The sequence below is a fragment of the Notamacropus eugenii genome, chromosome 6 (genome assembly GCF_028372415.1).
Source record: "Notamacropus eugenii isolate mMacEug1 chromosome 6, mMacEug1.pri_v2, whole genome shotgun sequence".
NCBI classification, from domain to species: domain Eukaryota; kingdom Metazoa; phylum Chordata; class Mammalia; order Diprotodontia; family Macropodidae; genus Notamacropus; species Notamacropus eugenii.
In genome coordinates this window covers 86,201,609-86,273,697 of record NC_092877.1, presented here as the reverse complement: position 1 = coordinate 86,273,697, position 72,089 = coordinate 86,201,609, and the positions used below count along the sequence as shown (strand labels likewise).

The window sequence follows — 72,089 nt, the reverse complement described above, 5'->3', positions numbered from 1 at the left end:
AGTTTCAATGATAAGATTTTTTGGGGTGAGGCAAAAGTTTGCTTTGTGGTAGTTTTATTTGTATATGATTTGAATGATTCTCCATTAAAGGACAATTTTTATTTTTTTGTTAATGTTTGACAATGATAACACTACTATAGTTCTATGTTAAAATATCTGCTATTTATATTAATAACAATATATCTTTTACCTGAATGACCTCTAATTAACCAATGTAACTATTTAAATTACATTTGAGAATGAATAAGCCTGCATAAAATAATTGAGAGCAACTGAATCATGTCAAAAAAAAAAATCCAGGCATTAAAAAAAGTTTGCCTTATTTATTCATGATTCTTCAAACTCATTACTCATTCTCTACTTACTCTTATTTTAGCAGGAATTTTAACAAACTGAAACAGCTGCACCTTTGGTGGTAAGATTGCTTGGTCAAAGGACAGCAGGGGAAAAACAGCTATAGTTCAGGCCTTGACAGGGAGGACAAGGGAGTAGATGGAAAATTCATTCTGAGTGAACAGCAGGAATTTTTTTGGGAAAAAAAAAATCATGGTTATCTTTGACCATTTACTTTAATCATTCATTTTCCTCATCTTGCACCTGGCTGTTTTGAGAGTTCTTTAAATTTTCTCTTATGCCCCAGAAAGCTCATTATTATAAAGTCTTATCACCTTGCATGACCCCCATCAGTCTTAGTGCTCCACCTTATCATTACCTTCTGTACCTTTGGTTGGAGTGTTGAGCCATGAATTCCAAATCCAAATCCAAGGTGGGAGCTCAGCCCAGAACATATCCTTCTGTCCTATTTAAGAATTTGTCACTTCTTTGATTTTTCTGCCATGCCCCTGCCTTTAGTACCTTCCCTGGCCAGCCTCCTTCCCTCTCCTGAGCCTTTGAGCTTGCTTTTGTGTGTTTTCTTCTTCCATTAGATCGTAAACTCCTTGAGAGCAAGGACTCTTTTTGTCTTTATATCCTCACCATTTATCTTAGTTTCTGGCACATAGTAGGCATCTAGTAAATGTCTATTGAGAGACCGATTCATGCATTTCACAAACATTTTAAAATGCTTACTATTTGCAGCATACAAAGATATATAGGCATATTGGAGTGGGTTGGACAAGAAAGATACCCAAGGCTGGGGCATGGTGGAAAATTCAGAGCTCCCACCTTAAATAGAGAATTTAGAATTCATGCTTGTATTCTAAGGAACTGTTATTGTTTTTTGTATTTTTTTAATGGGATCTCAATGGAAATTTGGCTTTTCTTAGCATCACCTACTGCCATTTGAAGAATCTGTCATTTTCAGTTTTGCTTCTTACGTGCTTAAGTGTTCTAACAGCTTGGTAGAGAAATATTTAATTATTTTCAGGTAGTTGCATATTAGATTTCTCTACTCTAGTACTTCACATTTAGGATACAATACCATTAGAAATTTAACTTTAGAGCATACTACACTTACTCTCACTTTTCTTTTCAAGAGAAATTTGCTAAACATTTCATCTCTACCATGCAACAAGCATTTTTGTTACTATCCATTGTTTTTTTTTTTTTACTCCATTTGTCCAATAAACGATATTCTCTTTTGAAATGAAGGACTTAAAGCTGATAGACTTGGATGGAGGTAGAGCATTGTTGTGGTGATGCCACCACTGTTCTGTTTGGTAAGATATGTAAGAATTGTTAAATATTTTTTAATGACTGTAAAAGTGCCATGTTATATAATTACACAGAATACTAAATGCCATAGCTGCTTAATAAATCTTAAATTTAGAGATACTGTACACTCATTGGACACATTCTCAAAAGAACTTGACACACTTGATTTTATTTTCTATTTCCCATTCATCACCATTGTATCATAAAATCAGATGTAGTTTCAGAACAAATATTGAAGCATTTTTATAAATCATAACATAGACTAAAAATATAGTCAGTTACTACTAACAAATAATATTTGTTAGATTATTACTCATTATAGCAGTAGGTAGAATAATCTAAAAGTCTTCTTGAACTTCTATCAATTGTATTAAATCATGAATTATTTCTTCCTCAATACTGGGAAGATAAAAAAGACTGTAAGTTTAAATTTAAAAATATAAACCTCCAGCCTATAAAAAGACATATCATCTTACATCAGAATAAATGCATTTCACTTCCTTCATTATGTTAATATTTCAAAACAAATATAACTAGATGATCAAAGAATTTTAATATCCAACTTGTGCTTTTCATCTAAAATTAACCTTATGGGGGTTTGTTTTGTTTCTTTTTACATCTGATTTTTATCTTCTCCAAGATCCAGAAAGGTGATAATTAAAATACTAACAAACATTAATACTGGCTCCTGCTCAGCTAACACAGATGGGTAGCAATTGTAGAAACACTTTTGGAAAGAGATTCATTTAGAATTTAAAGTTAAACACATGGTACAGATGTAAAGAATGAATGTCCCTTACAATTTTTAAGATGAAATGCTGATTTGACAGGTGCCTGAGCATTCAATTAAAAATGGAACTTTAAATTATGTTCATTAATCAACAGACTTAAACCAGAGGAGATAATCCCAGATTGTGGATTTAAACCTAAAAAGCTTTAACAAAGACAGAGTAACATTCAGAAGGTCATTCTATAAACCCAAAACTGTGTCACTAAGAGAATAGACACGCATATGGAATCATTACTAGACTGAAGAGATCTGTTCATTACACTAAAAAAACCTTATTTAATCCAAAAGAGATAATTTGTAGAGTAGAACTGAAGTAAGCATCCTCACAAAAATATAATAGAACTTTAATCAGAACATAATCAAATGTATTACAGTGTTACTTGAGAAGAAATGAGATTATTCACTACCGCTAAGTGGGAAAGAAAAGTTTTAAGAAAATAGACTTGTTTATCTATTATCAGGAAAATGTGAAACCAAGCAAATAAATCTATATGCACTCCTTATAAAGTAAACCAATATAAAACAAGGACATGTTCTTGTAACAGCAATTAGATGTCAATATATTGTTTAATTGCATATTTTAATGAATTATAACTCAAACAATCTTAGTCCACTTATGATAAGATGATACTAAACTCTGAAGAATAGATTACATTAATTATGGTAGTCAATATTTCTTCCATCACATGATCAAAATTAATTGAACAATATTATATTTATTTGTAAAAGTCAGTTTTCTTTAATTTGGTTTATTAATGCAGGGTCATAAATGAAAGCAGAATCTATAATGAATTATTAAGTTAGAATTATATCTACATAATTATATGCAGATCAGTCCCTCATTGGCAAACTACGCCACTGTCAAAAGACATGAATCAAGACATTGAAATCTTGAGGGCTGCCCCTGGGGGAAAGCTTTAGTTAGTCTTTTTTGACTTGAAGGTTTTCAAGTTTAAGCTTAGTAATAACTGTCCTTTAAAGAACCAGGAAGTTAATGTATTTGAGGGACCATAACTGTGTATATTGGTTCCCCCTGGTACTGTGGCAGGTGTGTGTAAAGAGAGAAAGACTATGAGCCAGGCACCAAACATACTAAGAAAATGAGAATGTCTTGAAGGTAAGTAAAAGACCATTGCCAGAATTTGATTGGGCGGGAGAAAAAAAATAGTGAACCTAAAAAGAAGAGAAATTATTGAGTGATAGAGGTAGGTGGTGAGCTTGAAAGTAGCAAGAGAGAGTAAGGAATATTCAATTCTTCACCTTAACTGGTGAATTGTAGGGAATGACTGAAACTTCCACTAGTGCTGGAAGGGATGACTAGCAGGTTTTGTTATCAAGATGAAACAGTATTTAGTGAAAACCAGAAGATGGAAGAAATAGAAAAGGAAAACATTTACAATCAAAGCAAATTTATTGCTTATGGAGCAATCATTTCAGGCATCATGGTGGCTTGGGGTGGTATTTTTGTGGGGGATGGAGTTTTAAGAGGTCAGGGATAAGGAAACAAACAGAAGGTGATGAAGAATGGTATTTGAATAATGATAACCTGGGATTAATGGAATGGAGAAGGTATGACCATGTGGGGATTTCTTAAACATTGGCAAATAAATTCAGATTAGTTATCACCACCATCAGGGGTTCAGTTTCAGGTTAGTATCCTCTTGAAGCAGTAAGAAGCAAGTCTAGGATAATAACATATCAAGGAATGCTGTTTTTTCGCTTCCTCTACAAGTAGGAAGAGGACAACCAAGAAAACTGGCTACACATGTCCCTGCGAAGAGAAAGACACAACACAGGAGCCAGATCATTTGATCCTCAAGTACCTTGAATTCTTTCTCTTTCTAAAAGCAGTAGCAACTCAATAAATAAAATAAATTATAAAGGATTGCATTTGTCCCTTAGAGAATTGGAAGCATATTAGAAAAGGAAAAGGAAAGGAGATTCTTGACTATGTCTCATTTTTCTTGAATCCTTTACTGAGTAAAATACAGCTTATGTTATGATTAATGAGTTGTTAATCTGTGTATTTGCAGAGGACCTAAAAACACTCTCCCTTCATCATAATACCAGATTATTGACTTCCCTATATGCTACCTGTTTAGGGTCAGAAGAGAAATGTTAACCAGAATGACCAAATTATTTCCTCGGTACATGAATTAGACTACAGAAATTACAGGTTAAAGTCGTAATCTAGTATTAAAGATTTAAAGATCTAGGTTTATATTAATTACTCTTGGGAGAGTAGTTGTGAAGTATATAAATGTTCCATAATAATGATTCTAGTTAGAGACACACGTACGTTAAACACAAACAAGTAAAACAACAAAAGGAAGTAAAACGTTGGCTAATAATGGGTTACAGTTGGAATCATAGCCTTCCTCTGGGAAAGGTCATTATAACTTGTGTAATTCTGAGAGCTACTCAAAGCCCTCATTCTGGGAACAAAGGAACATAGGGAAATGCACATGTCTAGGTCAACCCTGAAAGTCTATGAGTATGATTAGTTCAGTAAAATACAGTATATAACAAATAATTGATCTTGTTCAGAAATAGGCACCATTAAACTCTAGCTACATAGAAACATATTGAACACACCGACTTAGATATTTTACATATATATATACTACAGTTCTATACCCTTTCCTTAATGCCCGGCCACAAGGAAAATATACTTATGTAGCCTACATTCTTATAACTGGTAGAAAATCATAATCCAGGTAAATATATATCCACACTGTCTTAAAACAACAACAATAAAAAACATATTCCATCTGTTCTACTTACCAGAAATAGGCTCACTTACTTCCTGAAACCATAATGCTAGAAATAAAACTTATTTCAGAAATCCTTAATGTTGTCATTTTGGCTACTATTTCATGCATTTTCCAAACTAACTCTCAAAGAACAGATATACATACATACATACATATATATATATATATATATATATATATATATATATATATATATATATATATATACTCTCTTTCAGAATCTACAGTTAAGACATTTCCAGTTTAGAAGGAAGAAAAGAAATAAGCATTTATAAAATACCTTTTGTGTACCAGGTATTGTTCTAAATCTTTGACAAATATGTAATTTGATCCTTACAAAACCATAAAGTAATGCAACATAAGTACCATTATTACCACCATATTACACTTGAAGAATCTGATGTCAAGTGACTCAAGAGAGTCTCACCACTAAGGTCTGCAGCAAGAATTGAACTAAGGACTCCTGACTCCAGGACAAACTGAGTCAATTCCATGCTGATTTGAAACTTTCATGGAAGAATCTAGTTAAATGATATTGAAGTGATTATTAATCATTTTGTTCATAAATCATATCTCATTCTTTGAGAATATTGATTTATGTGAAACAGTAATTGAATACCTGACCATTTTACATGTAACAGAATTATTTTGCCTTTAAAATTTCTTCTATATTTCATTCTGATATTTTTGTCAGAATCATTTCAATTTGTGAAATATAAAAGCTTAACTTTTTTTGTTTGATGCAGGTCCATATCATTATTCTGCTAAAAGGAAATTGAAATTTTATGGAGACATATAAGAAAAAGAAATTGTTTTTCCTTGTCAAATGATCTGCAATTTTGTTTGTTCATAGTTATGTTCCATAAGTATTGTCAAGCTTTTTTTTTTTGTACTGCATTTGTTATTTACAATATATGACATTTTTTCTTAACTAAAACTTCCCTTTCTAGACGAGATGTTTTGCTCAAGTGATATATCCTTTTTCTTCCCCTGATAACAGTTAATCACTTGAGAGCACATGGACACACACACCATACATCCATCTTGAAGCAAAGTCTATGTCCCCAAGGAAGTACAGAATATGTCCTTTCAAAAGTATAGGGTTTTATTTTTACCTTTAGAAGTGATTCATCATGCTGTAGAACTAGCTCGTATAAAAAGAGAGCAAAAAGAGGACATGAAATCAGAAACCATCATTTAGATGAACACATATACATAGTAAAAGATCATGTCAATCAAAGGTCGTTTCTTCCCAAGAGTTACTGTTCAGCTATCCTATTCATTTGGAAAGTTATTTGCATTTATTTTATTTTTAATAGTATTTTATTTTTCTCAATTACATGTCAAGACAATATTTAGCATTCATGCTTACGAGTTCCAAATTATTCTCTTTGCCTCTTTCCTATCCTTTCTTCTAAAAGCGTGAGTAATTTGATATAGGTTATAAATGTGCTGTCATTTAAAACATATTTCAATATTAGTCAAAATTGTAAAAGAAGAAATAGATTAAGGGGAACACATGCACAAAAGAATAAAGTAAAAAATGTATTCTTTGTTCTGCATTCAGACTCCATAAAAACATTGTATTTTTCTTCATGAATCCTTTTTACTTGTCTTAGATCAATGTATTGCTGAGAAGAACTAAGTCATTCATAGTTGATCATCACACAATGTTGCTGATGATAGGTGCAATATTTTCTTGATTCATTTCACTGTGCGTCAGTTCATACAAGTGTTTCCAAGTTGTTTTGAAATCTGCCTGGTTATCATTTCTTACTACACAATAGTATTCAATTGCATTCACTGCTTGTTCAGTCATTCCCCAATTGATGAGTAGCCCCTCAGTTTCCAATATTTTGCCACCACAGAAAGGACTGCTATAAAAATTTTTTTCACATATAGATCTTTTCCTCTTTTTATGATCCCTTGAGATACAGAACTTATAATATTATTACTGGATCAAAAGGTATGCACAGTTTCATTGCCCTTTGGGCATAGTTGCAAATTGTTCTCCAGAATGGTTGGATCAATTCACAACTCCATCAACAATGCATCAGTGTCCCAATTTTCACACATCTTCTCTAACATTTATCATTTTCTTTCTTTTTTGTCATATTAGTTGATCTGATAGATATGAGACAGCACCTCAGATTTGCTTTAATTGGCATTTCTCTAATCAAAAGTAATTTAGAAATCTTCTTCAGATGCCTATAGATACCTTTGATTTCTTCATCTGAAAACTACCTGTTCATATCATTTGAGTATTTATCAACTGGGGAAGGACTTGTATTCTTATAAATTTGATTCAGCTCTCTACGTATTTGAGAAATGAAGCCTTTATCAGAGACACTTACTGTAAAGATTTTTTCCCAGCTTTCTGCTTTTATTCTAATCTTCATTACATTGGTTTTCTTTGTTCAAAAACTTTTTAATGTAATAGGATCAAAATTATCTATTTCACATTTAATGATGCTCTCTATCTCTTATTTGATCATGTAGCTATAACTCAATTTTTTCTTTAAAAATTTGGAGGCTATACCACTTAGTGCATATATGTTTAGTATTGATATAATTTCCTTGCCAATGGTACCTTTTACCAAGATGTTTCTTTTCTTATAAGTTTTAATTAATATATTGTTGCATTTGTTCACCTGAAATCAGGATTGGGACCCCTGCTCCTTTTTTTTTTAACTTTAGGTGAAGCATGATGGATTCTGCTCCAGCCTCTTGTCTTTATTTTGTGTCTCTCTGCTTCAAGTCTGTTTCTTGTAAATAATGTCCTGTAGTATTCTGGTTTTTGAGCCATTCTGCTATCCTCTTCCATTTTATAGGAGAGTTCATCGCATTTAGATTCACAGTTATGCATACTAATTGCATATTTACCTCTATCTTAATTTCCCCTTGTTTGTCCTCTTTCTCCTTTCATCTTTTCCCTCCTGCTAAGTGTTTTATTTCTGTCTCCCAATCTGCTCTCCCTTATGTCAGTCTGCCTGCCCTTAATCTCCTCCCTTCCTACTTTCCTGTTGGGTATGAAAGATTTCTGTATTCAAATGATTGTGTATATTATTCCTTCTGTGAGCCAATACTGATAAGAGTGAGATTCAAGTAATCTCCATCACCCATGCTTCCATCTTTCTCTCCACTATAATAGGTTCTCTGTGCCTCTTTTACCTCCTTCCTTCTCCACCTAGTGTACTCCTCTTTTTCATTCTTTAATTATTTTTATGTTATTCCCTCAACTTCACCTTGTACTTGCACCCTCTCTCTATGTATATTCCTTCTACCTGTACTACTTGTGGTACATTTTTTTTTAATTACAAATATCATCTACCCATATAGAGTTATAAACAGTTCAGCTCCACTGAATCCTTTATGTTTTCTCTTCCCTTTTCCCCCTTTATTATTCTTCTCTTGGGTATTGATATTGGAAATTCATTTTTTTGTTCAATTCTGGTCTCTTTCCTAAATTTTGAAATCATTCCATTTCATTGAATGACCTTTTCATCCCTTTACATTATTGTGCTTATTTTCACCAGGGGGGTGATTCTTGGTTGTAGTCCTAACTGCTTTACCTTCTGGAATATTATGTTCCATGGCCTCTAAATCCTTAATGTTGTGACTATGTGACATGAAATCCTGATTATATGGCTCCCCAATATTTGAATTGTTTCTTTCTGATCACTTTCAGGATTTTTTCTTGAACTGATAGTTCTGAATTTGGCTATAATGTTCCTCAAACTTTTTATCTGAGGATCTCTTTCCTGAGGTGATTGGTGGATTCTTTCAATACCTATTTTGCCTTCTGGTTCTAGGATATCAGGGCAGTTTTCTCTGATAATTTCTTTAAAGATACTGGCCAGTACCTCCTTTTGATTCTGGCTTTCAGGTAGTCTTATGATTCTAACTTTGTCTCTCCTGAATCTATTTTTGAGGTAAGCTGTTTTACCCATATGGTACTTTATGTTTCCTTCTATTTCTTCATTCTTTTAAATTTCTTTTATTTTTGTTGTCTCATAGAGTCATTAGCATCCATTTTTCCAATTCTTACTTTTAAGGAGTTGTTTTCTGCTGGGGATGGAAGCTCAATTCCATGTGGACAGTCTCGGGAGGGTAAAGGTGGGAACTTCTCAATCTTAGAGTTCTCACGAGACCCCCCCAGGAAACGACTGGGAATCGAGGTGAACCGAGCTATCTCGTGGATTTCCGCCTCTTCCCGTGAGAAACGTGATGGGAGAGAGCCCTCCCTGCCCTCGAGATTGTCCCGGATCTGGGCACACTATTGTTATATAACAGCACGGTATTCAGATGCAAACTATGCGGCTGGAGAACTTAAGTAAGATCAGGAAAGCCTGAAAGCTCTCTTGGGCGGAGGGGCGCGGAGCGGACAGGACACAAGGCTCTGCTTTTCCTCTTTCTTCTCTCCCCTCCCCCTCTCTCCCCACTTATACTTCTACTTCCAATCTCTTATTGTAAGATCTTTGCCTCCTTGGGAGATTCTTCGCTCCCTCCTAAGGAAGAATTCCCCTGCACTTGTAACTAGACCCTGAAATAAAGCTCAACCCTTGTTTGACTCTGGAACATCTTTTCTCTCATATGAGCATCCGGTTTGGCCAACCGAAGACCTCCGATAGAGGTAAGGGAAGACTCGGGTAGCCCACAGGCCTCTAGGCCTGGCAGTTGGCGCCCCGAACAGAGGACTGGGAGTGCAGATATCCTGGGTGCTTTGGGAACACCCGGAAGGGGCTGTGAAAGATGCGAGTCCCAAATCCTAGATTCGGAAGGAGAGAAAGAGTGAGAGTAGCTTCCCTCACCCATGGGAAAAGGGCAGGGATGGGGAATCAATTGCCAGTAATAAAGCCAGAGGAACAGGAGGTCTGGGCTGAGATACTTTACAAGGAATGCAGGGAGGCGGGGGTCACTATAGAGTTAAACGACCTCCGAGAATTTTGTAAAAGGATTTGGAAAGTTTCTCCTTGGCTCAAGCAGACAGGAATATCAAGAGAAAGATGGGGAGCAGTCGGAGAACAAATGACCGCTTATGAGCAACTATGCCCCGGGGAGCTGGAGGATTTAGATTTCCTGATATTCGGTGTGATTAAATTAGAAGGGCCGGAGAGACCAGGGCGGGATTGGAACGAGAGTGGAAGTGGAGAGAGGGGAGGGGAGAACCCTGGCGAGCAGAAAGTTAAGGAGTGTAGAGAAAAAATAGGTTTGGAGCTCCATCTAGCGGATGGGAAAGGCGAGGCAGGGGAGAATGTACCGTGTCTTCCCTCTGCGCCTCCTTATAGCACGCTCCATACTGGAGCGGATAGGACCTGCCTTAGCGGTCGCTCAGTACACCAGCACTGGAAGCTTAAAGAAAGCCAGAGACCAGTGTGGGGAATAGGAGGGTGCCAAAATACCTTAGAGACAATGCACCCAGTAAAGTGGGAGGAAGAGGGTCGCGAAGGGACCGTATGGCCGTTGGTGATTCCAGGACTTAGTTTTAACATCTGGGGCAAAGATATCATGAGCCACCTGGGGATGAAGCTATCAAATTTTTAGTAAGGGCCATTGCTGTTGCACTGGAGTCCCCACCCTTGAATTGGAAGTCAGACACCCCGATTTGGGTGGAGCAATGGCCCCTGACTCCAGAAAAACTCCAGGCACTACAACTATTGGTTAAGGAGCAATTAGAAAAAGGAAATATAGAGCCATCACAGTCACCCTGGAATGCTCCTGTGTTTGTTATAAAGAAAAAATCAGGGAAATTCAGGTTCCTTACAAATGTTAATCAAGCATTTGTAAGCACCTGGCAGCAGCTATACCAAAATAAACAGCCACTATGCATTCTTATCAATTTCACCTTAAAGGCGATTCTCGCTAAACAAAAAAGGGGGAGATTAAGAGATTGCCTAATACAATCAGAGCTTGATACAGCTGTCTCAAAAAACTCACATACTACTCCAGCTATGAGACATTTTGTGACTATTCCAAGACAACCCCGCAAGGAAAGTAATACCCAGGCTGGAAATAAGGACACATGGGCCATGGTAAAGGATATGGCCTCAGGGAAATGGAAAGGTCCGTGTAAGATACTAATATGGGGTCCAGGTATGTTTGTGTCTCCACAGGAAAAGGGAATGCGTGGATTCCCATTAGAAGGATCCGTAGGTGTAAACCGATGTCGGAGACAGCGGAGACGCAGGAGGCGGAGACCCTGAAGAGCCTGGAGACCCCGGAGAAGGATCATGCACCACCTGAGTCTGTTGCTGACAGCCTTAACCCTGCTGCCCAGAGAGGAAGCAGCACTCATCCCAACATTGCTGACCACTCCATCTAGGCATCTCTTTCCAGCGGCTGAAGGAGGACTTTGATATCACAAACCCAGGACATTGGGGGGGGGAAGGGGTGACCAACTTTTCGGGAGATGACCAACTTTTCGCCTGAATACCACAGGCTTGGCCATTCAGGCTTGGCTGTTGAGATCCATTTGCATGACTGAGGGGGCGGTGATGTGTAAGGCGCCAGCACTAGCTGCTTCTCTTAGAATATGCTTTGGAATTAGTGATTGCCCTTTCTCTTGCTGTAACTCAGCCATTTAGCTTCATCTTTGTTTTGTCTGATGCCTCTCTTTGTCAGTTGTGCTAGCTGCAGATTTCTGTGTAAATGAAGTCTTGTTGTGGGGTACTCATATGCTAAAGGCCTTCCTAATCCACTCAGCCTCCAGCCACTATTTGCTCTAGAGCCATGTGCGCACCGCGCAAAACAATAAGGGGGAGATTCTGGGGATGGAAGCTCAATTCCATGTGGACAGTCTCGGGCGGGTAAAGGTGGGAACTTCTAAATCTTAAAGTTCTCACGAGACCCCCTAGGAAACGACTGGGAATCGAGGTGAACCGAGCTATCTCGTGGATTTCCGCCTCTTCCCGTGAGAAACATGATGGGAGAGAGCTCTCCCCGCCCTCGAGATTGTCCCGGATCTGGGCACACCTAACAGCACGGTATTCAGATGCAAACTATGCAGCTGGAGAACTTAAGTAGGATCAGGAAAGCCTGAAAGTTCTCTTGGGCGGAGGGGCGCGGAGCGGACAGGACACAAGGCTCTGCTTTTCCTCTTTCTTCTCTCCCCTCCCCCTCTCTCCCCACTTATACTTCTACTTCCAATCTCTTATTGTAAGATCTTTGCCTCCTTGGGAGATTCTTCGCTCCCTCCTAAGGAAGAATTCCCCTGCACTTGTAACTAGACCCTGAAATAAAGCTCAACCCTTGTTTGACTCTGGAACATCTTTTCTCTCATATGAGCATCCGGTTTGGCCAACCGAAGACCTCCGATAGAGGTAAGGGAAGACTCGGGTAGCCCACAGGCCTCTAGGCCTGGCAGTTTTCATTAGTTACCTTTTGCATTTCCTTTTCTATTTGGCCAATTTTACTTTTTTAAGGAATATGTTTTCTTCAGTGTATTTTTATATCTCCTTTTCCATTTGGCCAATTCTATTTTTTAAGCAATTGTTTTCTTTTTTCCAAATTGTTAACTCTTTTTTCACACTTCTCTTTTATTACTCTCATCTTTCCCACTTTTTATTCTGCCTCTGTTATACGTATTTATGCTACTTTTTGATCTCTTCCATGAGCTCTTTCTGGGCTTGAGATCAGCTCCCATTTTCCTTTGGGGATTTCACTATAGGTGTGTTGACATTGTTGTCCTTTTCTGAGTTTGCTTCTTGAACTTACCTGTCAGTATAATAACTTTCTAGGGTCAGATTATGTTATTGTTGTTATTATCGTTTGTTCATCCTTTTTGGTTTTTTCTTTTCTTTTAAGTTTAAGCTTTGTTCCCATGGTGGAACAATCACTCTCTCAGGTTTCTTGTTTCAGGGCCTGCAGGCAACTGATGTTGCCCTGAGGCACATAGGACACCCTACTGACTGGTTCTATGCTGAAGGTGGGGGCATAACTGGCACTGCTGGAAGCTGTAGGGGTCTTATGGTTTCCCTGGTTCTGAGCCACAGTCCTAGCGGTGGTGTCTGATGTGTGCTGTCATCAGTGGAGTGTTTCCGACTTTCCCTGAGACTATAACTTGTAGGGGTATGTCTTTTGGAGGTTACCTGTTTCCATTTGTCCAATTTTCCTTTTAAATTCTTCTGTAATTTATTTTTTTCATATTTGTTTCAAATTATGGGCCAACTTTTCTTCTACTTCTCTAATGTGGCTTTAAAAATCCCTCTTGAACTCTTCCAAGAATGCTCTTTGGGCTTGAGACTAGTTCATATTACCTTCTAAAATTTCAGATTGTAGTACACTCTCAATGTTGACCTCATTGGTATTTGTGTTTTGATCCTTGTCCCCATAGAAAGATTCTATGGATTTTTTTCTTTTCTGGTTTACTTCTTGGTCATGAATATCACCCTTTTTCTGGCTTTTAAAGTAGTTCTCTGCTTCTGGGACACAGGGGTCTCTGCCCCACTGTTCTGGTGCTTAGAACTTGAGGTTTTGTGTATTGTGACCTCTGGTTCTTTCAGCTTAAAGCCAGAATGTTGAAGCTTAACTGTTGCTGAGCTGGCTGATGTGCCATAGCTGAGGCTAGGTGAAGTCTTTCTAAGTTTCCCTGGAGTTACCCTGGAGATAGTTGCTTTAAACGTGGTGGAGGTATGGTCTGGCCACAGATCTTTTCTCCTGGGCACAGGTAGGCTCAGTGGTTGGTGAACCCTGTTTTCAGTAGTATCTTTCTTATTCCCCTGGCTGTGCTGAGGCACACCTGGTATCTGCGTGTGGACAATTACGGGGCTCAGGATCTCCTCCTGGTGTGCCAATGTGGGGCTGTCTGGGTCAGCTCCAGTCCTGCACTGGTCCTCTTCAGTCCACAGCAAGAGGGATTCCCCCATCCCCTTTGCAATTCTCTAAGTCTCACGGACTAATACACTGTTTACCTCTTTGGCTGATTATATCATTTCAGGATTTTTCCTAGATAAATATTCTCTGAGTTTTCAAGGTCAAGAAGGGGAGGAGTAGAGCATTTACCAGTCACTCAACCATCTTAGCTCCCGGAGGAATAGGCATTCCTCTTTCCTACTTCATTGGCTACCTTCTAGTTGTATTAAAATGGAATTGTATGAACAAGGCTAGGGTGCTTTGACCTGCATTTGCATCTTTTAGGTAAAATGTTAGACTTTTAATAATTTAGGAAAACGAACAAGAAAAGGAAATCAACTTGAAACAAACATTTTTGACTTATCTTAGTCTTGGAGAACTGACCATGATATGTTATCTCCCTCCTGTCAGTAAAGAGGCTGGAATTCAAAATATATCATTCTTTGTCATGGATATCAGTGATTTTTGAATAACTTTTTTTTAAATAATCATGTCACATAATCAAGGTTAAATTCCATAGATAGAATAGATTGATGTTTCTATGAACTTCAGGGAATTTTTTTTAATTTCATAATAATTGTCCACAAAGTATTTAAAGTTTATATAACATTTTGAAAACAATCTAATGAAGTAAGTAGGTGTAGGTATTACTGTATTATCCCTATTTCATAGATGAGAAATCTCAGTCACTGAAATTTATCAAGCCCAGGATCACATAGCTAGTTATGCATTGGTTTGGGCTTGAACCCTACTCTTTAAATAAGGGGATCAATCTTCCATCCACTCTAATATGATACTTCTCATTATCAAAAATCTTAACTATCTAAATCACTTAAGTTGGCTTTATTGCTATCAGTTTCTTGGTCTAGGCATCTTTATTTCCTCATTCAATACACTTTGAGAAAACTCCAACTTACAGTTAAACACCCCAAGGAACATTAGAAGTCCTTAGGAAGGTAGTTAGCTTTCACTTATGAAAATATACTATCCCCACAGTTAATCTTACAAACAGATTCATTGTCATTTTGTCCCTTCAGTGAAACTGAACCTCCAAATTTAAGAAATTGAATTCTGAACAAATAGGCAGGTTAATAAATTACGATCAAGGATTTCTAACTTAGATGACAAAACACAATAGATTAAAGTGTGTTTTTACATGTTTCTAAGCTTTAATCTTTATAAACATGCTTTTTAAGGCAATTTTCATGTATTACATTTTGAAGTCCAAATCTCACACAGGAAAAACATATGCTAAAATAGAAAAAGTTGTAAAATGGTTTTATTGTATTGTTTTCCCAATAAAACATTATTACTGCGTGTTTCAAAAGGAGTGAAAATTAGATAAAGAAACTTATTCTGGTTCTAAAGCTACATATGATTAAAAAATAAAAACAGAAAGCCTGAAACTAATGTTTGTAAATCCAGCTCTATAGCTTTATTCCTCACCAAGTTGAAACAGTTCCAGCCAAATCCTGTAACTTATCACAGTCTGGAATTATTCAACTCGGATTGCTGATCTTACCTTTAACATAAATAGGTTAAGGTATTGTAGGGATAGCTGGTGAATTTACATAACATCTATGCTTCAATGGTTAAGCATAAGACATAGGATATGAAGATCATCTGCTTTTATGCTAGTTTGGGCTGGTTTCAAATAGAATTTTAATGCCATTTTATCCTCTTTAATTCTATCCTGGGTATGTTTTTAAATGACTTTTTGGTAAGAATTGATTTCAAGAATTCATTTTGAATTGCTAATGAATTCCCCAGCTTTGTGTGGAAAGTGGAAGGAAATCTTCAATTAGGAACATAAATGTTAAAGACTCTAAAGACACACTACAGCTAGAAGTATGAATAAGTTATTCTTTTAATGGCAGATTATATGTGATATGTTTCATCACTTGTTAACCATGAACTGATGAGTTAAAAGCTTCATTCAAGTCAGATTTATGTCCAGCATTATGTTCTAACCAGGGCATGCCTTTATCCTACCATGAAAAAGAAAGTCTTTAAAAGACCATTCTTTAAGTAAAGGGAGGGGGAAAGCATTTAACTTTGCCACTCTTCAAAAGTGTAAAATCAGCATAATATGGCTGTTTTTAATTGCTAAAATATGGTGAAAAAAGGTTTTCTCCCATCTCACCTATATTGACCCCTCAAAAGCTTATACATATTATAAACTACATACTTCTGAAGCCATATACAATCATACTTGGTGGATTTTTGTTTGTTTGTTTTTGTAAAGTAACCCCAATCAATATAGGTATCAACCTCTGTTTAAAGAGACTGTGGTGCTAAATATATAAGGAAAATAATCAGATTATGGGACACTTGTACTGATAATTTAAAATATTTTAATGCTGAACTTAAATAAAAACACCATTAGCCTACTCAGTTGATAAAAAATAGGAAAATGTCCAAACAACTGGATAATTGTATTAGAAACCACTCTAGGACACAGGGTGAGCTGCTAGCACAGGTTTGTTGAGGTGCTTTTCTGAAGGAAAGACAACTTTAAATGGGTTAACAATCTTACTTTAATTAACAGAGAGATAAGTACGGATAAGTAGTCCAAGAAAGGATCCAATAGATAGGGATTCAACTGTCTTAATAATCTTAATATGTACTTTAACCTTTACATACATCACCAGACCATAAGAGCACCAACATCTGAGTAGTCAGAGGGCTTTTAACAAATGGCTATCCCAAGGCCAATCCAGGAAATCAAAAGATTTTCTCATAAGTGAGACCCCAAAACAAAATGCCAACCTCCCAGAATATAAAATAATATTTCAGCCCCTGATTGGGTCAGGGCAAGAAGGCACGAAAGACTCAGCTCGGCTGTGAATTTTGAGGGTTCAGAGGGGATTAATCCTTCAGATGTTTACAATTTAGCCTGAGCCTGGGAAAAAGAATTAAAAAAAAAAAAGAAAAAAACAGAAAAATAAAAATTCCACCTTGCTTGCTCTTACAGCAATTGGTATCTTTGCTGTTCTCATATTAATTCTGACTCAGCATGTGAGCAGTTGGGAAAGAAAAATAATGTTGGGAGAAAGGCATCAAGCAAAGACATGTGAAAAGTAAAAGAAGAAGAAGAAGAAGAAGAAGAAGAAGAAGAAGAAGAAGAAGAAGAAATGTAGAGAAAGCAAGGTAAACTATATTTTACAAACATGAGTCATGGCCTAAACCACGCATGCATTCACACCCCCAAAAAATGAGCATACTGCCAATGCAGCTGCAAAAAGTTTGAGTCAGCAGAGCTTCATGAGTTGCCAAAAATCTTCTGGTGTTGGTAGTGGCTGCAGAAAGATGTATAAAATGGGAAATAGTTGGAGGTGGCTACTAGGAGCTGAAACTGTGTGTGTGATACTAGTTGAAAGGGATCAAAGAAATGATGTGAAATGGGCCCTGCATAATCTCTGCCTCACTGAAATGAGTTCATTTTCTGGGTTATATGGTGATAAAATAGGGGAAAATGGTAGAAGGAAATAGGAAGTCTGTAGGAATGATAATGAATATTGCCTATTTCCTTAGAGAAGTGCTAAGCTGTTAGTCTTTTTCATACTAGGCATGCCTTGAAATAAATTTTCTTTGCTCATTATAAACCTGAGAAAGTATTCTGTGTTCAAAAGTCTTGAAAGCAATGAGTTATTTATGAAAGTAGAGTCTAAAAACTTTATTGAAAGCTAAAATGCTGCAGATTTTGAGGTGTGTGCATATTTTCTTGAGAAAGTTAAAATTCTTTTGAATATGCCACAATGTGCCAAAATGACAGTGAGTGACAGGTTACAGATGTGTACCATTAAGGTTTTCTGTTTATTTTCTCGGAGAAGAGAAAAATTAAGGGGTACTGATAATGCCTTTTAAGTGCAAGAAAGTCTATTATATGAAAGTAATAAAAGGAGGAAGGGTAGAAAGAAAGGAAGGAATGAAGGAAGGAAGGAATGAATGAATGAAGGAAGGAAGGAAGGAAGAAAGGAGGAAGGAAGGAAGGAAGGAAGGAAGGAAGGAAGGAAGGAAGGAAGGAAGGAAGGAAAGAAAGAAAGAAAGAAAGAAAGAAAGAAAGAAAGAAAGAAAGAAAGAAAGAAAGAAAGAAAGAAAGAAAGAAAGAAAGAAAGAAAGAAAGAAAGGAAGAAAGAAAGAAAGAAAGAAAGAAAGAAAGAAAGAAAGAGAGAAAAGAAGGGAGGGAGGGAGGAAAGGAGAGAGGGAGATAGAGAGAGAAAGAAAGACAAAGAGAAAGAAAGTGTGAAATAAAGAAAGGAGGGAAAAATAAAGGAAAGGGAAAGAAAGAATTTGTGTTTACTGTGCACCAGAGACTTGGCTAAGTGCATTACAATAATCATCTCATTTGATTCTCACAACAATCCTGTGAGGTAAAATATCACCATTCTAAGTTTGAGGAAATTGAGGCAGACAGAAATTAAGAGGCTTGTCTATGGTTTCTGGTAAAGGGTGGCATGAAGAACAAATGAGAGAGAGAAAGAGACAGAGAGAGACAGAGAAAGAGAGAGAGACAAAGATACATAGAGATACGGAGATGGAGATATTTAGCCTTCATATTTGGGAGGTATGTTTGGGGGTGGACTTCTTACCAGTTTCAATTTTCCAAAAATGTATCAAGCTGCTTTGGTAGAGAGTGATTCACCCACGGATGAAAGACTTCAAGTGATAGATATAAACTTATTTTGCAAGATATAGTCAAGATCATTTCTGTTTTCATATGCATTTCATAGACGAGTTAAGATGTTCCTTCCTGTCCCAAGATCCTATGATTCAAAGGGATAGAGCCAGAATGGTGAGTTTCAGGAAGAAGTATACCAACCTTCTCTCTAAAACTTTTCCAAACATTCTTAGAAAATGCAGTAGACCAAATATTACTTGGGAAATCCAAGAAATTTTAAATTATACTGAATCATTGATGATTTAGCCAGCAGCAATTGGAGTTGCTATCACCCACAGGCTGTGTCCAAGATCCTAGACTCATTCTAGGGTACTATGACCTGGTACAGGGTACAGGAAGAGATGCAAACTGGCAACTTTATTGCCCACCATTCAGTTCAGCTTTACAGATTCAGGGTAGACTGACAAAGAAAACTGTGAGGGGATTCTAAGGTAAGACGTGAACACCGACTTTATGCTATATACTGAGAAAAGTGAGCTCAAAAGTGAGCAACAGCCCTGTGGCTTACATCTGATTCCTGCTCATAGCCCAGTTTGAAGCCTGCTAAGAAATAATCAAGGCAGGAATATCAGACCAAAAAAAAAAAAAAAAAAAAGCCTGCAGTCCTGACACTCTGAACCAGCAGAGCTTTCAGGATGATTGAGAGTAACAGAGTTCCACACCAGTCTTCAATTGATCAAACCAAAATCTACGTCAGAAACCTGAAGAAATGAAACCAGGGCACAGTGATCGTACCACTATGGTACATCAGAAACTTGCAGGTCCCCAGGCTGAACTCCCCTGAGAGCCTGGGAGAATTCAACATTCAGTCTAAGAAAGAGGCAAGAGGAATAATCTAGATCTTTCCTGCAAATGTTCACAGCACCTAGCCATAACAGAAAATGAAAGTCAGAAAAGAGTCTAAAAGAATAAGCCAACAACAACAACAACAACAACAACAAAGAATCACAGGATAAAGTGATGTCATGATGATAGCAATGCCTGACACAAAAAGAAAGCATAAAACATTTGGAAGCAAAGCTTCAAAGGAGAAAACAGTTTGTGCAGGCATTCAACTAAAATTCCTGGAAGGGATGAAGCCAAATTTGTTGTTATTGTTGTTGCTTAAGAGTCAAAATGTTTATATTATTGAAATGAGTGATAAAGGAAACAAATGGAAAAGAAAGTAAAGTTATGGAAGAGAGTTTTAGAAAAAGAATTAATAGACTGGCAAAAGATATACAAAAGTTTATTTAAGCAAGAAACTGCCTGAAAATTAGAATAGACCAAGTAGAATCCAATGGCTCAATGTTACAAAAATCAACATGAAAAAGATAGAGAAATGAAAAAAATAAGGAAATTATGAAATATTTCTGGGTATAAATGACTGCCTTTGAAAATAACTAAAGGAGAAAAATGAAGGACCATTGAATTTACTGAACATCATAACCCAAAACAAGCCTAGATATGTCCATACATCACACAAAAGAAAATTTCTCACATTTCTTAGAATTATAGGACAAAGTGGAAAAAGAAAAGATTCACCAGTTACTTCCTAAAAGAGACAACAAAGTGCAAACTCTCAGGAACGTTATAAGTAAAATCCATAGCTTCAAGTCAAAGAAAAAAAGGTATTTGCAAGCAAGTGGTATTACTTAGAAAGAAAGAATTCAAGCATCAAAGAGCCAAATCTGGAATCACACAATTAGAAGCCACAACTTCAAAGTAGCAGAGAGACAAGAAAATACTATTCCAAAAGGCAACAGAAAGCATAGAGCCAAGAATTTCATATTAACAAAACTGAATATAACCATAATGTGGGGGATGGGATGGAGGTAAGGAGGAGTACCTACAATGCAATAGATGCCATACAAGCATTTCATATGAAAAGACCAGACCTGTATAGGAATGGTGGCATTCAAATACAGTAGTTGAGAAGCATAAATACGTTGAACCCAAATGAACAATGATAAAGGACTAGACAAAGATCAACTGCTTATGTTCTAATATAGCGAGATAGCACATCTTTCTCCTAGGTTTTAATCATCATATGGAATCATAAAGGGAATCTATTTATATAGGATGCCTGAACATCATTCTATTACATCTTGATAATCCTGAAAGAAGAAGAAAAAGGGATGAGAAGAGGAATTACCAAGGAAGAGGGAAAGAAAGGAATGTTAGATATTGTTATTTCAGAGTGTTCAAATAAAAGCTTACATAAAGAAGGGGAAAGCAACTTATATAAACCATATTCTCATCTGAATGAATTGAAGGAGGAAAGGACACACACACAATTTGGTACAAAAAGAAATTTCACTCAACAAGGAAATAGGAAGGAAAGGGGAGAAGGAGGAATTACAGAGAGGCTAAATTAAGGGAGTGACCAAGCACAATACATTATACAAATCTGATGAAACATCACTGTGCTGTAACATGATAAACAGTATGGTTTGAGAAAAACCTGGGGCAACTTCTATGAACTGAGGCAGAATCAAGTGAACACAAGTAGGATATAAATTTATGCAATGAAAATACTGGGAAGACAAAGTATTTTGATCAAGCACAATTCTAGAGTACTAGCAAAGTACAGAACAAGAGTATAGAATTAGGCATATATACATATATATGTGTGTGTATATATATATATGTATATATGTATATGTATGTGTGTATATATGCATATATATGTGTATATATATGCATATATGTGTGTATATATACGCATATATTTACATACATACATTTTTATAAAATCTCACTCCTTGTGTTTGTGTGTGTACACACATCTCTTTTCAGTTTTGCTTGTGTGAGCATTCGTTATGATTGATGATATATGTTTATAGAAGTGCTTTAGTCTTTATTTTATTTGCAATATTAAAAAGTGGAAATGGGAAAGAGGGCCAATTTTTGCTGATTAAGAAAGATAAATAAAATTTTTAAAAATACTCTATTCAAAGATTGTTAGAGATCAAGAGATATTATGGGTTTTTTTGAAACCTAGAAATTTTATGGAGTATGGCTCAGATATCTTATTCATCACCATCTCCATTTTTGGACAAAAACTTTTAATCTCTCTTCAAAATTATTTATTTTCTGCAGAAAACTTTGAATAATTATATTATGCTGGAAATTTATGATGCTACCATTTATTATAGAATGGAATACAGAATGAGGTGGTTTATCTGGCACTGTGGCCAAGAGGATTTACTTTCTGATGGCACAGAAGCTTCAGGTAGTCCCAAAGCATGAATGTTGAGCCTATCACTTTGGAAAGGAATCAGTATCCTTAGATATTCTACAAATGACATTTACAGTAAGACATATTACATTTTCAAAAGGAAAATATCAAATAAATACATCATTGAAAATGATCATATTAAATATAAATTCTTTATACATATTGTAGTATTTCATAATATAGTGGAGGCAGGAGAGAGGATCAAATAGGTAAAAAAAAAAATTAAAAAAAGCAAAAATCCCCAGAATGGTGAATTGTGAAAGCATAAATCAAATGATGAAGAAAGAAGAAAGCTATCTAAAGACACCAATATTGGAAGTACAATGAACTCCTTGACGAACTCATATTTTAAAGCCATGTTTAAAAGTCAGGAAAAAAAAAAGAATAGTTTATATGGAATAAATAATAAAATAAGGCATGGAAGTCTAAAGACCACTAGAACTTAGAATGAACTGAGACTAGAAAGGCATTGTAAGGGGAAAAAGTTTGGATTTTTTAGAGCTGTGTCAGGGAAAAAAGGAAATTGAAAGAGAAAAATGACTATTGTTTAGAGGTAAATGATAGATGGAGAGAAAAAGCATAACTGAACAAATTTCATTTGACTGCTGCTTTCTTTTACAAGAAAAAAAACCCAAAACTTTAGGATTTAAAGGACAATATATCAGTGGGTAATATGCAGATAAAACTCCAAACAAGAAAGAGGATAGTAAAAGAATGCTCAGATTTATTTTATGCATTGAAGTCACTTGGCAAAATTTATTATGAAGTCACTCTCAAGTAAAATTTTTTAAATGGTGAAAAATAAGAAAAGTACTGCAGAATTGCTGAATTTGTTTACATGTTAAATAATTAACTGGACTTTTTATTAACTTAATATTAACTTTATACCTTGAAGTTCAAAAAAATGGAAGAGTGAAATTTAAAATCCATAGACTAAAGTTATTTACCTGGGAGCTTGCTATTCTAGCATATTATTAAATAAGTAACTTGTGAATATCTTGAAAAGAAAGTTGTCATCTCTGAAAGCTGCATGGTCTATCAAGTTATGTCAGAATAACATTTTTTTTTTCTGACAGTTACAGGAGAATGTTATAGGTATCATTTACTTGTATTTCAGCAAATCTCTTGGGAAACTGTAAAATGGTTTAACTGTGAACAAGATGGAGAGATGTGTGCTAAATGATCTTATAATTTTGTAGATTGAGAACTACTCAGGTGGTTGAATCTAACAAGTAGTTATTAATGGGATAATGTCAACTTGACAGGAGGAAATATGAGTTTGTCCATGTGTTTGTGCAATATAATTTTTATCATTTATTGGAAGTTACAAACATCTTATAAATATTGAGATAGCTAGAAAGCATAGAAATATAAGAAGGGAGGAAAAGGGAATAAGGAGAAAGATGAAGTGGAAGATAAGAGGGAGTTTCTTTTCTATATAGGTAACAAAGCATACAGTCCTAAGTACATTATTAGACCAAATATCATAAAGACATGAATTCAAAACCTACATGTGCAACTCACTGGTTATCACGTGACTCAGAGCAAGATACAGCTTCTCTGAGATTATTTTTTATAAGCAAAATATCCAATTCCCAACCTTTTGTGTGCTGGGGAATTAGATTTTTAGTATTTAGCATGCTTTATAAAGATATGTTATATTAAATTTGAGGGTGAGGAGGCAGATAATACAAATTTTCTGGGTTATGCAAATTATTTTATTATTAAAAATTCAGTTATCTTTATATTCATTATTATTTAGGGTTAGGGTTAGGGTTTAGGGTTAGGGTTAGGGTTACCCTAAATAAAATTCATCAAATATTTTATCACATCTACCATGTCATAATGTGATATATGTAAAGAGACAAAAAACAAAAGCCATTTCTGTTACAAAGGATCCTATATTCCATTAGAGAATAAAAGACATACACAAGCCAGTAAAGATATATTATATAGAGATAATTCACATTAAAAAGACTTAAGGACCAAAGGAATTCTATACAATTTTAAGAAGAAAAATATCCTATGAAATGAATGGGGGAGGTATCAGGAAAAAACTTCCTACTAGAGGGAGTACTTCAACTTGACTTTGAATTAAGATGGGATTGTTATGCTAGAGATTTAAGGAAGAAATGAATTCTAGGAAATGGGTAGAGAGAGGACAGTGTGGAAAATTCATGGAGGTGAGAGATGAAATATCAGGTAAAGTGATTCACTAACAGGAATTATATAGAAACTTGTTTTATAATTAAAATTTGAGATTGAACAGAATGTAGTAGGTTAGTAAGTAAAATAAAGAATACACATATTCACAAACACACATACACATATACATGTAGGATACATATGTATTTTTTAAAGTAATTTTTTGTAGTGATTATAGTTTCTGAGAAAATTATATGGAAGGTGAATAATTCAATGAATCCCTAACAAAGAATTGTATTACAAAGTACTCCTGATTGAGAGAGTTGGATCTCCCATATGTGAGACAATAGACCGTAAGGTAGATGGACTGGGGGAAGAAAAGTAGTTCCTTTAACCCATTTAATATGGCTGGACCCTTTGAAAGAATGAAGAATGCATCACCATGTGAACAGGACTTCCATTTTTCCACTAAAGACAATGGCATAAAAATAAATTTATAATTGCAAATTCTCTCCAAGTCTGGGTTCATTTGCAACTCCAGGACAGTCTATAGAAGGTAGAGACACTGAATATAGTATTTTCAGCCCCTCTAAAGAATTTCTGGACTTCAAAATATTTTTAAAATATTGCATATTAATAACCACCTTCATTCATAAGTACTGACACAAGTAATATGCCATGAAATTAAAATCACGTATACTTGAAAAATATGCAACATCATATCTGTCATTCAATGAAAGGGTAAAACCGAAGAAATCCTTCCAACAATACCAAAATTATTAAAATTCCCAGGATGGTGTGTGTGTGTGTGTGTGTGTGTGTATGTGTGTGTGTGTGTGTGTGTGTGTGAGAGAGAGAGAGAGAGAGAGAGAGAGAGAGAGACAGACAGACAGACAGACAGAGAGACAGAAAGAGAGAGAGAAGGAAGAGAAGAAGAAGGAAAAGTTGAAGAAAACACTAGGAGAATATGGCTGCCAAATTTGCCAAACCAGATGAAATGGGTATGGAAGGGAAACTTTTTAAGACTTACGAATTAGAAACTTTTTTTAAAACAGTAATGCTTTGTTTCTTAAATATTACAATGTATACTATGATATTTCAAGCATAAAAGGGAAAAGAATGGATGGGTATTTTATATCTAAAATGGTTTAAATGCAGAACTGAATAGAATATATAGAGAAGGAAAAAGTTTTCTAGATTGTGTTATCTATTGCAATATTTCCTCTTGATAATTTTATGGCTAAAAAGTCTACAATATCTGCCTATTAAATTTGAATATATTCCCAGACATATGCAAAGAGGTTATTTTTAACAGCATATTTGTAAAAGCTAGAACTTTATAAACATATTTAAAAGGAGTTTAAAACATAACCCCTGAGCCTCTGAATATGTGTCACCTGGCACATAAAATGAGTACTTCACACATCGTTTTTTAATGTTCTGTAAGTAAGGGTACATTTACATTTTTAAGGCTCACACTTCCCTCTGTTGTTCTTTTTTGTGATATTTCTTTTTTAGGTGTTGATGGTTTTAAACCAACTGTTTCTCATAAGTGTGAAAAAAAATTACTGGATTTGGGGCTGAATTTAGGGTAGTGTCCATGGCAGGAAACAAGTTAGCTCATTTATTCTTTACAATAATACAGTCTTGTTCAGACTTTTTGTTAGGAGCAGAGTGACTCAGGAAGGGTGGGGAGAAAGTTAGAATAGGCGAGGAAAGCCATTGATTGTATAATCGTACAAAGAGGTTTTCATGACATGAAGAGGGCCAAGTTATCTTATGCCTTATAGCAACTACTGAAGAAGTATGGAAAATATGTATTTATTTCCCACCCCCAATATACTGAAATGGACAATTTTACGTGAATATGGTTAATAATATTAAAAATACATAAAACAGTAAAGGAGTGGAAAACATTAGGAAACTTTAAATGAGAAGTGGCTTAAATTCCTACAGGTCATGGTTCTAGCCAAAGTTGGAGAGTGCCAACCTTACTTTTGTTGTTCATTACATCTCTCCCTCTCTTTCATTTTTCTTTTCATTGCTCTATGGTCTGAAAAGATTTCTAAGAAAGGTCAGGAAAAAAAAATCAAAGGTTGGCCTTTTTCCCCCATTTAAGATAATAGTAAAATACCCAAATCCCTTCTCTGAGGTCCTCTGTCCCTCCAATTTCTCTATGCTACTCTCCACACTGACTCTTTCAAATCTTTCCTTCCTGGCTCAGATTCCCCATTGGTCCATCTCCCCCCATTCCCTCAGCTGAAAACATTACCTCATATTTTACCAAAAATAATTGAGGGCATTTTCTATGAATTCCATCTTCTTCTCTCTTCCTCATCTTCCATCTCTCAGATGTCTTCTAAAACTTTCTCCTCTTTTATTTCTGTCTCACATGATGAAACAACCTTACTTTTTACCAAAGTTAATCCCTCTACTTGTTCAAATGATCCCATTGCATTCTTTTTCCTCCAATATATAATTCATTGTGTCAGTCCTACTTTCGCTTATTTTCAATTTCTTTTTGTATGCTGGTTCATTTCATCCTACCTACAAATATGCCCATACCATCTTTATCCTGAAAAAACCTTGACTTAATCCTTCCATAGCCTATAACTATTACCCTATATCTCTTTTGTGCTATGTAGCTATGCTTCTTGAAAAGGTCTCTACAATAGATGCCTCCTCTGTCTGTTCACTTATTTTCAACCCCCTACTGCATACAAAAATGTCCATGTGTCCAACGTACTCAAAAAACTCTTACTTGATCCTTCTATCCCTACTATCATCCCATCTCTCATTTGCCCATTAGAGCTAAATTCCTTGAGAAGACTGTCTGCATTGGGTGCATCCATTTTCTCTCCTTTCACTAATTTCTTAGCTCTTTATAATCTGGATTCTCATCTTATCATTACACCAAAACTGTTCTCCCCGTAATAAATAATGATCTCCTAATTACCAACTCCTTTTCTCAGTCTTCAATCATGTTGACTTCTCTTCAGCCTTTGACTCTCTTGATTACTCTCCTCTCTCTAGGTTTTCAGAAGAGCTCAAAACTTTTAGGAAATTTTTTATTATAATGGATCTAAATCTGTCTGTTTCTTAACTTATTCCACTGAAATGACTAGTTTTAACCTGTGGTGTCAAAAGGAATGCTAATAACATTCTGCCCATGTAATACTCTTTAAGCAGTTAAATCTACTATCACATGCCTACTAAGTCTTCCTTTCTATAAGCTCAGTGTCTCAAATGAGCCATGTGCAAGAATAACCTCCACAAACATTCAGGCTTCCCTATTTTGGCTGTATTTCAAACATTTTAACATATAGTAACCCCACACTTTAGGTATATTCTGACCAGGGATGAAAACAAAAGACATTGTGGTTCTATTAAGGTGGTTTAAAATTGTATTAACTTTGTGACAGTCATAACACAAAAATTTTGCATTTAAACTTGCAGTCCATAAACATTGCTTAGATTTTTAAGAAGGTAATAGGGTAGAACAGGGAAGTCTTCTAGACTTTAAGAGCAGCACTCTATCCATTGAACTACCTAGCTGCCCTTGTTAATTGTATGCTTCTATGATTTGGAAAGCCTTTCACATTCATTGTCTGTTCTGGTCTTCACAAAATCTCTGTGCTATCTGCAGCTCCCATTTTTGAAATGAGGGAACTGAGACTCATAGAAGTGAAGGGACTTCTTAAAATCATTGAGTACCTGACATAAATTTTGAACCCAAGTTTTCTTGACAAGAGTAATTTGATGTTGTTTGTTTGTTGTTTTTTTCCTTCATTCTTGAAGAAAACCAATGACCTCAGGGGGGTGATACTTGACTTGTAAGTAAAGTGAATTTAAAGTCATCAGCTTCACTCTCTTCTCCAGAGTCATTGGAGTCTAGTGGTAAGACACAGGTCAAGACAGCTGGCTGTGGCTCTTGGTGCAATGGGAGATCTTGGACTCTTTAAGCTTAGGTATTTCCCAGGTCTCAGTCCATCTGAACCAATGTCTATTCAGTAATTAAAGGTAAGCAAGAACTGGGGCAAAAATGGCCTAGATTGCTTTCATAAAAAAATCAATCTGGAAGGGTAATTCAACCCTTGAAGTTTCTGGGAAGAAAAGAAATAATTTCTGTTTACACTTCTGAACTATCAGAACTCAAACAAATCACAAGAACAGCTAGATAACAGAATGCTGCATCTGAAAAAAAGAAGACTCATCTTCCTAAGTTCACATCTGGCCTCAGATACTTACTGGCTAGTATGACCCTGAAGTCATTTAGCCTGTTTACCTCAATTTCCTCATCTGTAAAATGAGGTAGAAAAGGAAATGCAAACCACTCCTGTGTTTTTGCCAAAAAAATTCCAGATGGGGTCATAACTAAAACAACTGAATAACAATGACAAATAATACTTTTATTACTTTATCATTTTATAACTGAATTTCTTTTTAACAATATGCTGTTTGCATCATTAGGGATATTCATCATAGCAACCTTTCAGCTGCATTATTGCCCAACACACATTTCACCACCTTATCAACAAAATTGTCATGAGGGAATTTGTGAGGTTTTAATTGCTTTTTTCCATTTATCCCAATTGTTTTATTAAAAAAACAACACAAAATAGAACCACAAATTTTGTGATTAAAAACCAAAACAAAACGCCTTTTATTTATACCAGGAATGAAGGGCCGGTACAACATAAAAGAAATGATTAACATTGATTGTGTAAATAACAAAATCAATAAAAATTATGATTATCTCAATAGATGGAGAAATTTTTTTGAAAATATGCAATACTGAATTCTATTAAAACAATTGAACACATAGATATGAATTGATTTTTCCTTGCAATGATAAGAAACATCTACCTGAAACCATAAGTAACCATTATCTGTAATGGGGATAAGTGAGATGCCTCCTCAATATGATCAGGAGTGAAGCAATGATGTCCATTATCACCTCTATTTTTCAATATTGTACTAGAAATGCTAGCAATAGCAATAAGAGAAGAAAAATAAATCAAAGAATTTAGAGTTGGTTAGGAGGATATAAAACTATGTCTTTTACAAATGATATGATGGTATAGTTGGAAAATCCTAGAGATTCAATTTAAAAAATTAGTAGAAACAATAATGTTAGCAAGGTTACAGGACATAAAGTACACCTTTGTAATCGTTACCATTTCTACGTATTGCCAACAAAGCTCTGCAAAAAAGAGATAGTAAATTAAATATCATTTACAATAATAGTAGACAGATGCAAAGCTATGAAGGCAGAGTAAAGGCAGGGACTCTCCTGAGCTCCTCCCCAAACCCTTCCAAATACCTTTAAAAATGACTCTAAACAAATTCTAGAGCCACGCAACTCACAAAAAGATGGAGTGAAACAAATTCCTGGTCCAAGACAAGTTAGAACGTCAATAAAAAAGGTCTGTCCCACCTAGGTAAGAGTGGAGCACAGTCCAGCACAAGCCATGCCAGAACAGCCTTGGCCCCAGCAAACAAGGAATACTTTTTTCTAATTACATATAAAGAGCATTTTCGATATTCACTTCTATAAGATTTAGAGTACAATTTTTTCTTCCTTCTCCCCCCTACCCAAGATGGCATGCAGTCTGATAAAGGCTATACATGTACAATCATATTAAACATATCTCCAAATTAACCATGTTGCAAAAGAAGAATAAGAACAAAGGAAAAAAAAAACATGAGAAAGAAAAAAAAGATAAAATAATATGCTCCTATCTGCATTCAGACTCCCTAGTTCTTTCTCTGGATGTGGATAGCATTTTCCATCATGGGTCTTTTCAAATTGCCTTAGATTATTTATTGCCCAGGCAATAGTCACAACACTGGTGGTGACTATGAATAGGCCAGCATAATTCTCAATCACGAAATATAAAACACTCTATATAGAAGGCAGAAGAAAAACATTTATTAGACACCAGTAAACTAAATCCCAGAATCAGAAAGCAAAATCTGTCATGGTGACCAAGAAGTTAAAAAACATGATCACTGCAGGGAGCCAAGCCATCCCAAGCCTCCCCACACCCCTGCCAGGGACTTCTCACAAGTAAACACTCAGGAGCCTGAACCTAGCCATGCCTGTCTGCCTGTGTCCTTTCTCTCCTGACCAGGCCAACCATGCTCACTCACTTCCTCCCAGTTCTTCTCTACCCTTCCTGTTCCACTTATTCAGCCAGCTCCTCACACCACATGTGTTTTCAGCTTCCAGGTGATTTAAGCAGGTCACATGGGCCTGTTAATGAATGAGAAAGATCTTTCCATTTAAATTGTTATTACAAGTGATTGTATGTCTGAGAAGAGCTAAGTCTATCAAAGTTGGTCATAGCATAATGCTGCTATTACTATATACAGTGTTCTGCTGGTTCTGCTGATTTCACTCAGCTTCAGACCATGTAAGTCTTTCCAGGTTTTTCTGAAATCCACCTGCTCATCATTTCTTATGGAACAATAGTATTCCACTACATTCATTTACCACAAGTTGCTCAGCCATTCCCCAAATGATGGACATCCCCTCAATTTCCAATACTTTGACACCACAGAAAAAACTATTATAAATATTTTTGTACGGGTGGATCTGTATGAAAGGTGCATTGTAGCATACGTAGGGTGGATTTTAGTGCGTCTAAAGTGAATATTTCTTATTATTTCTCAGATTTCAGGTCCCCAGGATCCAGAGCTATAACAATCTCCTGTTCCCAGATACAGATATGAGTTCCCAAAGTTATGATTCGAAACATCTCCAACATACTTGTGAAGCATTATATAATGATAAATGATACAAACATCCATTGTGACTGTGTAGTGAGATTCAGGGATGAAGTGATGTCAACTTGTGAGGCTATTGTTGCCAATATGTCTTCTTTGTTGGCCTATAAAACAGGTGACCACTACACAGTGAATGGGAAACCCTTAGGGTGGAATGCACAAATATTGTGTGTGCCTCAATTGGCCCACACTAGTCTTGGAGGGGACCCTTAGGGTTGAATGCACAAGCTGGAATGCTGTTCGTGCCTTGATCAGCCTCCATCAAGGCTTAGGGGGAATCTGTGTTTGCCTCAACTGGCCCCCATTGAGACGAGGGAATTTAGGGGAAGCACAAGTTGTGCCTGTCTTGATTGACCCCATAGAGATGTAGGGGTAATTGACCCCCTTTCTCAAAGGCCCCCTGCAAGAAGAGGGGTAAGGGGATGCTTTAGGACTTTGTGCTCCCATTATCAGGAATCCTCTTGTGAGAAAACTAGATTAGAATAAAGTAAAATTATTAACATTTTCTTAACGTCTTTCCTGTTTGACCAAATCAAGAGTGAATCTGTTCTAGAAGCCATTCTGGATACTGTGTTTATATGTCTTACAGTGTCCTCTCCCCGTTTTTTTATGCTATTTTTGGAATACATGCCTAATAGTGGTATTGCTGGATAAAAGGATAGGCACAATTTTATAGCCCTTTGGCCATAGCTCCAAATTGCTCTAGAGAATGGTTGGATCAGTTCACAACTCCACCAATAATGTGTCAGTGTTGCAATTTCCCCACATCTTCTCCAACATTTCTCATTTTCCCATTTTGTCATAGCCATTCTGACAGGTGTGATGTGGTATCCCAGAGTTCTTTTAATTTGCATTTCTCTAATCAATAGTGATTTAGAGCTTTTTTTTTTATATGACTATAGACAGCTTTAGTTTCTTCATCTGAAAACTGCCTATATCCTTTGACTACTCTCAATTGGACAATGACTTGCAATAGTACAAATTTGACTCAGTTCTCTATATATCTGAGAAATGAGTTCTTTATCAGAGACACTGGGTGTAAAAAAATGTTTCCAAGATTTTTGTTTACCTTCTAATCTTGGTTGCATTGGCTTTTTTGTGCCAACTTTTTTTTTAAGTTAATGCAATAAAAATTATTCATTTTGCATTTCACAATGTTCTCTATCTCTTGTTTGGTCATAAATTCACCCCTTCTCTATAGATCTTACAGGTAAACTATCCCTTGCTCTCCTCACTTACTTATGGTATCACCCCTTATGTCTAAACCATGTACTCATTTCAACCTTATCTTGCTATATGGTGTAAGATATTGATATAAGCCTAGTTTCTGCCATTCTATTTTCCAGTTTTCCCAAAAGTTTTTGTGAATAATGAGTTCTTTTCCCAAAAGCTGGAATCTTTGTACTTATCAAACAGTACATTATTATAGTCATTGACTACTATTTCTTGTGTACCTAACCTCCTCCACTGATCCACCACTTTTTCTTAGTGAGAAACCAAACAATTTGATGACTGATGCTTTGTAATACAGTTCTATATCTGCTGCAGGTAAGTCACTTTCTCTTGCATTTCTTTTCATTAAATCCTTTGATATTCTTGACCTTTGTTTTGCAGATGAATTTTTTTTCTAGCTCTATAAAATAATTTTTGGTGTTTGGTATGACACTGAATAAGTAAATTAATTTAGGTAGAATTGTCATTTTATTGTATTAGCCCAGCCTACTCATGAGCAACTGATATTTTTTCCAGTCATTTAGATCTGACTTTATTTATGTGAGAAATGTTTTTTAATTGTGTTCGTATAGTTTCTCATGATAAGTTGTAATTTCTCAGCTAATATTTCAGGTAAACTTACTGTATAATTATTCATTAGGCAAATTGGTGTATAATTTTCTTTCTCTGTTTGGCTCTTACTGGTTTAGCTATGAGCAACATATTGGTGTCTATCTCCACTCTCAAATTTTCTAATATGCATAAAAATGATTCCCTTTGTTTATACTAAATAGGCAGCAATGCCTGTATACAGTTGGCAATTTTAAGAGGGCTCAACTCAAATGGAAATGAGTAGAGTGTAATGCTAATGAGAGTTAAAGATCTTTCCTATCCATTAATGGACCTGCCCATTAAGGGAAGTTTGATTAGGAGAGATTTGTTTGTAGGAAGGCCCCCACCATTTGTTAATTTCTAATAAGACACTGGTTCTCAACTGCTGTGATGATCTCTGGCTCTGAAAAGTATATATATATACATATATATACACACATATACATATATATGTATATGTGTGTATGTATATATATATGTATGTATGTATATATGAATGTATGTATATATATACATACATACATACACACACACACACACACACACACACACACATATATATATATGCTCTGAGATGAGGTTTTGTTTTGTTTTGTTTTGTGCTTTACTCATTAGAAATGTTTGTTGGGCCTGATGAGTCTTTGGGTAGCCACCAAGGAACCCCCTGGCTTTGAAAACCCACATGTTCGTGCTTCTCTCTCTGATAACTATGTATGTAATGATCAGACTGTTGGATCTGTCTGTTGATCTGTGATGTAGGTATTGCTTATGGTCAGACATTGGAAGCCCTGTCTGTTGATCTTTATTTCTCTATTTGTATTTTCTCTGAAGTTCAGAGTGGTGATTTTTTCCACTGAACTAAGGGAATGATACATGTGCTTGATTAAAGTAGATTGCTGACCCCTGAAAAGTTGCTTTCCTTTTAGAAAAGCAGATCTAACTATTCATATATAGCCTATATTGAGTTTCCTTCTCAATGGAGACGAGTGGGGAGGGAGGAAGGGAGAGAAGCTGGAACTCAAAGTTCTAGGAATGAATGTTGAAAATAGTTTTTCCATACAACTTGGAGATAAGAAATACAGGTAATGGGGTATAGAAATGGATCTTGCCCTACAAGAAAAGAGAGAAGATGGGGATGAGGAAGCAAGGGGTGTGATAGAAGAGAGGGCATATCGGGGGAAGGGGTAATCAGAATGCAAGGCATTATGGGGTGGGGAAGGGGAGAGATGGGGAGAAAATTTGGAATTCAAAATTTTGTGGAAATGAATGTTGAAAACTTAAAATAAATAAACATAAACATAAACATAAACATAATAATAATGATAATAATAATAATAATAAAAAGATTGATGGACAAAAAAAGCAGATCTAAGAACCTGTACAGCAGGCCCTCCTCTGTATGCCAGCATTCTTGCTGTTACATAGGGTATGATTTAAGACTATAAAGTTTCTATTTCTGATTCACATATCACCTCTAAAATTATAAGAATAATTTAATTGGAATATAGGAATAAGTTAATGTAGGAAATAAGTTACCAAATAAACGTTTAAAATAAGATCTTGGATTAATAGCAATGGAGATGATTATAGGTTAACAAATTTACAATTGGAAATTGTTTAAAAGTTCATCTAGTCAAATGTCCATATACTGAAATGGGAAAACTGAGTCTTGAAAAGGCTAAGTGTCTTGCCCAAAGTCACTATCTGTCTCAGAGCCAGGATTTGAGCCCATGTTTTATCTTCATATCTAGCAGTCTTTCTCCTGTTCTAAACTGCTTCAAAATTCTAAAGATGAGAATTTCAATTCTGTGATCTCTAGTTTTTGAGTCCAAGCATGTTTCCACTTGCATCACTGAGAAGAATGATATGATTCAATGGCAGAAAAAGCCTAGAGTCTAATGATATGTTCCAGTAATTTGTTTATGGGCTGAATTGAATTTTTAACTTTTCCCCTTGGGACAAACTATGAAAATGGAGTCAAGTACATGAAAAGTGGGATTGTAATATCTATAATGATTTCTAATGAAAGCCACTAGCAAAGTCGTAAAATTAAATGAGGAAGTACTTACTGAAATAAGTTTAAAAGAAATGTGTAAAACATCCAGCAGCATCATATATTCCAAAAAACAATAAACCATATTTACAAATTCAAATAGAATATCTGGACAAAAACAAAACTTACTTGGAGTCTAATGGCATAAAAGCTAGGTAAATAATGTGTGCTCTTCTTACTTTGTGTTGAAAAGACATCTAATAAATATTTATTATTTGTATGATTTTTAAAAATACATTTTCCATGAGCCAAATGCAATAACATTTTCACACATTTCTAAAATGCTTGTGGATCTATTCAAGTAAAACAGATATTAAATTCCTCTAGAGTAGAAACACAACAACTTTCAACATTTCACACAATGTGATCTACGTTTTATTTGGCAACTTGAAATGGATTTTAGATGCTTGATCAATTAAGAGAATCTGAGAAGTAATATTTCTAGAATTTCATAGTGTACATTACTTAGCTCTCTGAATTGTAAGAATACAAATGAATATTGATACCACCAAGAATCATGCATTTGTTTCAGTAGATGGTTCTGGTGTACTTGTGGAAATCATCCTATTTTGTTTCATCCTAAAGGCACTCTTATTTTCCCTTTACATGGAGTGCTGGGTAAAAAAAATTAAAATAAATTTTAATTATATGCTTGTTATCATTTTCATAGCATTTAGATAGCTTAAATTACTATTACGTTTGGCAGTCACTCTAAAATCCATCACATGATGAAAAGTGGAGCTATGATTGGCTCATGTTATCCATCAGTTGAGGAGGTCTTAGTGTTTCTGTAGTTCAGTAACAGAATCACTATATGATGTACAACACTAGTTGTTTTATTTATCAGAGCTTTTAATTTGACGACAACAAAATTGTAGGACAATTTCTTCAGATACTAATTGTGAGGACTCTGAGGTACTATCATATTTGTTAAAATATTGTCATGACTGAATTTTAGGGAAAAAGTGATATTATAAAAATGCAAATATTTTTGAAGACAAGAGACATGTATATATGAGCCAAGGATCATATTCAGAAATACATCTTTGCCTATGAAGAATATTTTGCTGGAAGAATTGTACAGCAGTTGTATATAAACCAAGCACAATGTCTTATTGGTTTCTAGATTTACACTAGCTAGACATGAATACAGGAAGACTCTGAGTTCAAATCCTGTCTGAGATATTTAATAGATACACAACTCCGGACAATTCATTTACATCAGTGCCATTTTCCTCATCTGTAAAATTTGAATAATAATAGGGCCTACATCAGAGAGTGATTGTGATATGATACACATAAAACACTTTGCAAACTGTAAAATGGCATATAAATGCTAGCTGTTGTTGTTTCTTAATGATTTTAAATATGCATCGACGTTCATCATTTATGATTTCAGGAAGTATCAAATCACTATTTAAAAAATAATTTCCTTTATCCTGATAACAATCACTTCAGAATAAGATTTCTCTGGATAGAGGTGTCACAAAAGAACTCCACAAGATTTTAGATTTGAATTTGGGTTCTATAATAAGCAGGTAAAGATAAAAACATATAACGAATTAAAGGAAATATTTACTTCCTGATCATTCCATAGCACAGCCTTAAGTCAATAATATCCTGTATAAGGAGCCTGAAAGAATATATATCTATATCTATATCTATATATGGAAATATGTATATATATGTGTATATATATATATATTTATGTATATACACATTTGTGTATATCTGTCATCTATCTATCTATCTATCTATCTATCTATCTATCTATCTATCTGCCAGTTATCTACATGCCACATAAAGGTAGCCGAGGGTAAACAGTGGGATAAATGCAACAAGTAACTTTTAGCAAGAAGCTAAAATTTCTAGGTGGTGAGGATAAAAAAGAAAAAGAAAAAATTACTCAGATCATTCCTGGAAAAAATGCACAGTGTAAAAAGGAAATGGCAACACTCTATATAAATTAATAGGCATAGTATTCAGTAGAAAATTTCAGAGGGAAGTATAGATTTTGGTGAAGCACTCTAAGAAAACCTGAAGAAATACCACCATCAACTCTGCATCAGGTAAGCCCGATGAAAAAATTGATGTATAAGCTTGGTCTTGACCAGGCGGCACTATTAAATATTTAACTGCTGATAGGGGGAGAAATGTATGCATGACACATTTTAAAATTTAATCTGTTAAAAAAAATTTTCCTTCACTTTTTTTTCTCTTGACAGTTAAAAAAAATACATTTAGTCCTGATATTTTTAGCATTTGCCCCTGTCTAAGGTGTAAATGATCACACTGAATATTTAACAATCAGCTCTCTTGAGCAGGTCCGGACATTCTCCAGCACACATCTGCTTCTTGATGCAGATGAGTTTCAGAAGGCAGTGAACATTATGCTTCAGATATAAAGGGTAGATGGAGAATGGAACAAGATTAAGGATAACATTCACTCTAATTTGGCAAGCAGATAGAAATTAAAAAAGTAGTACTGTATTTAAAAATTGGCACTGGATTCGGGAGAATATTAAATGGCACATTACAAAGATTTAATTTAGTAATTGTGCAATAGAAAACCAGATTTGTTGTTGTTATTTTTTAACAGAGGCCAGCATAACAAGACCTGTCCATTGAAATTATAAATTGGCAACTCTTGGAAAGTTGTACTTTCAGAAAGGATAATTGGAGCTTTAATTAGGATGGCTATAAGAATGGAATAGATTATATAGAAAGATATGACGAGGAAAAATTACAGGAAATGACAACTAATTGAACACATGGGATTAATTAAAGGCATAAGAATTACACTACAATTTTGAGTCAGATTACTGAGGGAATGGTTATATCGTTAGAAGGATGGAAGTTCTGAAAAGGCAGGTTTAGGGGTAAAAATCAATTTTGGAAATGTCACATTTGATATCCCAGTGAAATTATTTATTTTTTACCAAAAATCAAAAGTCAGAAATATGGTACTAGATATCTGAGCATGAAAGAGAAATCAGACTGCAGATTGAGACACAAAGGTCATCTCGATAGAAGTGATGATAAAAGTCATGAGAATAAATGAGATTGTCCAAGAAAAGCAGGAAAATGAGATATGAGGCAAGGAATAAATCCTTGGGAATGTTAGGTTTTGTGGTGCTAGACAGTTCAATAATAGGAAACTAAGGAGTGCTTAGGAAAGTATTTGGAAATCAAGAATAGTTACAGGGAATAAAGGAGGAAATTATATAAAAAAGAGAAAATAGTCCTGTCACAAATTCAGAAAGATAAACAACAATGAAAAATTTTAAAAGGTGATTGGATTTAACAGATATTGATGACCTGAGTGAAAAAAAAAAAAACCTCCAGTATAATGATGAATACATAAGACAAATTTGAGGGTTGAAAATTGAGGTGTTATCATAGACAAGTCAGTTAACATCTCTGAGCTTCAATTTCCTCAATCTATAAAATCCAAGGAGTATATTGAGTGTCCTCAAAGTTCCCCTTCCATGTCTATATCTACAAACCTATGATACAAATGTAGAATACATTTTCTTCTTAAAGTATATGGCTTTTCATGTGAAAATTTTAACAATTCAGACTATGATGAGTCTACGAATTAGCAGATAACCCCTTGGGACTTGCCTAAAGGACATTGAGATCAAATGGCTTGCCTCAAGTTAAACTGGTAGTAAAAGTCAGAACCAGGGCTCTCTGTCTTTAGATTCCATAATTTATCCACTTTATCATTCTACCTGATTGGGAGAATATCATCGTTAACATGAGGGGCACTTGCTGCAGAGAAGTTAAAGATAAGTGGTCATGCGATACAATTTCCCAAATACAATTCCAAATACAATCACCTGTTATTTTCTTGTTATTTGATTCTGAGCCCAATTCATTTTCAATACCCATTCCAGACAAATGTCCTAATAAATGAAGCCCATGGAGTGCCTATCCACCCACAGACCATCATCTGAGTCCAAAGCCAGATTGCCCAGAAGACTTTTACAGATGATAACTTATGGACAAATAAAATCAGTTAGGTATTTATGGAAGAAATCTGTGCTGGTATGAACACTAAGAGATTGTTTTCTGAAGCATCCCAAGTATTCCATTAACCAAATAAAAGCAACAAAGTAGACACTCATGACCTATAGACTTTCCCATAACTATATCTTGACAATAAAGGTCAATACACAGGTATCCACAATGACAACATAAAATTTAGATAGGCTGGCAGAGATGACTTTCTACAGTGAGCCATATCTTGGAAAGCTGCATTTGTGGATGACAGATTTGGCAAAGCAAAATGGAAATGTGAAGGCTCTCCTAAGGGTGAAAATGCCTGTCATGTACATACCAACATTTTAAAGGATAGCTTGGAAATCTTGGAAATTTTGATTACAGAAATTACTGTATTCATTTACCTACTGTATACATTAAGCAAGCTCATTGGCAGATTAACATTATTTTCAAAAAATGTTCATCAATTTAAAGGTGAAAGAATTGCCTAAGATTTAAACAAATGAAGACATTCTTAGTGATGGTGCACGAGTTCCCAAATAATTCTTATATAATCTTGCTGGACTCAAGAGAGGTGAGAAAGGGACACATGGAGAAAGTTAGAGTGACTGTTAAGTTCATTAATTGAAGATTTTGATGCTGAATAAATTAAACTAACCCCCATTTTTATCCTTATCTGACCCACTTAGCTTTAGTGTGTTTTAAGATATGAGGTCTGCTTACCCAAGTTTGGTGCATTTGTAAAAGGTTCCCCTTGTCTACCAGACTGTAAATTGCACTAGCCACAACCAGTCCAGGAGGACTTGGATCCAACTTGAAGTTTTGTCCAGGGTCGATTGACATTCTTTCTAGCTATGTAGATCTTTAAAATATTTTAGAACTTCTTTATTAAAATCCATAACATAATTAAACATTTATCTGACCAACCACACTAGACATGATGAACTAAAGACTTATATAATACCAAATATAAGTTACAACCCATGAAGAACTTTATTTTAGAAAAAAAATATTACACAAGAGAAAAATGAACTGATTTTGGAATAGAGTATGAATACAGAATTGGGCTAAATTGCATTTGGGAAAATATGAGTTGTCTTTATTGAACTTAAACTGCTCACTGACGGAGGGAAATTAACTTCTTTATAACAAATAGTATTCTAATAATGATTTCTTACTGTAATTACTAGAATAACTAGGACTATAAATAGCAATAATTAAGTATTTTAAACACCTACTATATGCCAAACACTTTTGCTAAGCAGCAGGGATACAAAGGCAAAAGCAATAAAAAAATGCATATTATTTGTCAAACAGGTCTGCAAACATGTTAACAAAAACAACAGTGAGGGTCCAGGAAAGTGAACAAAGCACACTAATGAGGACTTTTATATCTACAAAAGGTGTTAAATTATCTTTTTGCTTTAAATTTCAATGTGAGAAAGCAGTGAATCAAGGGAACCGAGCAAATATTATAAATCAAAATTATAAAACAAAATCACAAAAATCTTAAAGTATCAAAATATGCATTAACATTTAAAAAAAGTTGTATTCATATAGATCTTACATATAATAAGTAAAAAATGTAAGAATAAACATGAGCAAAGGTATAGATATAGGAATAAATATCATGATTTTATAAATAGCACAGTTAGATCACCTTATCTTCAATGGAGAGAAGATTGTTATTGATGATTACTGGTGTTGCCAATGATGGGACCTAGATGGAGAGGGGGTGGAGGAATGGGACCTCTTCTAAATCACTATCACAATTGTGGGGCAATTAAGTCCCAGCCCTGCATACAGCTGGATAACACTTGCCCAAGGAAGCAGGTGCTTTTTCTTCAGCAATATGGTTGATAGCCATAATCAGGTTTCGTGATTGTTGGTGATTCATTTTAATTGCTCATCCTGAAAGGCAATCAAACCGAAATCAGGGAAGCAATGGTTGACAATACTCGTGTAATAGCTAGTCATCCTCAGAATTTCTTTTTTGTGCTAGTTTCTTCCATGTTACAGGTTTCCAACTTTTATGTTATCTCAAAGAAACTATTATGAGATTTACTACTGTGATGGTTATATGTCACTATAAAAGATTTTTAACATTGGAGTAATACTAACTACATAATTAGCTGGGTAATTGGCTTTAGTGGAAAGGAAGGGCAGAGTGTCAGAGTGTGTAGAGAATCAGCATTGAGACAAAGATCTGGATTCAATTATTGTTTCTGAGGTATACTGGCTGTGTGACCTAAACAAGTCATTTCAGTGCCCTAGACAATTCTCTAGGAATACAAAGTGCAAACTTGCTTTGATATGAAAAAATTTCCTCTTTGGAGTCCTCTTTGTAAATGCAATCATAGGTCCAGTGATTATATGTATAAAATTAAAAACTTCACAATTAAAATTTTCACATATCTTCAGAAAGGCCCTGAGTTATTCAAATCTACATAAATTCCATTGATACCTGCTAATTTGTTACAATGTGTCTGGGGGCATAGAAGGAACAAAAGGTCCTAAAATATCCCACTCAAACCCATAAGACCATTGAAGTGGCAGAATTTCCACTTTTTAAAGAGTCATCCATTAGGGTAAAGGAATTGTGATCATCAAGCCAACGATTCAAACTTAAATGCCTATGGAGTAAAGCACTGAAAATTTATCAGGTTTCTAAAAACATCTTAGCATGACCTTGCAGATAATTTTCCCATGATAGGTAATTATGAACGGGACCCTGAGGGAATAAAACATAGGATATATTTAGATAGAGAAAGGGAGAAAATATCAGAACTTGGAGCATTGTCAGGAATAGAGAGTTGTTTTGGAGGAAGGGATATTCAAACTGGGACTCCAGGGCAGCAATAGTTGGCATGACCTTACTAAGTTTTGGGAGTTTAGACCAAAAGAGGGTTCAGAGAGTTAAGCTGAGAGGATATAAAATATGAACTTCATATTTTATTTTCCCAGTGCTAGGCCTAGCATTAATAATCCTTTGGGATTTATGTCTCATGTATCAAACAAATACTTATAACAATGAATATACACATGCATACACACATACATGCACACACAAATATATATATATATATATATATATCACTGATTGGGGAGGGTCTAAAATGCTTTTAATGAAAATAATCTAATGAATGATATAAACTGTATTTCTGTTTTTCCACCTTAAAACTGACATGGATATTTCTAATAGATGTCTTAATTATCCAATATGTATGCTACTGCTTTTCCATAGCTGTTAACTATCAGTATATTTTGGATCAATGCCATCAGTTCTGTCAAGTCTTTGGAATGGATCCTTGATCCTTACTTCTACCTTTGGATTTACTAGATCAGGTACAGACCTCTGCCTTCTAAGATGACACAATTCCAAGAATATAGATTTTACTGTTTCTCAAAGAAAAAGTCTGAAGCATATTGTTGTTCAGATTGGTAACTTTCTGTGTGCATAATTTCATATTCTGACTGATCACTTACCTGGATAGAATTTGAATTTTTAAATTTTCATTTGGAAAGCCTCAATTTATTGTTTCTAACACTGAAATAACAGTAGCATGGTGCATTCTGTTTATTTTGTAATTCCTTCTACACTTGACAGTTCACACATTGCCTGTGTCCTCAAAATGTTCATGAATTTCTATTATGTCTATTCAGTTTTGTTTTCCGCTTTTCCCCCTGAGACTATTGTCTCCATCCCAGGCATTGCTAGTCTTCCAAAACAGAAAGGATTGAGTTCTCCTATATCTGATGATTGCATTCAAAAAAAATTGGGCATAATCATTTATCTAGTCATAAAACACATTTGTCAATGTTATGGATTGTTAAAACTTTTCCTAATATTAGCCTTTTCCAGTGATACAATCAATGTGATTGACCAAGGTATCAATGGATAAATGATATAACAAAAAAAGACTTGAAGGTCATATTATTATTTTGAAGATCATGAAACGAACATCTCCTTATATATAAAAATTACATGAGAAAAGGTGCCTTGTAATGGAACTTTATAACTATCATAAGAAACCATTCCAGTTGAAGGTAAATTCCATAACTTTTTTTTTAAAACTTCCCCTCCATTTTTTTTCTAATGCTAAGGCAAAAGATGATGCCAAATGTTAGCATTTTGTCTTGATGCTCTGCCCCTAAATAGAATGCTATAGCAAAATATGTTCCTAAAACTATTCCTATAGAATATTTCCTTAAAACAAATTCCCCTGGGAATTCAGAGGTCATTTAAACTTTTCTATTTAAAGTCTGTGGGAATTCTTTTATATTTTCTTTAATCTCTTTTCTTTAGGGATGTTATTTCTGTTTTGTTGTTTATATTCACTTATCTGTATCTTGCATGGAAATTTAATTGGCAGTTAAATATCAGATCTGGATAGGTAAATTTTTGGGGGGGCAAAGAGGGGAAATATTAAGTTTAAAACATTTGGTGGTGGGGAGGGGGATAGTAGGGGCAATAGACTGATAATTATTTTTCTATAGAAAAATTAAAATAGTGCTGGAATCATAGTAAAAACATAATATAATCATTCTGGAATCCATGTCTGCTGAAAGAATGATTCTTGATTTAACACCATTAGAGAAGATATGCTAACAAACATGGGCTATGAATTGATGGCATTGGAAGTAGAAAGATTGGATTTGTTATTGATACAACATGACTTTTAAAAATTCTCTTGTGTGAGGAAGAATTTATTGATTTAGATTGCTAATCAACTATGAATTTATCATCCATCATATGTTTCCAGTTCTCTGCATCTTCTCTTCCCTCAATCATCTCCATCTTTATTCTCAGTTTTGCTTATTATAGTATGTCTTTTCTCAGCCTTCTGTCTTGGTGTCTTACTAATAAAAGTGTCTGCCAAAATGAAACACATGCACAGTTTTGAAAATTTTTACATTTTTTCAGCAAAATTATTCAGCTGTTACCTTAAATAGGTAGGCAGAGGTGTCAAATACAGTGATTAATTTACCATGCTTTTTAGCAAACTAAGACCTATGTGGATGATTGAGGATTATAAAAAGGCAAATTCCATGACTTTAAGACAATATTTTACCATAACAACTAAGGATCAATATTACAATAAATTTTCATTTTCAAAGCAAACAGTGCATAAATAGTATTGTCTTCCTTTGGTAAGACAAAATAAGGTGAAAAATAAAATTGTTTATTTCTGTATGTCATTTATAAAAAAAAAATCAAAAAAGGTGAAATTTTGGGGAAATATCTATCAAGAAATAATGGTCCAGACCTGTAGCGGCCATGACACCAAGAAAAGCAGATCCGAGCAGGCTTCAGGGATGGTATCTCCAGCGGCCGCACAAGTCCCTCCACCCACAGGTGACGGGGGTCGGTAAGAGAGTCTCTTTGGCAGGTCGAGAGGGGAGTGGGGTGCCCCCATAACTCAGGCCCCCCGGGAGGTAGAAGTTGAGGGGCGGCGGCAGACCAGGGCTCCCCAACCAGGCAGGAGCCTGGATCCATTGTTGAAGGTCTGTGCATAAACTCCCTGAGGGAACTGAGCCTGAGAGGTGGCCCTGCCCCAATCTGAGCATCTGAACTTAATATCACACTGAATAGCAGCCCTGCCCCTGCAAAAAGCCCTGAGGCTGGAAGCAGCATTTGAATCTCAGACCCCAAACGCTGGCTGGGAGGATCAGGAGGAGAGGTGGGTGTGAGGAGAATATTCAGAGGTCAAGTCACTGGCTGGGAAAATTCCCAGAAAAGGGAAAAGAAATAAGACTATAGAAGGTTACTTTCTTGGTGAACAGGCATTTCCTCCCTGCCTTTCTGATGAGGAAGAACAACGCTTACCATCAGGCAAAGACACAGAAGGCAAGGCTTCTGTGTCCCAGCCCACCCAATGGGCTCAGGCCATGGAAGAGCTCAAAAAGAATTTTGAAAATCAAGTTAGAGAGGTGGAGGAAAAGCTTGGAAGAGAAATGAGAGACATGAAGTCAAAGCATCAACAGCAGATCAGCTCCCTGCCAAAAGAGACCTAAAAAAATGTTGAAGAAAATAACACCTTGAAAACTAGCCTAACTCAATTGGCAAAAGAGGTTCAAAAAGCCAATGAGGAGAAGAATGCTTTCAAAAGCAAAATTAGCCAAACGGAAAAGGAGATTCAAAAGCTCACTGAAGAAAATAGTTCTTTCAAAATTAGAATGGCACAGATAGAGGCTAAGGACTTTATGAGAAAGCAAGAAATCACAGAACAAAGCCAGAAGAATGGAAAAATGGAAGATAATGTGAAATATCTCATTGGAAAAACAACTGACCTGGAAAATAGATTCAGGAGAGACAATTTAAAAATTATGGGATTACCTGAAAGCCATGCTCAAAAAAAGAGTCTAGACATCATCTTTCATGAAATTATCAAGGAAAACTGCCGTGAGATTCTAGAACCAGAGGGCAAAATAAATATTCAAGGAATCCACAGAACACCGCCTTGAAAGAGATCCAAAAAGAGAAGCTCCTAGGAACATTGTGGCCAAATTTCAGAGTTCCCAGGTCAAGGAGAAAATATTGCAAGCAGCTGGAAAGAAACAATTCAAGTTTTGTGGAAATGCAATCAGGATAACACAAGATCTAGCAGCCTCTACATTAAGGGATCGAAGGGCAGGGGACAGGATATTCCAGAAGTCAAAGGAACTAGGACTAAAACCAAGAATCACCTACCCAGCAAAACTGAGTATAATACTTCAAGGTAAAAATTGGTCTTTCAATGAAATAGAGGATTGTCAAGCATTCTTGATGAAAAGATCAGAGCTGAAAAGAAAATTTGACTTTCAGACACAAGAATGAAGAGAAGCGTGAAAAGGTGAACAGCAAAGAGAAGTCATAAGGGACTTACTAAAGTTGAACTGTTTACATTCCTACATGGAAAGACAATATTTGTAACTCTTGAAACATTTCAGTATCTGGGTACTGGGTGGGATTACACACACACACATGTACACACGCACACATACATAGAGACAGAGTACACAGAGTGAATTGAAGAGGATGGGATCATATCTTAAAAAAAAAATGAAATCAAGCAGTGAGAGAGAAAGATACTGGGAGGAGAAAGGGAGAAATTGAATGGGGCAAATTATCTCTCACAAAAGAGGCAAGCAAAAGACTCATTAGTGGAAGGATAAAGAGGGGAGGTGAGAGAAAAACATGAAGTCTACTCTCATCACATTCCACTAAAGGAAAGAATAAAATGCACACTCATTTTGGTAGGAAAACCTATCTCACAATACAGGAAAGTGGGGGACAAGGGGACAAGCAGGGTGAGGGGGATGACAGAAGGGAGGGCATGGGAGGAGAATGCAATTCAAGGTCGACACTCATGGGGAGGGATAGGATCAAAAGAGAATAGAAGTAATGGGGGACAGGATAGGATGGAGGGAAATATAGTTAGTCCTATACAACACAACTATTACGAAAGTCATTTGCAAAACTACACAGATTTGGCCTATATTGAATTGCTTGCCTTCCAAAGGGAAGGGGTGGAGAGGGAGGGAGGTAAAGAAGTTGGAACTCAAAGTGTTAGGATCAACTGTCGAGTAATGTTCTTGCCACTAGGAAATAAGAAATACAGGTAAAGGGGTATAGAAAGCTATCTGGCCCTACAGGACAAAAGAGAGGACAGAGACAAGGGCAGAGAGGGATGACAAAAGAGAGAGCAGATTGGTCATAGGGTCAATTAGAATGCTTGGTGTTTGGGGAGGGAGGGGATAAAAGGGGAGAAAATTTGTAACCCAAAATTTTGTGAAAATGAATGTTAAAATTAAACAAATAAATTTAATTAAAAAAAAAGAATTATTGGTCCATTATTTTGATTAAGAGGATATCATCATCCTAATCTATTACATACAATATTTGACACAATAAGGGTTTAAGCTATAGAACGTTCTTAATTCTAGCATTAGTATCTTATATGTTTTGAGGATATGGATCTAGATAAATAAAATGTTTTATATTCATTGTTTGATGAGGTCGTGACTTCATTGATGTGAATATTCCCAGTAATATAGATTTGCAATCACTTTTCACCTCAGTAAATGGTGTACGTAAGTTGTTAAGACTGAAAACATTGTATCACCATGAAGCCAATCACATGATGAACCTGTTCAATCTTTACTAAGATTTTGGTTAGGTAAGGGCCATAAAATCTATTTCTTGGCCCATGATGGAAGACTGGCATGTCATATCATGGTCACAGTGGCAAGAATTTGTACATTGCTGTTATAAAAAGCAGCTAATTAGTTCAGTGCTTAGAGTGCCAGGCCTAGAGTCAGAAATATCTGAGTTCAAATTGGTCCTCATACCCTTATGAGTTATATTACCCTGGACTAGGCAGTTAACCCTGTTTGCCTGTATTTCTTCAACTACAAAATGATCTGGAAAAGAAAAGGGCCAACCACTTCAGGATCAGAAAATGTCAAATGGCATCATAAAGAGTTGAATGTGGGGTGGAGCCAAGACAGTGGAATAGAAGGATGGAACTGCTTTAGCTCTACCACCATAAAATGCCTGTAAAAAATGACTATAAACAAATTCTAGAGAAGTAGATGCTATAAAACAACAGAGTGAGAGAGCTTCCAGCCCAAGACAGCTTGAAAGACCATCAGGAAAGATCTATTGCACCAGACTCAGAGTGGAGCACAGACCAGCCTTGGCCATGTGGTATGGCAGGGACAGGACTGGAGCAAGGTTCAGGGTGCAGAATCATGGGCAGCAGATGTGGATTCCAGGTTTCTCAACCTGTAAACACCAAAGCCAGCTTCAAAGGTTTGGTGAGAAAACACTTTCACCTGTGTGAGAAGGGAGGAGGTTATGGCCCTAGTCCAGCTCCAAGGCAGTGATATCCATTGTGGCACAGTATCCATTTTTGGAGCCCTCCATATAGAGAACCTTGGGAAATCGAGCAGCTGATCTTGCTTTCAGTCCTGAGTGGTAGCTGTGGAGTGAGGAAGAGTGCTGGGGCTGATGGAGGCTCTGGAGAGGGAATTCTACTCACAGACCCTAGACAGAAAAGCTTGTGGTTGCTTCCAAACCACAGTGCAGGTCAGGAGAGGAGTTTACTCCTGGATTGTGCCACCTTGGAGAAACTGAGAACTTACAGGTACCTAAAGTAACCCTCCACTTGACAAAGGATTTAGAAGTCAAGTAACAGGCAGGGGAAATGATAAAAAAAAAATGGAAAAAAAAATAAGACTGTTGAAGGTTACTTTCTTGGTGAACAGGTATTTTCTTCCATCCTTTTCTGTGAGGAAGAACAAAGCATATCATCAGAGGAAGACATAAAAGTCAAGGCTTCTATATGCAAAATCTCCAAAAAATAGGCAGTGGTCTCAGGACATGGGCAAGATCAAAAAGGACTTTGAAAATCAAGGTAAAGAGAGGAGGAGGAAAAATTGGGAAGAGAAATGAGAGAAATGAAAGAAAATTGTGAAAAGCAAGTCAACAGCTTGCTAAAGGAGATCCAGAAAAATGCTGAAAAAAATAACATTCTAAAAAATAGAGAAACCCAAATGGCAAAAGAGGTCCAAAAAGTCAATGAAGAGAAGAATGCTTTAAAAAGCATAATTAGCCACAAGGAAAAGGAAATTCAAAATCTTACTGAAGAAAATAATTCTTTAAAAATTAGAATGGAGCTTATGGAATCTAATGATCTTATGAGAAACCAAGGAATTACAAAACAAAATCAAAAGAATGAAAAAATAGAAGATAATGAGAAATATATCATTGGAAAAATAACTGACCTGGAAAATAGATCCAGAGAGACAATTTAAAAAATAATGGGACTACCTAAAAGTCATGATCAAAAAAGAGTTTAGACATCATGAAATTATCAAGCAAAACTATCCTGGTTTTCTAGACCCAGAGTGAAAAATAAATATTGAAAGACTCCAGCAATCACCTCCTAAAAGATATACGAGAAGAAAATTTTCTAGTAATATTGGAGTCAAATTCCAGAGTTCCCAGGTCAGGGAGAAAATATTCCAAGCAACCAGAAAGAAACAATTAGAATATTATGGAAATATGATCAGGATAACACACAATATAGCAGCTTCTACATTAAGGGATTGTAGAGCTTGTAATATGATATTCCAGAGATCAAAGGAACTAGGATCAGAACCAAGAATTTCCTCCCCAGCAAAACTGAGTATAATAATTCAGGGGAAAATGGGCATTCAATGAAATAGAGGACTTTCAAGCATTCTTGATCAAAAGATCAGAGCTGAACAGATAATTTGACTTTCAAAAACAAGAATCAAAAGAGGTATGTAAAGGTAAACAAGAAATAAAAGTCATAGGGGACTTACTAAAGTTGAACTGTTTATATTCCTACATGGAAAGATAATATCTATAACTCTTGAAATTTTTCTCAATATTTGAGTAGTTGCAGGGATTATACACATATAAACAGAAGGCATGGGATGAGTTTAATAGGAAGGTTTGATACGTAAAACAATAAAATGAAGGGGTGACAGAGAAATATATTGAAAGGACAAGGGGAGAAATGGAATGGGGCAAATTATCTCATAAAAAGAGGCAAGAAAACTTTTCTTCAGTGGAGGGGAAAAGGGGGGAGGTGAGAGGGAAAAAGTGAAGCTTACTCTCATCACATTTGACTTGAGAAGGGAATAACATGCACCCTCCATTTGGTAAGAAAATCTATTTTGCACTACAGGAAAGTAGGATAGAAGGGGATGAGTGGGGTATGGGGGGATAATAGAAGGGAGGGCAAATGGGAGGAGGGAGTAATATGAAGTAAACACTTTGGGGAAGGGACAAGGTCAAAAGAGAGAATAGAATCAGTGGGGGCCAGGATAAGATGGAGGGAAATATAGTTACTCTTTCACAACGTAACTATTATGGAAGTCTTTTGCATAACTATACATGCATAGCCTAAATTCAATTGCTTGCCTTCTCAGTGGAGATGGGTGGGGAAGGAGGAAGGAAGAGAAGTAGGAACTCAAACTTTTAAGAACAAATGTTGAGAATTGTTTTTGTATGCAGCTGGGAAATAAGAAATACAGGTAATGGGATATAGAAATCTATCTTGTCCTACAAGAAAAGAGAGAAGATGAAGATAAGGGAAAGGTGGGGTGTTATAGAATGGAGGGCAGATTGGTGGAAGGGGTAATCAGAATGCATGGTGTCTGGGGTAGGGGGAAGGGAAAGACAGGTAGAAATGTGGAACCCAAAATCTTGTGGAAATGAATGTTGAAAACTAAAAATAAATAAATAAATATTTTTTTGAAAGTTGGTTATGATTGAAGCAAGTAAAAAAAACAACAAACATAATAATATATTGTATAAATCTAAGACCACCTCCATGAATTGATGAGATATCAGAGCTGGACATTAGGGAATTACTTAAATTTGGTGGAAAAATATCTCATTAGGCTGTTGTAATTAGCAAAATACTGTCTTCATTCTATACATGAAAATGTTGGCAAAAGATTAAAATACTTTGTAGTGAAAAAATGGCCTAGGTTAAACAATATTATCACCACTGCTGAGTTTTACCTAGTCTGTGAAGGATAGTTATCTATTATTGGGAATATATAGATACTTTCTTATTCTTGAATAGAACAAATGAAATCCTTATACATCAGAAAAGATGGACCCAACAAAGACATGATCGTTCTCTGTCATTATATCTATTGCATTTATTTCATTCTTTGTATATATACGTATATCATTCGATGCTTACCACAATCCTATCATTTTCAAGAGTATTATGATTATTTCCATTATGCAGAGAAGAAATCCAAGGGAGATATTAAATAACTTTTCAAAGTTTACAAAGCAAATAAATGGCAGAGATGAATCTCAAACTTAGGTCTAATGAATAATAGATTAATTATTTCTGATAATAGGATTTAGAGCTGGCTGGAAGTTATTTAAAGTTTTATCTAGTTGTAGTCTAGTGTCCTTATTTTATGAATATCGGATCTTAATGTCTTATGTGTTGTAACTTGGCTAACATCAGATGGGTAGAAAGAGGTGGAGACAGTATTTTATCCTGGGTTTTCTGACTGGAGCTTTGTTGATTTTGTACATATACTATTCTTTCTTGGCTCCAATTCCAATGCTCTTTCCACTGATCTACACAGAGCAATGTCTAATGAATGATTCCTTCCTCTGATAGCAGTTTTCTTATCCTGTGAGGATACTTACAACTCTACTAAACTGTTCTCCTGCAGGTCACATTTCCTTTCCTTGGAGTCATAATTTCTCTTTAATAATATCATTGAAGTAAGAGAACATGTTTTCTTTCCCTTTTCAATGACTAGATATTAATAGTCTTTTGGAATTAAAGCAAGTAGTTGAGACTGATGATATATATTTGGACTAGCACCCTTTTCAGGGCTGCTCATCCTCTGTTGGTGTCCACTTGTCACCCAACTCTCACCTGTGGCTCCAATAATCTGTAGCATGTCCAGTGTCCAAACTCTGATATAACTGTCTTGGCAGACAGGCTAAATAAGGTAGATGCTAAGTTTCAGGCCTAAATCTATTGGGGCATTAGGGGTATGTCAAGCACAAACATGTGAAGATATCCTTCGGTGAAATGGGTGGACAAGAACAATTTGTTTTGACAGTTGTGAAGGGATGTGACAAATGTTCTTTGGAGTTCTTAGAGCTTGGTCAGATATCCAAGACATGAAGGTTATCCACTCCAGCCTGGGTCACAGCCAGTGGTCTTGACTTTTTTCTTGCCACTGGAGTTCTACAACTGAAAGAAAGTGGGAGGATGACAACTTTGACCAAGTCTGCCTTACTTAAATCCAATTCATGAGTTAGTTAAGATATCACCTCAAGATATCACTAGACTTCTTCAAACTTGAAGAATTAATGGTTAACAGGATGTACTTGGAAATGTTTTCATTTTATTGCTTTTGGAATTATCTCTGTCAAAAAGAGGCTCAATCTCTTTGAGAAGCTTTCTCATCAGTGTCAGAATTAGAGAACATTCAAATGTTCTCTACATTTAATGTATACATATATATAAATAATCTGTAAAAAAGTGAAAATCTTTATCCAAAAATAAAATATCCCCAGACAGTCAATTGTTTGATTTACTATTTTTGGTTGCCATTTGTTAAATGTAATAGGTTATTTTTGCCATTCAAAATTAACATGATTATTCTGTAACAAGTAGTTTATTATGAATGTGTAAGTCATGTTCTTAGGAATAAATGTATAATTATGTACAAGAAGAGTTCAGATGTATAGGGAACTTTATGGTTAATATAATGCTTATTTAACCATAATCCTGATGGAGTAACTGCTGTTTCTATTTTCATTCCAAATTTATACCTTAGAGTCACAGAATCATAGTGCTGGAAATAACCTCAGGCGTCATCTAGTGTATCCTATCCCTGAACAAGAATTCTCACTTCAAATCACAGCAAGTGGTCATCTAGACTTTGCTTAAATGCCTTCAGTAAGGAAAGAAAATATTACCAGCTGGGACAAAATATTCCATTTCAAGATACCTCTAATTTTCCATGTAATAAGCCCAAACTTTGCTCTGGACAAGTACACACAATGATTTTAACTCTTCCACCTAGACCATGAAAAGGAAATTGAATCCATTTTTCACTAGACAGAGCTATCATATCAACTGATCCAAGAAATCTAATAAACAATAATTCATCACCTAGTATGGGCAGCTAGGTGGTACAGAGCACCAGGCCTGTGAGGAAGGCTCATTTTTCTGAGTTAAAAATCTGGCATCAAATACTTACTACTTGTGTGACCCTGGGCAAATTACTTAACACTGTTTGCCTCAGTTTCCTTATCTGTAAAATGAGGTGAACTAGTAAATGGCAAACTACTTCAATAATATGTACTGAGAAAACCCCAAATGGGACCACTAAAATTTGCACTTTATTTAAAATAATTTAAAAAATAAACAGTAATCACCTAAGTGCCAAACACTGTGCTAAGCTCTGAGAATACAACTAATAAAAGGATATATAGTCTGTGCTCTCAAGTCTAATGGGGGAGAAAAAAGACAAAAGAAGGAAAGGAAGAGAAAGAGGGAAGCCATGTGGTGCCATATTGTTCCAGGGAGTTGAAATCAGGCAGGAGAGTTGATGCAAAGTAAAGGGATCAGCCCTAAGCATTCTCTTCTCCAGGTTAAAAAAAAAAGTTAATATGACATTATCTATTGGCCTTTCATTATTCTGCTTACTATTCTCTGGATTCTCTTCATTTTTTCTGTTATCCTTCATAAAGCACCCCCCAAAATGCCATGAAATAATCCTGATGTGGCCTGAACATTTCAGAGTAGAATGGACATATGATTTCCTTGCTCTTGGCTCTGTAATTATTAAAAATTTTAGTGACAGTGTTTACATTATCAGTTCCTTTAGTACTTTTATTTGACTCTCTGTATTGTATCATTTTAAAAAATATTTTTAAATCATACATTAAGATTTTACATTTGATACTATTTATTTCATGTAATTAATTTCGCTCACTATTTTAGTTTCACATGAGCTTTAAAAATCCTAGTACTGCCATTGAAAATTTTTGATATCCTTATCAGATTTATTGTATCATCAAAAATCACAAGCATGACATCTATTTATTGATTGATTCACTTGTCCTTTCCTCCAACAGTTTACTTAAATCCCTATTATGTGCAAGTGATAACAATCCACAGACAAATATGAAGTCCATTGCCCTCCAACAGCTGAAATTCTACTGGGGACAAGCAACATGTTTCAAGAAAGAAAGAATGAAATATACACAGATTAATTCCCTGGGTATGTAATGTATTAACAATAGGATGGGTCAGGATAGACTTCTTACAGATTCTTACTTAAGCTCACATTGGAAAGAAGCTACACCTTCAAAGATGCATTTGAAAAAAGAATGTTTTGTAGTCATGGGGAAGAACCTATGGAAAGAGCAAGGATTGGAAACTGATTACCATCTATGGGGAACATCAAGAAAGTCAATTAGTATAAAAGCATAGTTTTCTATGAACTTGGAAATTATCTAGGTATTTTAGAGGAGTTTAAAAGTCACACAGCAAAATTTGCATTTTATAATAAAGACAAAACCAACGAATTTTCTTGGGCCAGGGAACAATATGGTCTGAACAGCGCTTAATATAAATGTGGGAAATGGCATTATCTAAACCAGTGATAAACATCTTGAAAGATAGTAACAATATACTTGTATTGGCCCTTCATAATATTACTGGTAGCTTACAATCTTATTAAAATTTTCATCTACATTAATCTCATTTCACCTTTAAAATAATCCACTGAAGCAAATAGTTAAAAGTCTTTATTATTTTCCTTTTAGAGGTGAAGAAAGTCTGCAAGATGAAGTGACTTACCTGAGTATACATAGCTAATAAGTGTTAATGCTGAAATTTAGACCCAGACCTTTATGAACCATAGATTAATTCCTTAAACTCATATGTTGGAAAGGCAAGAAACAACATTAGAAGTCCACATGGGGCAGTGCTGCCACTTTTTTTTATGAGGGAACTCAAGTTCACACAAATTTTTCTTTTGCCTGACCCATGAATCTTTGCTACAATTTATGTAAGCTTAATCAATAGACATTTGTTGATTGGCTACCATATATACTGTGCTAAACACTGGAGATTAAAAGAGAGGCAAAAAATAGTCCTTGCTCTCAAAGAACTCATAGTCTACTGGGGGAGGGGAGAAATATGCAAACAAGTATTTACATACAATTTACAGACAGAAAAAAATGGAGGGTACTCTCCGGGGGAAGACACAAAGATTAGGGAAGAATAAGAATGTTTTGTTTTTGCTTTTGTTTCTTACAGAAAGTGCACTTATTTTATCTGGGACGTGAAGGAAGTCAGTGAAGTTAGGAGAGAATTTAAGCTATAGGCTGCCAGTAAAAATGCCTTGAGTCAGGAGATGGAATATGTTATTCTAAGAACAGCAAGTAAGGAGGTGCTGCAGATTTATTATTGGAAAGAAAGGAGTAAGAAAACTGAAAAGTTGGGTGGTATAATGGGGCAGATGAAAAAGGGCTTTGAATGCCAAAGAATCTGAATTTGATTGTGGAGGTGACAGAGAGCTACTGGAGTTCATTGACTAGGGATGATATTTTTGGACCTATACTTTAGGCCTGTGCAATATTCTCCTGGTCTACCAGTATGTAGGTGATAGATATAGGGAATATAACTTTTGTTTGATTAGCATATGTAACTCCCTTTTAGACAAGGACACTCCCTCTACCCTTGCACCTCAGCAACTTAAAGTGACAAGGCTGCCTAAGGAATTGAGAGACTAGATCTTAGATTTTCCTGGCATTGAGACAAATTTTCCCTTCACTACTCCTCCTTGTATTTAAAAATGCTTTTGTCACCAAAATTTGAAATAAAAAACATTTTTGCCTGAAATATGAATAACTAGAACTTGTGTTCCTATAAACAGTTCAGTTAATGCCGAGGGTTTAAGTAGCTATTGGGAAGTGACCTTCACCAAGTGTAGTAACCCTCTCTCAAAAGGAAATTATTCCCCTCTATGGAAGAAACAGAAATAAAATTATATGTGGGTAGTTCCAGCATCTCTATGTTGCCCTATTATCTTTTTATCAATCTATCAATAAGAAACAATTTATTAACCACCTATTATGTACTACCCACTGTGCTACATGCTCAGGATACAAAGACAAAATGAAACAGAACCTGTCCTCAAGGATCCTGAATTCTATCAGAGAACATTTACATAGCAGTGATGCTAAAATAAGATGGACTTCCGTTTTAAGTCCATCTTTTTATGAAGAAATTACAGAAAGGTAAAGACAATATTCAGAAAAGATGAGAGAGTGTGGAATTTTATGAGTGTCTGCATCAATGATATCGCAGATCCAGTAGAGGGTTCCTATTCCTGTTATCAGGTCTCTACATATCTGAATATTGAGCTTCATGAAGATTGCTAAAAGTCATAAACAAGAGATCTGTGGTGGAAAGGGAAAACGGCTTTGAATATTTCCTTGTCCTTATCTGAAAGGCAATTACTCTTTGAGATAATAATATAGCTTTTTTCAACTAGAAAAAAATTAGCCAGGTTAAAAAAAAGTAAAGCTAACTTATACGGTATTGGATAAATACACCTTTCATTGCAGGACAGATAGCCCTCTGTTAGAATTCTCCCATTTTGCCAAGGAGGGGTATCTGGCTACTTTAAAATAGAAGCATATGATGGTATGTAGCTAGAAAGCAAGGATAATTTAAAATAGAAGTGCAAATAGCCACTAGCCTACAGTGAGTAACAATTTAAGCGAAGTAGTAAAGAATTCTGGTTTAATTTATTTCACTTGCTCTGTACTTCCTGGCAGGGGAATGAGTGATAAAACATTTTTATAGTACAGTAAATTTCTGGTATTTTATTTACAAGGTTGTTTTAAATCATAGAGTGGCTATAACAGGAAGAAACGATACAATGTGGGAAACAAAAATCTTGTTCTCAACACAGAGAATTGTTTGTGCTTATAGTTGGTTTTCTGTATGCCTTTGACCACTACAAAGAAGCAAGCACTGAGTTTTTTCGTGTATTGTTGAGCAAAAAAAGGAAGTGAAGCAAAGATTTTATCTACTTTTTTAAACAAAATGTCCATTTCAAGTCCACAAGACTCTGTCTGCATTTTGAGAGGAGAAAACACAGTTGTAAGGAAGTGACATTACTACCTTGGCTCCCAGAGTATTTCAATGCAAATGAGATATCTCATTTACTCCAGTATTTGACAAGCTTTTCTTTCCTTTCCAGAGAAAAGTCATGTGAAACGTTATAAAGAGGACATCAGTATAACTTTACAACTCCGTGGACTCAATGCATTAATCAATGCAGAAGCTGAAAGAAAGAAGTGTTTAATAGCCTGAATCTTTTATCCTTTCTGCAGACACTGTATTACTTTAAATCCAAAAAGAAACTGCATTGAGATATACATTTATGACATGAAAGTGTGAGTTATTTTTAGTTCTAGCTCTCTCTATTAGAGATTTTTTCCCATTACTTCAAGGATTGTTAAGATGCATGTATTTCCCATTAGTGATTACTTGAGCTACACATGTAGGTCAGGAAAAGGAGAGTTATGCCTGATAGAGAATTACATGTAAAATAGTATTCTCCATACAGGGTCATATATTTGGAACTAATATCTCTATAAGAGGCTGAGGTAATTTGAGAGATATTATGTATGAAACAGAACATATATCTAATTATGTCATTAATTTGATGATATTCAGTTCCACAAATATTTCTTAAAAGTGTACCATGTACTAAACCCCAACGAAGCAAAAAACAAAGAAGAAAAATGAGATTCATTCCTCAAGGCTCTTGCCAATGGAATATTCGTGTTTCATCATGTAGTAAATAAAGAACTAGCCTTGGAGGGAGGAAGATGTAGATTTTAGTCCTGCCTTCTATATATCTATATATCTATATCTATCTATCTATCTATCTATCTATCTATCTATATATATGTATATTTGACATGTCTGACTATGATCAGGTCACTTGACTGATTTCCACAGAGAACTTTTTTAATACTTTTTGTACATGTGTGTGAGTGTGTGTGTAATGAAGCATGTGACTTTGTGAATCTTTATCTTTCAATCTATATTTAAAAAATCATAGATAATAATTTAGAAAGTCCAACTCTTAATATTACAAATTGCAGAAAGGATACAGACTGAACTAATAGAGGGACTGCCCTTACTTGGGAGATCCCTGTACCAATGAAATTGTAGGTTCAGGTCCTATTCTTAACCTATAATGTATAAACAATAATTATAATACAAGGAAGAATGTGATCCATAGCATCCAAAGAGTAAGACAGTATGATATGAGATTTGAGAAGGGAAGAGTCATTTCTAACTTGGGGAAAAAAGAAGGAAATTAGGGAAGGCAGTCATGAAATAGAAATATATGTGCAGAGACAAAATAAGGTGCTGGAGCATAATCTGTTATGCTTAAGCTGAAGTCAAAAAGAAAGGTAGGGGCAGGGCAATCATGATCTCAGACAAGGCAAAAGTAAAAATAGACCTAATCAAAAATATAACTGAGGAAACTATATTTTGCTAAAAGGTACCAGAGACAATGGAGTAATATTTTATAACAAGTATCTCTGATAAAGTTCTTATTTCTCAAGTACATAAGGAATTGATTCAAATTTATACGAATATATCATTCCCCAATTAATAAATGATCAATTTTCTAAACAAATAATTTTCAGAAGAAATCAGTTATCTATAATAATATGAAAAAATGCTCTGACTATTGACTAGAGAAGTGTGAATTAAAATAACTCTGAGGTACAACTTCATACCTTTCAGAAAAGACAAATGCTGGTGGGGATGTGGGGGAAAACACACAGATAATCTGCTTGTAGAGTTTTTAATTGGTCCAGCCATTCTGGAGAAAAATTCAGAACTACATTCAAAGGGCTATAAAACAGTCAACTCCCCAAAGACATCAAAGAAAAAGGAAAGGCACATATACACACACCCACAAATATATATATATATATATATATATATATATATACATATATATATATATATATATGTATATATATATATATATATATATAAGCTCTTTTTGTAGCTGCAAAGAATTGGAAATTAAAGGAATGTACATTGATTAGAGAATGACTAAACAATTTGCAGGGGCGGAGCCAAGATGGCGTAGTAGAAAGACGCACATACACATAGCTCCGAACCCACAACCCATAGAACAACTACAAAGAAGTAACTCACGGCGAATTCTGCACCCAGAGGCCACAGAACATTGGAGCGAGGGAGATTTCTGTTCCGGAGAGACCTGCAAACCTCTCGTAAAAGGTCCCTCGTGCTGCGGACTGGGCGCCGGGACTGGGAGCTGAGTACAGCCCTGCTGTGGCCACGGCACCGAGAGGAACAGATCCGAGCGGGCTTCAGGGACGGGATCTCCAGCGGCCGCACAAGTACCTCCACCCACAGGTGATGGGGGTCTGTGAGAGAGTCCCTTTGGCGGGTCGAGGGGGGAGTGGGGTGCCCCCATGGCTCGGGCCCCCTCGGGAGACAGAAGCTGAGGGGCAGCGGCAGACCAGGGCTCTCCAAGCAGGCAGGAGCCTGGATCCATTGTTGAAGGTCTGTGCATAAACTCCCTGAGGGAACTGAGCCTGAGAGGCAGCCCTGCCCTCACCTGAGCATCTGAATTTAATCTCACACTGAATAGCAGCCCTGCCCCCGCCCAAAGCCCTGAGGCTGGAAGCAGCATTTGATTCTCAGACCCCAAACACTGGCTGGGAGGATCAGGAGGTGAGGTGGGTGTGAGGAAAATATTCAGAGGTCAAGTCACTGGCTGGGAAAATGCCCAGAAAAGGGAAAAGAAATAAGACTATAGAAGGTTACTTTCTTGGTGAACAGGCATTTCCTCCCTTCCTTTCTGATGAGGAAGAACAATGCTTACCATCAGGCAAAGACACAGAAATCAAGGCTTCTGTGTCCCAGCCCACTCAATGGGCACAGGCCATGGAAGAGCTCAAAAAGAATTTTGAAAATCAAGTTAGAGAGGTGGAGGAAAAGCTGGGAAGAGAAATGAGAGACATGAAGTCAAAGCATGAACAGCAAATCAGCTCGCTGCTAAAGGAGACCCAAAAAAATGTTGAAGAAAATAACACCTTGAAAACTAGCCTAACTCAATTGGCAAAAAAGGTTCAAAAAGCCAATGAGGAGAAGAATGCTTTCAAAAGCATAATTAGCCAAATGGAAAAGGAGATTCAAAAGCTCACTGAAGAAAATAGTTCTTTCAAAATTAGAATGGAACAGATGGAGGCTAATGACTTTATGAGAAACCAAGAAATCACAAAACAAAACCAAAAGAATGAAAAAATGGAAGATAATGTGAAATATCTCATTGGAAAAACAACTGACCTGGAAAATAGATCCAGGAGAGACAATTTACAAATTATGGGACTACCTGAAAGCCATGATCAGAAAAAGAGCCTAGACATCATCTTTCATGAAATTATCAAGGAAAACTGCCCTGAGATTCTAGAACCAGAGGGCAAAATAAATATTCAAGGAATCCACAGAACACCGCCTGAAAGAGATCCAAAAAGAGAAACTCCTAGGAACATTGTGGCCAAATTCCAGAGTTCCCAGGTCAAGGAGAAAATATTGCAAGCAGCTAGAAAGAAACAATTCAAGTATTGTGGAAATACAATCAGGATAACACAAGATCTAGCAGCTTCTACATTAAGGGATCGAAGGGCATGGAATAGGATATTCCAGAAGTCAAAGGAACTAGGACTAAAGCCAAGAATCACCTACCCAGCAAAACTGAGTATAATACTTCAGGGGAAAAATTGGTCTTTCAATGAAATAGAGGATTTTCAAGCATTCTTGATGAAAAGACCAGAGCTGAAAAGAAAATTTGACTTCCAAACACAAGAATGAAGAGAACCATGAAAAGGTGAACAGCAAAGAGAAGTCATAAGGGACTTACTAAAGTTGAACTGTTTACATTCCTACATGGAAAGACAATATTTGTAACTCTTGAAACATTTCAGTATCTGGGTACTGGGTGGGATTACACACACACACATGCACACACGCACACACACATAGAGACAGAGTGCACAGAGTGAATTGAAGAGGATGGGATCATATCTTAAAAAAAAATGAAATCAAGCAGTGAGAGAGAAATATATTGGGAGGGGAAAAGGAAGAATTGAACGGGGCAAATTATCTCTCATAAAAGAGGCAAGCAAAAGACTCATTAGTGGAGGGATAAAGAGGGGAGGTAAGAGAAAAACATGAAGTCTACTCTCATCACATTCCACTAAAGGAAAGAATAAAATGCCTACTCATTTTGGTATGAAAACCTATCTTACAATACAGGAAAGTGGAGGATAAGGGGATAAGCAGAGTGGGGGGGGGATGATAGAAGGCAGGGCATGGGGAGGAGAGTGCAATTTGAGGTCAACACTCATGGGGAGGGATAGGATCAAAAGAGAATAGAAGTAATGGGGGACAGGATAGGATGGAGGGAAATATAGTTAGTCCTATACAACACAACTATTATGGAAGTCATTTGCAAAACTACACAGATTTGGCCTATATTGAATTGCTTGCCTTCCAAAGGGAAGGGGTGGAGAGGGAGGGAGCTAAAGAAGTTGGAACTCAAAGTGTTAGGATCAACTGTAATGTTCTTACCACTAGGAAATAAGAAATACAGGTAAAGGGGTATAGAAAGCTATCTGGCCCTACAGGACAAAAGAGAAGACAGAGACAAGGGCAGAGAGGGATGATAGAAGAGAGAGCAGATTGGTCATAGGGGCAATTAGAATGCTTGGCGTTTGGGGGGGGAGGGGAGAAAAGGGGAAAAATTTGTAACCCAAAATTTTGTGAAAATGAATGTTAAAAGCTAAATAAAAAAAACAAAAAAAAACAAAAAAAAAAACAATTTGCACTATATGATTTTGACAATACTATTGAATTATAAGAAATGATGAAGGAATTGTCAGAAAAACCTTGAAAAACCTATTTGAACTGATGCAAAATGAAGTGAGTGGAACCAGATCTTTATGTACAGTAACAATTTTGTAATGATCATCAATGTGAAAGACTTAGCTACTCTGACCAGTACAAAGATCCAAGAAAATGTGAAAGGAATCATGATGAAAAATGCTATCCACATCCACAGATATCACTGATGAATTCTGAGTGTAAAGTGAAGTGTATCTCATTTTGTTTTTCTTGCTTTCTTTTGTCACATGACTAACATGGAAGTATGTTTTGCATGTTTTCACATATATAATTAATGTAATATTGCTTGCCTTGTCAGTGGCTGGGGCGGGGGGGGAGTGGAGAGAGGGAGAGGATTTGAGATCCAAAATATAAAAAAATAAAAAATGCTTAAAATAAATAATAAAATTTAAGAGAAATAAGAGGCCAGTTGTATCTTTGCAGCAAGTGAATGGCAAACCAATGAACATTATCTGAAACATCAGCAGTCCTGGGATATGTCAGAGTTCTGTTATCTGAAGTGTCTATTATTTATGGATTTGGAAAATTAGAGAGAAGTAGAATGCAAAGAATAGACACAGAGGTGAGAATTGAGTAAGTTAATTTGCCTGAAATATTTGGAAAATTCTCATTTCTGCTTGAATTATTTGCCAGCAACTATTTGAGAGTATGTAAAATCTTCATTCATACTTTTTTTAGCAGCTCATGGGATAGCTAGATAGTGTACTGGATAGAGCATGAAGCCTAGATTCAGAAAGACCTGAGTTTAAATCCTGGGTGACCTTGAGTAAGTCATTTGATCTCTGTCTCACTTACTTCCTCTGTAAAATGGGTATAATAGCATCTATTTCCCAGGTTGTTCTGAAGATCAAATAAGATAATAATTGTAAAGCACCTAGATCCATACCTGGCACATAGCAAACATCATGTAAGTGCTAGTTATTATCATCATCATTTAAAAGTACCTTATTTTTTTCATTTCTTCTCAGTAAATTTTAGAACCAACTTGGATTTAATTTTTAGTGAGTTCCTCCTCTCTCATTTTTGCTTTGATTTGTTGATTTTTAAGTATTAAATTAGTAACTGACCCTAGATTGATAAATGAAAATATATTCTATAGTTTTGAGGAGTAAGGGAATAGTGGAAATAGAAGGGAGTACAAACTCCTCTTCCTAGAAATATGGTACAGAAGAAGAGAAAAAAATATATTAGATTGATGGAGTAGCAAAGTCAAGTGTGCATGCAGTTTTTGTTTGTTTTGATCAGACAACTTCAGTTATAGTTGGGGCTGAGGAAGAGAGATGCAGACAGACAGAGACACAGAGACAAAGACAGATACACAGAGACAGAGACATGGAGATAGACAGAGAGAGACAAAAAAGCCAGAGAGAGATTGGAGGCAAAGAGATGAATGATTATAAATAGAAGTTACTGAGCATAGAATAAAGGGCACAAATGGGAATGTTACCCTTGGAAAAAAAGGATAGAATCCTCTGGCAAATAAACTACAAAAGAAGCAAGAGTAGTTCAAAATGTTAGTGATATTTTGCAGTTTAATAAGTATTTATTTCTACAAGTTCTTCTATTCGGAGCAGAGTTTTGCTGTTGCAAACCACTCCGGTATTTTTGCAAAGAAAAGCATATGGTGTCACAAGGAGTTGGACATGACTAGTCAAATAAATAACAAAATGGGGTTATCATCTTTTGCAAAGACATTTGGAAGAAATGAAATAACAAGTGGCTTAATAGGAGTCACAACTATAATATGAGTCAAATAAGGGGGCATTATTTTAAGTATTTCTAACTGTAATCTACCTTTGTTGCCCTCTCCATCCTCCTTCTCTACTTATAATTGATTATGATATGCCACGAGAAATGTGAAGGAGCAATACTAGGGTTTGTAAGTGATTGCTGTTATTCCAATACTTCCAGAGCAGCCAAATCCATTTGAGATATATCTCCCTGGGTCTTGCTTTTTTTTGTTGTTGTTGTTGAGTCAGTAGAAAGAAAATAATAGGGAGAGCATTTGCCCATGTTCCAGAATTCTGTCTTATTGGTTAGATGAACTGTCTGTCAATATAGCTTTAGCATGGTACAGTTGTAGTTATCTAGTCTGAGGTTAATTTCTAGTAAGTCAAAAAGTGAAAGTGGTGGAACACAGGGGAGGAAATGACTTTGTTGTATTAAGATTGCTCAATGCTAAATTTTTTTTCCTTTGATGGATGGAGGAAGAACACAAATTCTACTGTATAGGCCAATAGGCTAGAAATAGAATAATTTCTCTGCAGGTGCCCCTACAATTCTGATTAATAAATACTACTTGAGCAGTGGTTAGCTTGAACAGTTTTGGGTGACTCTTGGAGGAGTACAAGTGACACATATATAATGTTTGATTTTTAATTCACTCACTACTTGAATTGCATTATTCCTGATTACATATCTTCTAGGGGAAGTTAGGTTGGCGGTGGATAGGCTGCTGAAGCTGGAGTCACAAAGATTCATCTTCCTCAGTTAAAATCTTGCTAGGGTTGGAAGCTCAATTCCATGTGGACAGTCTCGGGCAGATAAAGGTGGGAACTTCTAAATCTTAGAGTTCTCACGAGACCCCCCAGGAAACGGCTGGGAATCGAGGTGAACCGAGCTATCTTGTGTATTTCCGCCTCTTCCCGTGAGAAACGTGATGGAAGAGAGCTCTCCCCGCCCTCGAAATTGTCCCGGATCTGGGCACACTATTGTTATCTAACAGCGCGGTATTCAGATGCAAACTATGTTGCTGAAGAGTTTAAGTAGGATCAGGAAAGCCTGAAAGCTCTCTTGGGCGGAGGGGCGCGGAGCGGACAGGACAACAAGGCTCCGCTTTTCCTCTCTCTTCTCTCCCCTCCCCCTCTCTCCCCGCTTATACTTCTACTTCCAATCTCTTATTGTAAGATCTTTGCCTCCTTGGGAGATCCTTCTCTCTCTCCCTCCTAAGGAAGAATCCCCTGCACTTGTAACCAAGACCCTGAAATAAAGCTCAACCCTTGTTCGACTCTGGAACGTCCTTTCTCTCATATGCGCACCCGGCGTGGCCAGCCGAAGGCCTCGGGAGGTGAGGTAAGAAAGACTCAGGTAGCCCACAGGCCTCTAGGCCTGGAAAAATCTGACCTCAGACACTTGCTAACTGTGTGACCCTGAACAAGTCACTTAATCCTATTTGCCTCAGTTTTCTCTTCTGTAAAAGAAGGTAGAGAAGGAAATGGAAACTCACTCCAGAATCTTTGCCAAGAACATCACAAATGAGGTCACAAAACATCAGATAGGATTGAAAAATGATTGAACTGACCATGTATTTCTACATAAAGCTCAAATGTATCCTAGATTTGCATCTGGAAAGGATGATGGAAGTCACATAATCTGAGCCTTTTGTTTTTAAGAGGAGCAACTGACATCCCACCCATTTATGTGACTTGCTTAAGGTTACATATACATAAGCACTAAAGCTAGGAACTGATCCTAGGTCCTCTAACTCTAAGTTCAACACTCTTTGCATTATAACAGACTAGAATTCATAAATGTGACAGACTCATATCATTGACAAAGTTAAATAGTTCCCTAACTTAAGTTGGAGTTACATATGAACAAACTATGCCATATAGTTTGAATCCTGACCAGCATTACACTGTTCCTGAAATTGCTATTAAGTGAGTCATTCTCTGAGGTTGAATAATTCCATATTGTAGAAGATGTGATGCTATTTATCTTGCTAAAGAAAATGTACACAGGTGATATGCTTGTAGTCACCAGATATTTGATGGATTATTCTGTGGAAGAGGAAATTATTTCCTCTGCTTGTTTCAAGAGAGAATAATTAGAATAAAAGTTTAGAGGTTACAGAGGGACAAATCAGATCATTGCACCAGTTGGAGCTAGGAAGGTCCACCGAACCCATCTAGGTCAGTCTTATCATTTTACAGATGAAAAAGTGCAAGGGAGGTTAAATGTCTTGTTTACTGTTACACAGATATTAATCAGCAAAGGTGATATTTGAATCTAGGTCCTCTGGACCCAAGAGCCATTGTCTTTTTTTTTTCACCACTGAACCGTACTCTCTCCCAATAAAAGAAAAACAAATAAACATTAACAGTTATTACAAAAATTGAAACGGACTACTGTAGGATAATACTAATGTCTTATGCTTGGAATTCTTTCAAATCAAGTCCCAATTTTAGGGTACATTAGAATGGATGTATACTATCAGATATACGGATATAGATAGTACTGGATATCTTTTGAAGACCCTTCTGATCTTTGAATTGTATAAGTCTATGAACTACTTCCCAGCTTATATCTTCCATTTTGTACTAATAAAATGAATTTTTAAAATCTCAATGTAGAAATTCATATGCATGTCTAGTAAATTTCATCTTTTTGAGATATGATTCATTTTTTGGTGATCTGTTGAACTTGGTTTTTGTCATCCAATATAAAAGTTTTCTTATCTAGTTTCTTGTTGTCTACAAATGTATTATGCATGGCACTGACAATATATGTTCAAATCTGCTAAAACATTGAAAAAACATAAGCAGGGATGAATCTTTCGGAAATTCCATGAAAATTCTCTCTATAGGTTAACTTAATTCCATTAGTCAATATTCCCTCACTCTTGTCATTCTACAAGTTCTGAATCTACTTAAATGTATTATCATATATTTGATGTTATCATCCATCCTTTCTACAAAGATTTTGTGGGTGACTTTTTCAAATATCTTAATGAAATCCAAGTATGTTATATCTATAGCATTTACTGACACCAGCATAGTAACCTTTTATGCAAAGAGAATGCAGTTAGTCTGCCTTAACTTCTTTTCAGCGAAATCAGGCTGGCATATGGTGATCACTCTTTACCTTTCTATGTGCAAGTAAATTAAACCTTTAATGATCTGTTCTTGATTTTAAAAAAAAGAAACTGACGTTAAACCTATAGTCTATGGTTGCAAAGACCTATTGTCCTATTTTTTTTCTGATAACAAACAAAATGCCTATATCTCCCGTATCAAACAACATTCCCATACTTCTCAATTTATCAAGCACCACAGAATCACAGAATTTCAATTGGAAGGGACTTTAGTAGTCATCTAATACAACCCATAGGTGAATCTTTTTCTAAAACCGACCCAACAAGTTATCATTTAGAATTTATTGTAGTACTACAGTGATGGGAGAAACCACGACATCCCAAAGCAACTAGTTCTACTTTTGGATAGCTCTAATTATTAAGAAGCTTCTTTTTACATGAAGTACAAGTTTGTCTCTTTTCAATTTCTACTCATTAATCCTAGTTCTGCTACTTGGAGCTGAAGGGAACATGACATCCCCATGACAATCATTATCATATCATCCCCCTCACTCACCCCCTGCTCCAAATCTACTCTTCTCTAGGTTTAACATTATCAGTTCCTTTAACTTATCCTTGTATGTTCGGCATTAAAGATTATTAATTATCTTATTTTTTTTTTAACTTTGGACATTCTCCACTTTAATGATATGTGTCTTAAATATTCCCTGACAGGGTTCAGCAATCATATCGAAAAAAATTTTAATCCTCTAGATCATAAAATATCAGGTCTAGTAGCTTGAAATAATGGATAGCAAATTGTATCTTTTTACCATGTCCTCAAATTTCAGATTTCAGTTACAAAATGTGATTTTTATTTGAACTTTCCTCATTAAGATAATTTAACATGGGTTATAAAGTAGAAATAAAATGGATATTGAGTACTTTCACTTAGATGTTATTGTAACTATCTAAGCCCCAACAGAGGCAAATCAAAAAAATCACTATTTGATTTATTTATTATTTATTTTGCCTAGAACTGGACCCTACACATATAATTTCCTTCCTCAAAGATCCTCTTCTTCCTGCACTGTGCATTTGAAAAGTTTAATTGATTTTCTACATATAACTTGCAACATGTTAATTTGTCTTTTTTTGTAGGTCAGCTTACAACGGAGTCAGCATCTGCTATTTTTGCTACATGTAAAAGTCAGAAAGCCAGTCATAATTTTCAGCTGAATGAAAGTAAAATAAATAAAAACATGATATTTCCCATACTATATGTTCAAATGTTTCCTATAAAAAGACAGTTGTGATCATTAGCAATCACCTCTATCTAGTCAGAAGATTCAAAGAAAAACAGGTAATAGTTAAAATGCCCAAGAGAAAGACAAGGAAAGGTCAACAAATTTTGGGGGAATAAATGCAGTAGGGTCTAATAAAGAACTAAATAAATGGGCAAAAGAGAGAAGCACCTCCATTAAATAAGAAATGGTGAAACTGAAATCAAATAGCAATATTTGAAGCTTTTCTCTCAAATTAATTCAAATCTACATGACAAGAATTTATTAAATATCTAATGGGTGCCAGGCACTGTGCTGGGTGTTACAAAGTTAAAACATCCTTCAGGTACTATGGGTTCTACAGGGGAATGTATTCCTGCCTGCCTACCCCTGCTCCAGTTTCAAATCACATGAAAAATGTCAGAAATATCTAAATTATAAATGCTAGCAAATTTCTTTAGTTAATATTTGAAGACCATCTAACCTCTTTAGAAAGTGTTATTTAAAAATTCAGTGATGGGGGGGGGGGGTTGGAGCCAACATGGCAGGGATCTGCTCTAGCTCTCCCCCAAAAGTCCTTAAAATACCTATAAAAATGACTCTAAACAAATTCTAGAGCAGCAGAAGCCACAAAATGACAGAGTGAAACACATTTTTAGCCCAAGACAATCGAGAAGGCTGACAGGAAGGGTCTATTGCAATGGGTTCAGAGAGGAATGCAACCCAGCCTAGGAGGAGTCAACACAGACTAGACTGTAGCAAGCCTCAGGACATTGACATCTGCTGAGGTTTTCTGATTTCTCAAACCCCAAATGCCAAACACAGCTTTAAATTTCAGTGAGAAAGATCTCTTAACGAGGTGAAAGGGGAGTCTGCTCTAGCCCCAGACTCAGCCCCAAACCCAGGGCAGCAGCAGCTGAAGCCAGAACTGCAGCTGCTTCTGAAGCCTTCAGCCTACAGACCGTGGGATAATCAAGCAGCTAATCTGGATCCCAGCACTGAGTGGCTGTTCTGAGTTGAATAGGAGCTCTGGGTTGGCAGAGCTGATGGCCACTGTGGAGAGGGAATGCTACTCACAATTCCAGAGTAGAAAATGGTGCTTCTAGTTGCTCACAGACCAAAGTGCAAAGGTCTATCTGAAAACTGTGATGAAAAAAAGAGTTCAGACATCATCTTCCAAGAAATTATCAAGGGGAGGTGCCTGATATTATGGAACCAAAGGGTAAACTAGATATGGAAAGAATACATTGATCTCCTACTGAAAGATATCCCAAAAAGAAAACTCCTAGGAATATTATAGGGAAATTCCAGAGTTCCCAGGTCAAGGAGAAAATATTACAAGTAGCAGGAAAGAAACAATTCAAATATTGTGAAAATACAATTAGGATAACACAAAATTTAGCAGCTTGTACAATAAGGAATCAGGGGGCTTGGAATATAATATTCCAGAAGTCAAAGGAGGTAGGATAACTGACATAAGCAATACATACATCACAGATCAACAGTCAGGCACTTGTCTGACCATCCATATATAGTTACCAGAGAGAGAAGCACCAATATTTGGTTTTTCAAAGCCAGGGATGAGAAGGAGACTCCTTAGTGGCTGCCCAGAGTCTCATCTGGGCAGAGTCTTATCTGGCCAAAGAAACACTTCCAATCAGTAAGCTCCAAAGTATTTACACATTTTTCAGAGCCAGAGGACATTATAACCCTTGAGAACCAGTGCCTCATTAGAAAATTAACAAAAAGGGTGGCCTTCTTACAAATCTTCCCTAATCAAACTTCCCTTAATGGGCAGGCCCATTAATGGGTGGGGAAGATCTCATTAAGAAGCAAAATTATATTAACAACAAACAAAAATCCATTATCAATCCACATAAAAGAGGCAACAAAGAGCTTTTCCAATGGAGGGGAAGAGGGAGGAGGTAAAAGGGAGTAAGTGAGCCTTAGGAGATTTGGTTTCACTAGGGAATATCACACATTCAATTGGGTATGGAGACATATTTTGCCCTGCAGGAAGGCAAGGGGAAGGGGATAGGAGAGGGAATATAATAGAAGCGATAGCAGATAGAGGGAAGAGATAATCAGAAGCAAACATCATTGTGGGGAGACAAGTCAAGGGAGAGAATGAAATAAATGGAGACTAGGACAGGAAAGAGGAAAATGTGGTTATTCTTTCACAATATGGAAGTAATGGAGTGTCTCACATGGCTACACATGTATGACCTATATTGAATTTCTTGTTTTCTCCATGAGGTAAGTGGGGAGGGAGGAAGGGAGAGAATGTGGAACTCAAAGCTTTAAAAATGAATGTTAAAAATTGTTTTTGCATGCAATTGGGAAATAAGATGTACACATAATGGGTATGAAATCTGTCTTGCCCTACAGGAAAATAGAGGGGATAAGGATGAAAGAATGGGGGGGGGGGGGGGAGTGATAGATGAGAGGACAGGTTGGCAGAAAGGGTGGATGGGATGCATGCTGTCCTGGGGTGAGGGGAGTGGAGAGATGGGAAATAATTTAGAATTCAAATTCTTGTGTAAGTGAATGATAAAAACTGAAAAATGAATAAATTACATATTTTTAAAAATTCAATAATAAAACATTCTTAGTGATGAAATATAGACACCATCTAGTTGGGTCACAAGACAATAAGGGAATAGAAAGACTCCAGAACTGACATGTGTCCTCTTGGACTAAATCAAAGGAAGTAGTATCTTTGATCTATCACTATCAGACAATATGTAGCAGAATGTATTTGGTTCCATATCTCACAACTGTAAATGGAGATAGATAAACTGAAGTTGGTGAAAGCAACCAGGAGGTGAGGAGGCTATAGGACCTATGTTTTATAAAGTGTAATTGGACATAATAGGGTTTGTCATGAGGAGATGACATGACTAAGAGCAGACATATTAACTGTATTTAAATATTTGAAGACCTATTATGTGTAAATAACAAAATACATTTTTTGTATTACACTAGATGATAAAGCTAGGAACACCAATTAATAGTTGCCAAGGGGATGTGTTAAAGTGAACTTCACAGAAGTCTCTCCAGCCATTTTGTCATGCATCAGAATAAACTTCTAAGCTACATCTTGACCTAACTATTACTGAATTTGAGAAGTGGTTAGGTCATTACCTTTCAGAGATTTGAAAGAGATTGTACGAGAGATTAGTCAAAGTAACTTCTGAGGAGCCTTCCAAATCAAAGTCTATGATCCAACAATTCTTCTTCTTCCTCCCACAATTATTTTTTTCTTTTACTTATGAATATACTCTCTGGCCAAAAAAAGAGTTTTGCCTTGTGAAAAACTTTTTATTTCTTCAAATCAACTCTGAAATACCAATAGAAATAGTTATAATGTCAATTTAAGACAGGGTAAGTGAACCATGTAATAGCATTTTAAAAATGAAAGCAAGGTTGGCTGTGATAAGATAAATGAAAGCTGATTGTCATGTTCTATATATTAATTCTTTATAATCAATGTTGGAAATACAATCCACTAATCTTCCTTCTTCAATGAGGAAAGAAGTGACTTGATGAGGTAATGTGGGGATGAACTCAGAACTTCCAATGTTGTTCTTGTTGCAGTGAACGGAAATGGGGGTATGTGCATATGGGGGGATTCTTTCTTTTTTTATTTATTCATTCATTCATTCATTCATCCATTTATTTATTTATTTATGTATTTATTTATTTATGTATTTAACTTTTAACATTCATTTTCACAAAATTTTGGGTTACAAATTTTCTCCCCTTTTATCCCCTCCCCCCCCAAACACCAAGCATTCTAATTGCCCCTGTGACCAATCTACTCTCTCTTCTATCATCCCTCTCTGCCCTTGTCTCCGTCTTCTCTTTTGTCCTGTAGGGCCAGATAGCTTTCTATACCCCTTTACCTGTATTTCTTATTTCCTAGTGGCAAGAACATTACTCGACAGTTGTTCCTAACACTTTGAGTTCCAACTTCTTTACCTCCCTCCCTCTCCACCCCTTCCCTTTGGAAGGCAAGCAATTCAATATAGACCAAATCTGTGTAGTTTTGCAAATGACTTCCATAATAGTTGTGTTGTATAGGACTAACTATATTTCCCTCCATCCTATCCTGTCTCCCATTACTTTTATTCTCTTTTGATCCTATCCCTCCTCATGAGTGTCGACCTCAAATTGCACCCTCCTCTCCATGCCCTCCCTTCTATCATCCCCCCCACCCTGCTTATCCCCTTATCCCCCACTTTTCTGTATTGTAAGATAGGTTTTCATACCAAAATGAGTGTGCATTTTATTCTTTCTTTTAGTGGAATGTGATGAGAGTAGACTTCATGTTTTTCTCTCACCTCCCCTCTTTATCCCTCCACTAATGAGTCTTTTGCTTGCCTCTTTTATGAGAGATGATTTACCCAATTCAGTTTCTCCCTTTCTCCTCCCAATATATTTCTCTCTCACTGCTTGATTTCATTTTTTTTAAGATATGATCCCATCCTCTTCAATTCACTCTGTGCACTCTGTCTCTGTGTGTCTGTGCGTGTGTGTGTGCATGTGTGTGTGTGTAATCCCACCCAGTACCCAGATACTGAAAAGTTTCAAGAGTTACAAATATTGTCTTTCCATGTAGGAATGTAAACAGTTCAACTTTAGTAAGTCCCTTATGACTTCTCTTTGCTG

At 35.9% G+C, this 72,089-nt stretch overlaps 1 long non-coding RNA gene across 1 annotated transcript; it reads left to right on the top strand.

Moving 5' to 3' along the window:
* The first annotated feature begins 13,731 nt into the window (after positions 1 to 13,731).
* Positions 13,732 to 67,398, top strand: LOC140510457 (uncharacterized). Its single transcript, XR_011969235.1, has 4 exons — positions 13,732 to 13,882; positions 53,435 to 53,580; positions 56,578 to 56,773; positions 67,297 to 67,398. It is a non-coding gene; the product is annotated as an uncharacterized lncRNA (long non-coding RNA).
* The last annotated feature ends 4,691 nt before the right edge of the window (positions 67,399 to 72,089 follow it).